A 72,089-nucleotide genomic window follows, 5' to 3' on the forward strand; every position below is an offset into this window, starting at 1 on the left:
TGTGTCAGCTGGCAGGCGGCCCGGGGCAGCAGGAGAGTCCTAAGACTCTATTTGTACTTCTTAATCCCCTCACCTCTTCACCCATTCCTCCACACCCCCCCTTCCATCTGACAACCATCAAAATGCTCTCCATATCCACAATTGTGCCTCTGTTTTTTCTGTTTGCTTGGTTTCTTTTTTAGATTCCATTGCTGATAAATGTGTATTTATTGCCATTTTATTGTTCATAGATTTATCTTCTTCTTTTTCTTAAATAAGTCGCTTTTATATTTCATATATAATAGTTTGGTGATAATAGACTCCTTTATTTTTTTTCTTGTCTGGGAAGCTCTTTATCTGCCCTTCCATTCTAAATGATATCCTTTCTAGGCAGAGCAATCTTGGCTTCAGGTCCCTGCTTTTCATGACTTTGAATATTTCTTGCCAATTCCTTCTAGCCTACAAAGTTTCTTTTAAGAAATCAGATGACATTGTTATGGGAATTCTCCTGTAGGTAACTAGCTGCTCTTCTCTTACTGCTTTTAAGATCCTCTCTTTATCTTTAACTCTTGGCATTTTAAATATGATGTGTCTTGAAGTGTGCCTCTTTGCATCAATCTTGTTTGGGACTCTCTGTGCTTCATAGACTTACATGTCTATGTCCTTCACCAAATTAAAGAAGTTTTCTTTCATTATTTTTTCAAAGAGACTTCCAATTTCTTGCTCTCTCTCTCCTTCTGACACCCCTATGATGCAAATGTTGAAACACTTGATGTTATTTCAGAGGCTGCTTACACTATCCTTTTTGGTTTTTCTTTCAATTATTTTATCTATATATGTTCTGATTGGTTGTTGTTTTTTTTTTTTTTTTTTTTTTTTTTTTTTTTTTTTTTTTTTTGCTTCTTATGTTCCAAATCATTGATTTGATTTTCAGCTTCATCCATTCTACTATCGTTTCCCTATAAGTTTTCTTTATTTCAATTAGTGTATCCTTTATTTTTGACTGCATTTTTTTATGCTGTTGAGGTCCTCACTAAGTTCCTTGAATATCCTCATAACCAGTGTTTTGAACCCTGCATCTGATAGATTGCTTATTTCCCTTTTGTTTAGGTTTTTTTTTTTCCTGGAGTTTTAATCTGTTTTTTCATTTTAGCCACTTTTCTCTGTCTCCTAATTTTGGTAGCCTCCTTGTGTTTGTTTCTATGTGTTAGGTAGAACTGTAATGACTCTGTGCGTTGGTAGTGTGGCTGAAAGTAGTAGATGTCCTGCAGGGTCCAGTGGCACAGTCTCCCTATCACCTAAGTGGGGTACATGAGGTACACCTTTCATGTGGGCTGAGTACACTCTCTTCTTGAGTTGAGCCTTGATTTCTGTTGGTAGGTCAGTGAGAGGAATTTACCTAGGCCAGTAGCTGCAAGGACTGGCTGTGACCACTGACCACCAACCTCTACCCTCTGTGTAGGATCAGCTGTGCAGAGGTAGGGTGGTGGTTCTGCAACGTGGTCCGTAGTTGTCCACTGGGTGTGAAGGCTCTCAGGTTTCTCAGGTGGTGCAGGCCTAGGTCAGCCCCTACCCGTGTTCTGCCTGGGGCCACCCTGCATGAGCTATAAAGCAATATGAGGTGGCTGCTACCTGTGCTGTGCTTAGAGGTTTCCACGCAAAGCCAAGCTGTGAACCTAGGCTGGCTGCTGCTAGTGCTAGACCTGAGACCACTTTGCAAGAGGTATGGGACTCACTGAAGCCAGCTGTTGCTTATTTGAGAGGATTTAGAGATTTGTGAAACATAAGCCAAGACCAGCCATTCATATGGAAAAGTCAATGTTAACAGCTCAGGTAAGACCATAAGTTGGGTAGGATGGAGCTTTGGATTTCTAGGGCAGGACAAACAGTGTTAGCCAGGTTGATGGAGTCTCAGATATGGTGCCCGTCTTCTGGGTCTGTTGTTCTGTAGGAGAGAAGGGGTGGTTCAGAAAAGAAACAATGGCCTCTTCCCACCTTCCTGTCTGAGAGAAAGCTGTCCCCCAGCTCGCCTTGATGCCAGACACTTCAATTCCTCATTGTATGCCACTGGTGCCTTTCAAGATGCTATCTTGGTGCTGGAGCTAAGCAGAAGTGAGTCTGAGTAATTCTGTGTGTATGTTCTTTAAGAGAAACTGCTTGGGACTCCAGAAGTTTCTTCTACTGACTCAATAACCACTGGTTTTTGCAGCCAGAAGTTATGGGTACTTATCTTCCTGGCATTGGAACCTTATGTTGGGGGTGCCTGGTGTGAGGCTCAGACCCCTCACTCCAAAGATATCCCTCCTGAATTTTTATCCACCACACATGGATTTGGGACCTTTCTGTTCCATGTCTTCACCTCTCCTAGCAGTCTGGATGGATATAGTTTCTTTGATTCTGTCATTGTTAGCCTTCCATTCAACTCAATTTCTGATGGTTCTGAGTGATGGTTGTTCTATAGTTTAGCTTGTTCAAACAACATTTTCTCATCTATGCAAACTGTCTTCTTGGATAGTGTTATGGGTTGAATTGTGCCCCCCTGAAAAAAATAACATCCTAATGTCCATTATCTCAGAATGTGCCCTTATTTGAAAATAGGGCCTTTGTAGATGTAATCAAGTTGAAATAAGGCCGTATTGGATTAGGGTGGTCACTCAATCTAATGACCATCGTCCTTCTAAGAAAATGGAAATTTGGACCCAGGCGCACAAAGGAAGAATACCATGTGACAAGAAGCACCGATTGGAGTTTTGCTACCACATGACAAGAACACAAAGAATCGTGGGCAACCACCAGAAGCTAAGATAACAGATTCTTAATCTGAGCCTCCAGAAGGAACTATCTCTGCTGACACCTTGATTTTGGACTTCTTACCTCCAGACTGTAAGAGAACAAATTTCTGTTGTTTAAGCCACTGAGTCTGTGGTGCTTTGTTAGGGCAGCCCTGGGAAACAGATACAGGCAAATTCTCCCTAGAATGAGCTCCTTATGGGCAAAGATTATACTTTCCTCATTTGGTGCCCTCTCCCACCTCACACTCAGAAGATGGTGTCTAGAACATAGATGTCATTTCATTAAATGTCAAACGAATGAATGAGATCTACATGACTGGAGAAAACAGTGAGAGATTTGGTGAAGACTGGATGGCTAATTAGATAGTTTTCTTTTTTTAAATGGCCTATAATTGACATACATTGTATTAGTCTCAGGTGCAAAACATAATGATTCAACATTTGTACACACTCCAAAATGAACACCACAGTAAGTATATTTGCCATCTGTCCCCATATAAAGTTACCAAATTTTTTTCCTCATTTGTAGAAAACTTTTAAGATTTACTTTCTTAACTACATTCAAATTTGCTTTTCATTTTGCAAGTCTGGTCTTGTACCCCACCCCCCAAAGCCATTCAGTTGTAAAATTTATTTCAAGAAAAAGATGCATTATTTATATAATTAAAATAAACTGTTAACTAGGCTTTATATTTGTTAAATTATTGAATAATCCAATTATTTTTGAGTTCCTTAAATGCTGTTCTTATTTTAACTATCTCTCCTTTCAAAGAAGTGATAATAAAATTATAATTTACTGAATTCAAATGCCTTTTAAAAAAGAAATGTTATGGGTAACACTAGTGGCTAGTAGAGTAGTGCAAATCCACAGAACTACTGTTTCCTTACTTGTCTTTTTGCTCTCTCTTTCTCTTGTTTTTCAGTTGTTTTCAAATTAAAGAAGCCCTGCTAATTCCTAGCAGTCTGGAAGCTTTGCCTGGCTGACTTATCCAGGAAATCCACACATTTATACAAAATGATCATTACCACCCAAAGGACTGATACGTCAGGGTTGCTCCTCCCATTTTTGTTCCTTTGATCTTGTTTTTTCTTCATTGCAAATATGTTTATATTATCAGATGCAAGAACACTAAAATTATGTGAGCCCATATATAAATATAGCATCATAAAAGGAGGGGGAACTGAGGTCTGCCTTCTTTGCTGAAATTAGTCTCCACCCAGTTTGGTAGGCTGAAAAAGGCAAGACAGACAAATCAGGCAGACATAGCTTCAGCTCTTTCTTTATCAAATTTCTTAAAAATTGTGATTACAAATTAATTACCCCAAAGGCAAAAGCCTTCAACTGCCCAGAGGCATTCAAGACCCTGGGCAACCTGTTCTACAGTCAGTCAACATGTAATGCAGAGGGGGAAACCACTCTTGTGATATCACAGAGCAGCTAGGATAGAAGATGCAGACAGAGGGTGTGAGTTAATTGGTAGGGGAGAAATGGGCTTGGTGGGTTTCAGCTTCACTACTAGGAAGGTGGGACATCAATGTAACATACTTTTAATTAAGGAAGTTTGAGAGGTCTCTTTATCACATGGGTAAACAATTTCTTAGAGTAATACAGAGGTTGTCAATGATCCTTTTATGTTAAAAAACTCTATATTGTGCTGTAGGTCAACGAGAAGCTGTGGAAGGTGAGATTGGTTCAATACTCATGGCATAAGGTCTGCAGAAATTTCCATAATAAAGAAGGATCCTACAGGGATGAGAATGTTAAACTGCAGAGTTTTTTTTTCTCCTGGCCATTTCTGCTTTTTTGCCTCATCTTCCATAAACATGCCTAACAACATGGGTTGCTAAATTGCTTTCTTTTAAATAAAGCCAAAGATTAAAATTAAAACTTTGGGCAATCAATCTGTCTTAATAAAAAAAAAAAATCAACTGAGCATGCATCATACAGTAGGGGGAAAATGTGTGATTGTGTGAACAGAGTAAGATTTTAAAATGCAATTACAGAAGAGGCAACTGTTTATTTGATTATCTCCTATCTTGAAATCTCAGACTTGAGTTCTATAAATGCCTGCTAAGCTATCAGGTCCTTTTACTCACTGCCAGGATTTCTCTTGCCCTGTATTTATTTTTTATCTCCACTGTTGTTCCAAACCAATTGTTGTTTGAGTCCTAATGGTCAAATACATATTCTAAAAAGAATAATATTTTCTTAGTTTTTTTCAAACCATGGCTACAACATCTAAGTTTTCAGTCTCCTGAGCCCTTCAAAAGGACATGCTGTTCTTAGTAAATAAAGATAAAAGCATAAATAGGAAATTCCACCCAATTTAAAACCTGATCAAGATCAGCTCAAAATAAAGAATTCTGATATACAGCACATCCATTCAGCTCAGTTTGATCAAGTACATTGTCTGGGGGAAAAAAGAATCTCTTCCTGCATTCTTCCCTGCTGAAGTGCTTCATCCCTGTCCCCACAGAAGGCCAGGCTGCTGGGCGCTCTGCAGTCACCGGGAAGGCCTGGCATGTTTCTGTAGCTGTGACTGAGGGCACTGGAAGTCATTTCTGGCAGTGATGATTTGGGGGAACATTTGCATTTTTTTTTCTGCGAAGTGCTTCATACACTTAGGGACTTCCCAGCCTTTTGCGTTTCAGAGACAGGTAGAATTCACCCCAACTCTAAACATGGAAATTGCCAATCCCTTGCTTTCTTAGCAGAGAGGTCTGAGTTCATGAACCAGCCCCCAAGAGTCAGGATCAACCATCCCAGATGGAATCAGAACTCAAAGATGCAGAGGGGCACTGCAGGGATCCTTTCTCTGGTGGCAATGGCAGCTGGTGGTTGCAAGGCTGTGCCTTCAGGGACACCATCTTGGGCTGTTTGGGTGCCGCCGTGGTTTTTGTCATCAGGCCAGCTGTGTGGCAGGCTTGTTTCTACTGTCTCTGGCTACTTGTGTTTCTCCAGTCCTCACCGTGATCTGTAAAGCATTCAATATCCTTTTCATACTGGCTTCCCTGCTGAAATCAGCTAGAGTTCTGTTGCTTGCAACTCTGAGCACTGATGTTCATACATAAATATCAGCACTTCCTTTACTCTAACTGCTGTGTAGGGTATGGGGAAAAAATTCATTTATATCCCCTAAGGGAATGTTGTTACTGAATGTTGATTGCTTTTCTTTAGTCTAAATTAATTAAATGACACAGTATCCATTGTAGAAAACAAACAAAGATCATTTTACACAATATACTATAAATAGTGATTATAATGTGTGATCTTTCCAGAGAAATAGTTGGAAACAATGTATTCATTCAGACTCCTCCTGTTGGAAATTGCAAGGCTGTCCTTATATTGTAATCCATTTCCTCCTTAGCTCTAATGCAGCAAACACCCACAGTGATTTGATAACAGTGACAACAGTAAAATCCAGTGTGGGAATAAGAATTGGAAACAAAATGAATGTTTGAACCTTCTGCATGGAAAACATGTAAGAAGACATAAGCATTTCTGCATAAAAAATATTAAGACAAGGAACCAAGGTATTGTCACTTATCACTGGACCAAGAAAGGCTATTCTCCATTCTTAGTTCCAGCCTTGGGTCCACCCAAAAGCTAGGGACTGAGGATGCATGATGAGCTTATTTTTAAAGCAGTACTAGGTGCTGGGACTTTGCTCTTCTTTAAAGCTAACCCTGGGAGAGAGGCTGTCCTAGGGCTGACCAGTGGAAGGCCCTGACCACTCTGCCATACAGAAATCCTCTTTCCCTCATCTAGCATCATCTGTGCTGCTTTCTTAGCACTTGACTCACTTGGCATATTAAATGCTATTCAGCTTCCATCAGCTCCCTGACTGTGGTCTTCTACCTCTTGGTCTTCATCTAGAGCAGAGGATCCTTAATATGCATTGATGAACTGACAAGTCAGAAGAGTTCGTGGATACATATTCAGACTGGAGATGAACTTTGGGGGAAGAATAGAATGAAATAAGCAGCCCAGCCACCTAAGGAGATTTGGAAATAGAATCATGCTGAAGGAGAAGCCACAGGTGAGGGTGTTGGATGTGGGAGCTCATATGCAGACTCTGGGAGGAGATGGGAAGGGTAGGGACTCTACTCTCTCTCTTAAGAAAAGAAAGAGCCAGGTTTTAGACAACTAGTTAGTTATGTTGTTGGTTAGCAAACTAGGTTGGTTGGTTGGTTTCATTAAATTCCCACACAGAGCCCAGGAGCTACTCGGACCAACTCAGCACATCGTTGCTGTTCTCGGTGCCTTCTATCAGCTGCAATCAATGCACAGGGCACAAGGAGGGACTTATCAATACTGTTCTGTGTTTATTGAACATCTGGAAAGCTCAAAGCACTATGTAACACGTTCATTTATTTAATCCTCACAACCTCATGTTGTAGGTGTTCTTTTTATTCCACTTCACAGATGAGAGAACTGAGGTTCACAGATGTCAGTGGTCTCCGGAAAGCCCCCAGACGGTAGGCAGCAGCAAAGGGACACAGGTCCTAAGGCTTCTTAAACATCTCATCAAATTCCTTTTTACACAAAAATGAATTATTGTGAGAGTGAGCTTTTGTTCACTTATTCTTGGTGATACATTTTCCACACTGGAATACGCAGGTTTTAATGACTGGGAAATGTGGGACATGATAGAAAACTCAGAACAGATGAGAACGAGCTGAGCTACTTAAGTGTGAAAGTCCCAGGGGTTGGTCAGTCCTCCGCTCTCCTCCCAGACTGGGTTCACCCTCTGAGAAGGTAGTGCCTGTCTCATGGCTTCATCCCAATCCAGACAACTCCTGAATGTCCATCTCTAGGCCTCTTCTGCCTCTTTCCCTTATGTTCCAGCTCTCTGGTTGCCTACCCAACATGCCCTTGAAGCCTCTCCAGCCAGTGCCTTGGACGTGGCTTCCTGAGGGAGAAAGCATTTGAAGGTGTCACCCTACAACTGGATCCTACTCTAGACCAGCACATGCCCAACCTAAATTTTTGGGAGCTGGCAATATTTTTTATTTAACATCATTCTGAGAAAAAAATTGAGCTCCCCTGTACCTAGTTTTTTTCTGAAGTACAGAGAACAGTAGAGTAGATTTTGATCAGATATGGCAGAGAAAAAAAATACAATCGTTATCTAAGTAGTCTCTAGGAAATTCAGTTGGAAAACTATTTGGGATAACTTTCTGCTTGTGGAATAACCTGATTAGTCCCAAAATCTGAACGCACAGAAATACTGTTTATTATTTATTCAGAAATGGTTATTGGCAGCTACATATACCAGGCAATTTACATGTATTATTTTATTTGAGCCTTGCAACAACTCTGGAGATATTATTATTTTTATTCCCAGATTCATGGATGAGGAAAATCAGGCTCAGAGAGATTTTGTGCTCAAGAGAACCTAGTTTGTGAGCAGTGGTGTCAGGGCGGGATCCCCAAAGGCATGCCCACTCTTCCCCTCATTAATGCCACTGCCACGGCCCACTTCATTTACTCAACCAGAGATGAGCCTTTACACTTGCCTTTCACAAGTCAATCAATGTCAATAACTGCTGAGGACTTATCACCTGAAAATTAATTATTGATATTAAACACAGTCATCTCTTCCTACTTGACCTTATGTAGGTATGAGCTGCACTTAACTTTATTACAAGCAAACCCCTTCTCATCCCACTTAACTGTCCCAAGGTTTGAGCTCCAAAGTCTCCACATGAGCAAGGAGATGTGAAGGAGTGACATGGAGCAGATTACAGGCTATCTCAACAAAGGGTCACATTGAATTACTGGCTTTACTTGGTGTTTGTAAATTTATATTGCAAACAGGGAGTTGATGTGCCTGAATCTGGCTGGTATGGGGAAATGGGAGGTTTCACTAATGTACAGTCCAAATCTTTGACTTAGGAGGTCAAGCTACATGTTTTCAAAAGGAACGATGAGATTCTAAAAGCCAGCAACATCTGCTTACAAAGAAATAAAACTTTCTGAATTATTTTCCTTTTTTTACTCTTTCTTCTTTTCTTTATTCCTTCCTTCCTTCCTTCCTTCTCTTTCTTTCTTTCTTTCTTTCTTTCTTTCTTTCTTTCTTTCTTTCTTTCTTTCTTTCTTTCTTTCTTTGCTTTAGAAATGAGAAAACAATAAAACCAATATTCATGTCTCTGAGTTACGTGTCGGGGGATTGCTAGAATAACTCTAAGCAATGTAATGAAGTGAAAAACTTCCTGAAGACAGGTGATAAAATTGCAACATGGATCTCTCGCCTTCTTCCTCTCCAGACAAATAAATGTGGTCATATCTAAGACATCAAGAAACATCTTTTAAGTAATGATTAAATCTTTTCTTTCTTTCTTTTTGTGTTTCCTATATCCCTTAATCAATTTGCTTAAATTTTAAAAAGTTAGGTATATGGCAGGAGAATTTATGCTAGAAAGCAGATCATCCTGATGTTGACAAAGTCAACATGTGATAATAATTAAAACATACTAGGTTATAAATACCATCAAAGTCATTGGGTTTCCAGAAACTGTGTATATATAATGACTTCGTGCCCAAGTTTAATTAGTCAACATTCATTCCAACTTTTCCATTTATTCCCTCTTCCAAATGATCTTTTCCATAATCTGCTCACAGTATGCAGGAACTCCTCCCCAAAATGTTAAGCATCTCTTTTCTTCTATTATTTCATAAGGTCTGTATGGGAAAGTATTTAGAGCAAAATATGTGCAGAGTTTCTTTGACTCAAATTAATGAGAATGAGGCTCTATCTATATTTGAGCAAAGTATAAGCATTACATATGCAGCACATACACTTGTGCTCTGTGCCTACGTGGTCACATTTCTGTTTCATCTTTTTTCATAGCATTATGAAATACCTCCCTAAGACAATGTTTCTTTTATTTTACAGTTTTATAATTGTATGTATTGTACAACCAATACAGCAGACATCTTCAGATGAGAAGGAACATCATTCTCAATTCCACTTCTCAACAAACTATGCTTTCTTTCTTTTTTTTTCTCCCATCTCTGTCCATATGTAATAGTTTACATAGCTGTAATTATTTTCTAAGAAAATTTTTGCCAGTTTATTGGTTGCCTAATATAAAGTGATACATTTTACACATAATACTGGGCTTCCCATAATCAAATTAACCTTGTCCATCCCAACCCTAACACCCTGAGGAGCAGTAATTTAATTATTCCCAAAGGCTGCTATTCTTCAACAACTTTTGAGTTTCCACTCTGTAAGTGACTCTTTTGAGGTTGTTACTATGTTTTTTGTCTATCTCAATTGTGATAAATCTTTGTATTCTGAGGGTAGGTTTGATTTTTGGACTTTGTCACATTTTGTGAAGTTACGTGAGAAATAGCAGAATCAGTCTCTCAATGCTGGTCTCCCACAGAACCACGCAGAAGGGTCCAACACTCATTTGGAAACCTCAGTCTCCAAGTGTAACTTTTAAAAGCATTCCATTAATTTATAGCTTTACACCCAGGCCCACCATGCCTCTGATAGCTGCCCTATGCTTGGCTCTGCAGAGACAGTTACGTGAGGCTCTGGGTGTCTTAGGAGCACGCTTCCAGCCTCTCTGGCTTGAGGTTCAAACATCAACTGTTAGAGAAGCCAGGCTCTTCCAGATTAGTCACATTTAGGAAGAGAATCCAAAGGACAGTCCGATATTCTTCACAACTCATTTTAGTCTGGGAGCCCTGGTCTCGGCAGCTGCAAGTACAGTGGTTAATGTGGAAATCTCGGTGTATGAGGGTCAAAAGACTAGCTTCTAGTCTTAACTGTTCACCAACTAGCCTTTGGGAAGTTACTTCTCCCCTCTGGCTGCAGCTTTTGAGCTGGTGATTCTCCATGGATCCGCCCCTAGCTCTGTTTTCTGCCCTGCGCTGGTCCTGGGAGCAGAGCCATGTGGTGCTTCTTTTATCCTCTGGCTTCTCGTTGGTTTTGGCAAAAGGGAGTCCTCTGCAGATCAGAGGGTGCCAGGAGAGAGGTTGGGTCTTAACTGCTCCTTTTCTCTGTCTCTCTTCCCCACCCTTCCCTCCTCCCTTCCTGCAGGGCTGGGTCCCTCTGTGGCCTTGGCTCCTATTAGGTGACCCATGCCCACAGCTTCAGCTCTTGCAAGGTTCTAGTAACTGTTCCCTGTTTTGCCCTTCAACTGAGGAGTGGTGAAAGCTCCCTGCTATTGCTGCCCAGAGTCCCTTTGAAAAGGCCCCTGAAATTGCACTTTTCCAGTGTGCCTTCTGTGTCCTGTGGGAGCCCTGTCTGACAGGGCTGTCTAATATATACAATAAAGAATTAGTCAAATTGAACCTTAAGGTCCCGTTAAGCCCCACTGTTCTCGGCCCACGTTATGTTTACTGATGGGAGTCGGATAATTTTAAAACCACAGACTTGCTCAAAGCACAGTAACCTGCTTTTCTAAGGAGGCCTTGACTTTCAATTTCATTAATTTTAAAGTCAACCTAAGATGACTTGAGTAGTCATCATCCATTATGGGAAACTGCTTATTAAAAATATTGGCCATGGAGTTGGCAAATAGACCCAAAATCTAGTTCTTTTTATCCAGGTTTTATTTAAGAACCTCGGGATTAAAAAGCCTATAATTAATGAAGGCACCTTTCCTCTTGCCGGATGCCTGAAGTCCATCTTGCCCCAGTCATGTCCCTGATGACCTGTCTGCAGGGTTGTCGGTCTGTCTCACTGGACCGCATCCATCTGGCGTATCTAATTGTGACCGCTGGGATGTAACTGGACACCAATGGCGTTCTTCTCTTTGAGCAATCGCATCAATGAGTTATATTAGCTGTCATATGAAAGCAGCTCTCTGCTAACCTCTGGTAATGTGAGAACATAGTCACCATTAGCTTCTATTTCAGTTGGGTAACGCCATCTCCCTCATGTTTTTGCTTCCTTAATTCAAACGAATAAAATGCAAGAAAAAGAACAGAAAAGTAAGGAAGTTTAAGGAGTGACTCAATGTTTCATTTTCTGTAGGGATTTTGTCCCCCCCCCCCCCCCCCCCAAAGCACAAAAACAAGCATGTTAAGCCAAAACTTTGTGGAGCTTCAGAATGGCAATTTTCTGAGAGATTGATCACATCTTTCCTTAGGAAGTAAAGATGGGAACATGAAACTTAACTTGGGGAAAATTGGGGGAAGGAGGAGAAATAAGTGTAATCATTCTGTCAGTTTTTACCATCTTTGCCCCTTCTCCAACAATATGAGACCAGAATTAAAATAAATATCAGCAGTTTACTTAACTGCCATATTTTATTACTCATCCAAGATGAGATAGTAAGTGGTTTCCAGTTTTTCATCTCTTGAAACACGGACTTGAAGTCATTTTACCAGATTTTGAAGGAGTGTTTATAAAAACTGCCTGGGATTGCATTTTTTCCTCTTTAAAAATAGATCAAATATACTTTGTTTTCAATGTCTTGTGACTCTTAATATATTTCTCGATAAGTGGGATTTGAAAATAACAAACAGCAATTTTATCAGGTGATGTCGCCTGTCATAAATTCAAATTCTCAAACCTTGTTAAAAAATCAGGTTCTTGATACGTGGCATTGTTATGGCCTGATCACCTTTCTGCACTTGCCCTGAAGGCAGGAAGATGGGAAACAAAAATAAAACTGAGAGTATAGATGGGAGGTAAGAAGACATTGAGGGGACTCATTTTGTACACAAAAGTCAAAGCAGCAGCCCTCCAGTTACCAGCATGCTCACTTTTCCTCTCGGGGTGGCTCTAGCCATGGAGGAAAGCTGTTGGATTAGCAACACTTTTAAGGGAGAGAAACAAACAGAATTATTCAGTTCAGTAAAAAGGCATCTGATCAAAAAGATCTACGTTTTAGTAGTTCTTCTGTCTTTTTTTTCTTTCCCTTCCTCTTTTTCTTCCTTCCTTCCTTCCTCTTTTTTTCTCTTCTCTCCCTCCTTTCCTACCTCTCTACTTCCTTCCTTCCCTATGTTTTTATTCAGGAAGGTAACCAATGTCAGAAAAATTAAAAACAACAGGATTTATAAATAGGAACACTGAGATAAAATTGGACTCCTTAAAAATATATTAATTAGTTACCAATCATGGCGTCTTGTGTATTATACCCTATCCCAAATGCTGAGAAAAGCGTGACTTTATGTTTGGTGTGACCTGCCTATGTCCCATTAGTGTAAAAACACAGATTGAATTACCAGCCTTTTGGCAGGCCACTTCAGCTGCTTTTAGCAGTGGCTGCTGCTCCTACTACTGCCCCAATGTGCTGCTACCACCCCCGCTCTGCCTTTCTTGGTGGAAAGTCGGTTTGGTAAATTGCCAACTCCAGAGATGATTTCTACAGTAATAGGATGCCCAGGGCCACGGAATTACACATAGGACTGTCAACTTCTGTCTAAACTGAACAACTGTGATAGCTACAGTAAAGTAAAGCCTTTATAATTACATGTTTAAAAACAGAGCCAAGTAGAAAAAGGGAGGAGGGAAGAAATCTCCCTAAAGAATGAAATTCTACTCACGTAACATAGTTTTCTTACTTCCAGCAATCTATTTGTTACAAGCAAGACAAGAAACTAATTCCTGTTTTGTTCTTTTTCCATTTGAAAATATCTTTTTAACCATGTATCTGAGTACACCAAGCCCTGGTTTAAACTCCTAATTGAAACCCGAGTACGGGCTAGGGCCATTGCGATACCTCTACTCCTGACATCATAAGACTGCAGGTAGTCTGAAGCAGTCATTTGGTCCAAGAAAAGGGTGAACTTCCAGAATAGATATTTTTCTAGCCTCTTCTTGAAGACCTGCAGGGTTTGAGATTCCATGACTCTCCCAGTGATGTGTTCCAGTGTCATGTGATTGTGGGACGCAATGCCTTTTTTCTAGCTTAAAGAGGGATCCATTTCCTGTCCTTTGTTATGACTTCATCACATCAGACCTTATCTTATCCTTTTCTATAAAGTAAGGAAGACTGATGAGATAATACGAGACAATCTACAAACCCCTCTGCCTCAAAGATTCTGATGCTCATTCATTGATATTTTGGCTCTTCTTAAAAAGCACAATTCTTTCCTTGAAGACAGAAGTCTGGATATGCAGAAGGAGCCATTCATGTTTACTGAATGAATACATAAGCAAATGCATGTGTGCCCCTTTTACTGTGTTTTCCTGACCAAGGAATTAAATTTGCCTCAATTTTTTTCTCTTGACTAATTTTTCATTATAAAAGCTAGGGAGATAAAGATGTATAGTGAATGGAAAAATGTGCTTCCACACCACATCTATAATTATATAAAACGTAACCATTTGCTTTACCTCTCTGCGACTTAGTTTTTTCTTTGTAGTATGGACTAATAAAGCAAGTTAAAGTAAAAAAACACAACAAAATTTTATTCCTATTCCATAGAACTTCTGGGGTACTGCATTCGTTTTAAAGGAAAGTACGGCAGAGAGAGCTTTTTGCACTATATGCATCCTTCTCTTCCTTCCTTCTGGTCACAAGACCCCAGTTTGGAGCTGGCTCAGCTAAAGACATTTGCTAGCCTCTCTTGCAGGGATATATCTGTGTAGTCATATAAAAAATTTCTTCCCATAAACATAAGGCAAAGGTCATGTTCTCCCAGCAGATTTCCTCAACAGGAAGATGTGTATGTTCCTTTTTTTCTTCTTCCTGCTACTTGGAACATAGATGTTATAGTTGGAGTTTCAGCTTCCATCTTGAACTTCAGGGACACAAGTCACACAGTAGGGATGGCAGAATGCAAAGCTAGAAGGGGTGTGGGTGACTCTGATGTTCTATACAAGCCTAACTTGCCTACATCTAGACTTCCTTTGTTTAAGCTGTTGTTATTTGGGTACTTTCTGTAATATGCAGCCAGGTCCAGAAGATAACCTCAAGTGGATGAAATAGAAATTAAACTCTAATTCCAACTAATAAGTAATTCATGTATAATCCTTAACCACTTATATATTATGCTTTCTTTCATTCCTTTTATCATGCTGACTTTGATTATTGTAAAACTATTACTGGCTCACATTTAACTGTGTAATACTTATATTTTCCTGTAATATTGGTAACTAGCTTGTATTAAGTTTCACGTTCATTTTGTCCTCTTCTCCAATAGGTAAAGGACATTTTTATTTGAATTAACTTTTCTAAGTAAGTAATAATATTACTAATTTATAACAATGTAGAAAACAATGTGGTAGGGCTGAGTGACCTAGAACTTGTAGTTTGAAGTCATAGATCAACATCGGTACTAGTACATATTAGTAGTGTGACCTTGTACAAATCATTTCACCTATCCGAGCCTCTGTTTTATCCATAACAGACAATGGTAATAGTAACCCTGCCTTACTGATTTATTGGCATGTAGTGAGAATTAAATAGAATACATTTGAAAGTACTTTGTAAGGGACAAGGCACCATACAAATATTGGCTATGAATACTATTAGAATCTTCATATAAAAGAGGCACATTCTAAGTTTCTTTGTATGTATAGGTGTCGGATAGCATTATGAGAGAGGATATTTTAAAGACTACGAGATATGGTACTTTCTAATAGCTTTTATTACTTTTTTGAGGGTAGAATAAATTTTCAATTAGAAGACCATATTCTAAAGTAGCAGTACATAAGAGTAATGGTTACGGACTATGACTTTTTTCCTTAGGTGAAGAAGGAATAAATATTTAAGATCTTGAATTCTAAACAATGAGTCTGACTATCTTTGTACTCTTGGCTCTCTCTGTCTCCTTTCTTCCATCCCATGCTGGAATGGATCAGTGGAATCTGAGTATGTTGCCCTTGAAGAGCATGACAGAAAGGTCAAAGTCATTCTCTTACAGCTGCTTGCCAATCATTTGGGACACAACTGAAAGTGTCAGTAAAAACTGAGATAACTTCTATCTGCTATTTCCTCATTGTCCAGGTGGGCAATCATAGCACAAATTATTCAAGCTCAATTTTCTTTTCAAAAGCTGTATTGATTGCTGCATAATGTTTTCTGATGGGCCAAGAATTTTATGTTAACTCCCCAAATGAAATTGGAACACCTATTTGATTCCTACCATTTAGATAAAAATTCCAGTTAAAAATACAGTTCTAATGATGAGTGTGCTTCAGTGGAAGAAATGAACTTAAAATCATATGTATTTGTCTTGCATATTATAATTTTACTGAGTCTGCTGCACTTATGTATCTGTTTAGGGTCATCACACATCTCAGGTTGCCTGGGACAGTCTTATGTTATGTCCACTGTTTCAGCATAATTATAATAGTGTCCCTTTTATTTTCTGGAACACTCTGGTATGGAAGACAAATTATAAGCTTACCCTATTTTAGGGGCATTTTATTGTACTGGTTGAAAAAATACAGGGTATCTTTTTAAGTTCTAGGCCATTCTTTTGTGAATAATCTACTCTGTTGTGGAGCCTTTTAAACAAAATTTCTAAAAATTCATCTCGAGACCCACAAACAAGACTGACTGGGTTGATCCACTTCTTAAGAAAGAAACTCTAAAAGATCACCACCTCTGAACACCTACATCAGGGGTTAACAAACATTTGTAAAGGACCATATAGTAAATGTTTCAGTCTTCACAAGCCATACAGTCTCAGTCTCAACTGCTCAACTGTGCTGTTATCACGCAAAAGCAGCCGGACAAAAGTGTAACCCAACGGGCATGACTGTATTTACAAAAATAGGAAGATGGCAGGATTTGGTCTGTGGGTTGTAAATAACTGACTAAATGGAATCCATATTTCTCAGCTTTCTTTTCAAGTGTTAAAAGAAGCAAAAGACAAACAGTTGGCCCTAGTTAGATTGTAACTAATATCATGGAAAGACACTCCTATTTCTTACAAACAAAGCTCTTAATCTTTCTGTCATCGACACATACTGTTCAATCCAATGAGTTACAGTCCACATTCACTCTAAAGATATACAATGAAGATGCTCCCTCTTTAAATAAGTCAACACAAATGTGTGTCCTACCAGCACTCTGGAATTGACAGGCAGCTAGATTTTATTGTTTAGGAGTTTAAAAAAAAATTTTTTTTTAACAAGATGTATTACAAATAAGTTTCAGGAAATTTTCATTTTATTTTTTATCTCCCCGTGCTTTCATACAATGGGGACAGAGATACAAATCTATCTTTAGGAGATACATTTGAAATGCATAGATAAACAAACCCACATAAAAGAATTAAGGAGGGGGAGAATTAAAACTATGCCAGTAGTTAGAGCACAAGAGCAAAGTTCATTGCTCTTTAAATTGAAATAAAAGGAAAGACATGCAGGAAAGCCTAGAATAAAACTAAATAAATTCTCAAACTATAATTAGAAACACATCAAAGCACTGGTTTATCTTCTTGCTATGTTGAGAATTGTGATAATATGTTATGGTGCACAGTGAATGTAAAGAGGTGTGTGTGTGTGTGAACAGGAATTAAAATTAGACAACAAAATGTTAAGATCAAGATATTGGACACATTAAAAAAAATTGTATTCAGTCAATGTAAATAGACAACGTGCGGCGTGCTCTAAATAATGATGAGTTGGTGAATTCTTTGCTGTTTGACCTGGAATATCAAGCCCCAATCAGAAATGAGTGGACTGTCTCTCCTGGAGAGGTAGATCCTAGTTGCAGCCTGGGGAAATAGGAAACATAAAAGCAGATCTAGATTTGCCTTGCAATGACAACTGCATATTAATCTAAAGAATTTCAAAAAAATCAAAAAGAGATTTTTCAGCAAAATACACCCCTAGAGCCTCAATCATAAAGCAGGGGAATAAACTTGAAACAGGATTGATTTCATCTTAAAGGGAATATTTCTTTGAAATGCTACCAACTGTAGTTGTCTTATTTGGTTTTCAATTCTATAACAAAATTGTGCCATATTGTGTCAAATAAGAAGATAATATAACAGCTTTAAACAAATTTTGTAATTATGGGATCAATCAAAAGTATTAAATTTGTGTGAATTTGGGAAGTTATGCCACTGAATACTAAGTAGCTCTAAATATCAACCTTCATTATTCACTTCAGTTTCAGGACCTCGACTCTTAAAGTGTTAGATTTCCTTAGCAGAAGTTACAGAGTAGAAAGATCCCTTTTAAAATTTACCATATTTTTCACACTATAAGATGCACCTGACCATAAGATGCACCTAGGTTTAGAGGGAAAAAACAAGAAAAAAAGTATTCTGAACCAAATGTTGTACTAAAATATTTAATAAAATATAAAAGAATAATATTTCAACTATGTAAAGTGAACAGCAGTCAACAGTGGTATTAAGAACCATCATCACTGTCATTAACAAATGAGGAGAGACTTTAAGGTTCAAATACTCTTCTAGTTTTCTGGGAACCCCAAGAACTCATCATCACTAGTGTCAGAATTTATGGGGGTCTTTAATAACAGACATTGAGGGAGTTAAGAGGTATCACTAGTTATAACAGTCACTGAGGGTGCCACTATCCTAGTTACAGGTTCTGGCGGATGACCCCCAGTGCCTGTTAGGGCTAGTGATACCCCTTAACCCCCTCAGTGTCTGTGTTACTGCTAGAATAGTGACTCCACCATAACTCCCTTTATATACTACAAACTTCAGCATTCATGGCTGCTCACACAGTTACTGCTGGCCTCCTCACACAGAAATCTGGTGTGCACTGGAAACAGTATGCAGGTAGACGAGACAGCTGTAGCATCTAATGGAGCCAGTAGCCAGTTGAGAACATGTTACTTCAGCTCCACCCATCTGCCTCTCATGATTGGCAGAGCTTAAGACACAGTGATTGGTGATTGGAGGCGGGTCTACTGACACAGACCCCACCCAGTGTCAAAGACAATTGGCAATTGGCACTGTGCCTCATACCTGTTATTAGCCTCAGCTGATTCAACAGGTCAGCGGTTGTAGCTGGGAGTGTCATGCGGCTCTCTGCACCCTCCCAGGTCCTGGGTGATGGGCAGAGGCAGACAGCAACTGACCAGACGCCCTGAGATTCAGCAGTAAAGTGGGACATTTAAGCATCCCCAGGGGTTTTGTGTGGACTCACCACTTCCTCTTCTAACATCTGTTGCCACCGCTAACAGGTCGGGTAACACACATCACGGCCTGTAACACAATATTTGCTCCATAAGATGCGCAAACATTTCCCCCGACTTTTGGGAAAAAATAGTGTGTCTTATGGAGCAAAAAATATGGTAGATGTTCGGCGGTCTCTTTAGAAAATGCCAGGCACTGCCCTGGGATTGACTGAAGATATTTAGGTATCAAAGGGGGTATCTGTAGTCTGATGTCTCTTTTGACAGACCGCGAGTACAATGCTAGCCTTTGGGCGTATTCAGCTTTCATAGGGACTTAATTCCCAGATTCATGAAAAACTGGGTTGTTCATGCTAAGGGAAGAGTTAACAATTGGGTCCAATTTGTTTCAATGTTTACCAAACTATGTCTTCAGCATTTGGAGAGGGAAAGAAATGAATAGGTTAGAAAGGACATACGGATGTTCCAATGCCTGAGTTTCAAACCCTAGCCCATTACAAATTTGGGCAAGGCATTTCCTTCTCCAGACTTCAGTTTCTTCATCTACAAACTCGGCTAAGTGTCAGTGTCTCTTTACTATGTTTTTGTGAGAATCACCTAAGATAATGTATGCAAAGTACATAGCCCCAAGTACAACACATAATAATGGCTCAGTGAAATAGACCTGTTGATAAAGATCCCAAAGTCAAAATTAACTAAAACCAACTGGGTTTCTTTTTTTAAAAAAAGACTTTATTTATTTATTTTCAGAGAGAGAGGAAAGGAGGGGAGAAAGAGGGGAGAAAAACATCAATGTGTGGTTGCCTCTTGCATGCCCCCAACTGGGGACCCGGCCCACAACCCAGGCATGTGCCCTGACTGAGACTTGAACAAGCAACCCTTCCATTCGCGGGCCGGCACTCAATTAACTGAGCCACACCAGCCAGGGTAAACCATTTGGGTTTCTAAAGAAGCTTGGTAGGGAGTTAGTATGGAAGATATTTTCTTTTTTTATTTTTACATCTCAAATTTTATTATTATACTCTCATTTATGCAATGACACATGTACAAAGATGTTCATGATTTTATTTGGATAGAAAAAGAATCCTAAAATTAAACAATAAAGAGTTGAATAAATTATGGTACAGCTGGATAATAAAATACTACACAGTGATAAAAGGATGAATTAGGTCTCAGTCAAGTCATTCCCTTGACCCAATAGAGGTCTTCGGCGAGCTGTGCCCTGCTCTTCTTGCCCCATCACTCCCCCTCCACACCGCTGACCTGCCCCCCTACCCCTTCTGGATGAATATGGCTTCTTTAAGTCCTTAGTCATCGGATTTCCATACAGTTCAATTTTCTGGTAATTCTGGGTATCTTTTATTTTGAGCCTAGTTGTGACCCTTCTTATGGCTGTGCAAAGAAGGAGATGTTTTCTCTAAGATGATTTTATTTTATCAGCACCAAGAGCAGGACTAAGAATCTTAACTGTATTCAGGAAGGCAGGGGATTGTGAGCATAGCACATTAGATGACTCCATACCCTCTTACACTCTTCTTTCCAGAACTTTCTTTTGTCACTGGGTTGTTATATTAAAACATTTTTACTCTAGTCTTTTGATATAAATTGGCTGTGTTCAAGCTTTCAATGCACAACTTTAGGAAGTAGTACTACATCAACATATTTTTTCCTTCCCGTGCTAACGTTTCCACAGAAGAAAATAAATTTTGGAGCTTTCTATTTTCTGTTTATTAAAAAAGTGGCCTGCATGCAAAGTCCTTGGAAAAGTGATAGTTTAATCTTTATCTCTTAAGACTTGATTCACCTTAAACAAATATTTTAATGAATGTTTTACAGCATAAAGTAAACTGTGCATGCCATTTATCACATGGACATTACATGAACCTGGAGGAATAAATAAGTCATTCAAAACTACCCAGGGAAATGCAAGAGGTGAGAGGCAAAAACCAGAGCAGGCCTAGCCTGATCTAGGAAAGTCACATCATACACTAGGGACTTTTTGCAGCCTTGCAGCAGTCCCAGCCTGAAGCACATGCCTCATTTTATGGACAGGGACACTGGGAATCAGAGAACGGAGCAATCAGCCCAAGGTCACAAAATTAACAAGTGGCAGACCTGGGGTTTGAACCCAGGGCTTACGTTTCTTTCACCCGGGTCAAATGTCCATTAACATTTATTCCATTTTGCAAAATGACAGTTTCTAAGGATGATTCTTCCCCTTGAGCTCCACAAGAAAAGCCGTGCTTCTACTGCTGTAAGGAGCAGTGGGAACAGGAGAAGAAAAGAGCCTCTCCATAGCTGTCTTCTCAGATTTGGTCCCTGGATCAGCAACAGCAGCATCTCCTGGGAGCTTGTTAGAGGCACAAGTTCTAGGGCCCCATCCCAGACCTACTGAGTCAGAAACTCTGACTGGGGACAGTAGGCTGTGTTTGAGCCCTACGGGGGGATCTGATGGTGTTAAAGTCTGAGAACCACCGCTCTATAGCTCTAGACCTCTTGGCTTCAGAAAAACAAGTGCAGGCTGCATACCTACTGTTTGCCCTGCCTTTTCAATCAATGGCCAACAATTGAGCCTTCCCTGGAAGGGCAGAGGTGAGAAGGACATCATGAGTTGCGTTGAAGATACTTCCATGCAGAACCCAACGTTAGATTTCAGCTTCTCCAAAAAATAGTACGAACACACTCTATCCATTTTTGACAGCAGCATGGAAGCCTTTTAATTAGTCCACCTTCGAGGAAATAAAGATGTACTCATTAAGTAATTGCTCTGATTACCAGTGGGCAGGGTCGTGCATTGTTATCTGATGCTTTTGTTAGGAGTGAGCAGTGTTATCAAATTGAAGGCTTCTTACAAAGTGTGTTGACATAAAAGGCTCCAACAAGCCATATGGGGGAAGAGAGAGGTGGCATTGATGGCAGGAATAGTCACAGAGCCAAACACACACACACACACACACACACACTCAGTTCACACTGTGCAGACTGATTAATGGCCTGTATGCCAGAGAAATGGACATTAATATTTCTGATACTCTGAAAGTTTCAGGAAAATATCAAAGCCTAATGGTAACTTCCTCTTAGTTCCCATTGCACAGGATTAAATGTGTACATTTTACTGAAGGTGATTCAACCCAATGACATGACACAGAGACCCAGGTTATAGGGATATAAGAAACTGAGGTGAACGCTGTTCACAGGAATGTCCCATCGTAAGACATTTAATCCTAGCATACATTCAAGTCTGGGAATGAGTCTGTGATGGTACCACGTACTCTCAGTGTTGGAAAAGAACTCTGAGACTATTTCCTCCAACTGAGTCCCCAACTAAAGAACACTTTCTATAGCAGCTCTGTCCCAGCATTGTTCAATATTATTTTTCTGAAGCCATGCAGATTGGATCAGGTCCTGACCAGCTGGGTCCAGGTTGTTGGAGCCACACACAGAAAGGGGTTCTGAACCCAAGCCACAGAGGCCAGCACCAGAAACTGTGCTCCCCCAAAATACCCTAGCAGGAAGGAGGAAACAGGCTGCAATTAAGTAGCTACTCTCTCTGACCTTTAGCTCAAATTTCCAAGAATAAGAATTTAATTGACTTAGTTCAATCAAATCACCTTGGGTGAAGTGCCTACTCCTGGCCTAATAGCAACCTTTTCAGGGGACCAATGGAAGAGCAGATTTTCTAGGTGACACAGGATGATGGGGTGTCAGTGAAACACCAGATACCACAATGACTTAAAGTTAGTGGTGGACATGTCTGTCTCCTCCATGAGATCATGAGCATTATCACAATATCTTATTTCCCTTAATTAAAACCACTTTTTTTTCTAGAGGAATCTCAACCTGAGTATAAACATGAATTAATTCATTTTTTCCAAAAAATTAGCAATAGACTTCAGGGCTAAAAACAAATATTTCAAGTTTCCTCCTTTTCGGGCTCACAGTAGAATTTCACCATCCCACCATGATGAAGTTAGGTGTGGCCATGTGACTTTTTCGCTGATAAAATGTGAGCTGTAACAAAGGTCACTTTGGGCAGAAGCCTTTCAGAGCCAGTGTGTTTTAGCACAGCCCTGCCTCCTGACATGAGGACTGTGAACGCATCCCAAGATGGTATAACATCAGCCTGGGTGCCTGAATGACAACAGTGAGCTACTCCACTGTGGACCTCCCCCCCCCCCCCTCAACAGGACAAGTAGCATAAAAAGGTTTTGAATATTTATTGTTAAGACACTAGGATTTGGAGATTGTTTGTGTTAAAGAGATTTTGTGCCAGACACTATAACAAAGGGCAAGACAGATTTCATCCAAGCTATTTCACTAAGGGAGAGAGTCTTTTCAGTACAAAACTGAGCTCAACTCCAAATGCAGCAAAGACAGCTGGGGATTTATAGCCAGTGGGCAGAGTGAAAGGGTGAGAGAATGGAAAATTACCAAGAGGGCCTTCATTGGATATCACGGATGGGAGGGGGGTGTTCTTAATAAACTGGCTTCATAGTATTCTTTTGCTAAAACTGGGCTCATCAGGCCAAGGTTGAAGTTGAGTTGAGAAGAGGACCCAGAGGAACGTGACTAAAGTTTGGTCAAAAAAGAAATCCTGTGCCATTTGTTATGCCTGGCCTGTATTAGTTGCAAGAACTGCTCTTACAAAATGCCACACACTGAGGGACTTGAACAACAGAAATTTATCTCCTCACAGTTTGAAAACATAGAAAAGCCCAACATCAGGGTGTTGGTAGGTTTGAGTTCTCCCAAAGGCTCTCCTTGGCTTGCAGATGGCCACCTTCTTGCTGGGTCCCCACGTGGCCTTTCCTTTGTGCACATGCACCCCTGGTGTCTCTGTGTCCAAGTTTCCTCTTCTTATAAGGACACCAGTCTGACTGGATTAGGACCCACCCTTAAGGCTTTATTTAAATTTAATCATCTCTTTACAGGCCCTGTCTCTTAATACAGTCACATTCTGTGGTATGGAGCTAGGGCTTCAACATATGCATTGGGGCAGGGAGGACACAGTTCAGTCCATATCAACCCCTATTTTGCTGTCTTCAGTTTTTCTACACTGGCCCTAGTTCTTTTCTGTCTAGTCCCCAGAATGTGTTGAATGCTTGTCTGCTCATGCCAGTCATCCAAAGGCAGAGCCATCTTTCCATGGGGTCTTAGAAATGCTGAGGACCATACAACTCCTACATCCCTTGTTCCAAACTTTATTCTTCCATTGGAATGAGTATAACACCTATGTCACTCAGCTGGCTCTTCAGGGCCCTAAAACTGTTTTGGAGTAACTTTGCTGGTACATTACATCTCCCCAACTCTATCTTTAATCAATTGACTTTCTGAACCCATATGCAGTAGCTTATATTTATATTATTTGTTTATGATTGTAAGATACATATTTATTATTATCCTTGTTATATTTTCTCTTGTTATTTTTGACTTCTTGTTTCTAACTTTAATGAACTTTTGTGTCTTAATGCTGTCATCCTGGATCCTTGTTAGTCTTCTCTGTTGTATATCCACTGCTAGCTTGATAAGTATGTCTTCTCTGCCTTTATCTACATTGTTGGGAGACATATTGAATAGGAAAAGTCCAGCAGAGCTCTCGGTCATTCTTGGACAGCCCCTGGTAAGTTGGCATCTGTCCATTAATTTATTAATGGAATACTGATGAACTTGCCACTCTGCCCTGTGTCCAGCTGACATTTGTCATCAAGGGTTCCTTTTCCCTTAGGTCAAAGAAGCTGCCATCCCCTATCCTCTCTGTATTTTTTCTTGGGCTATTATATCTTGGTTCACTAGGACTCAGGGCACATCTTCTTGGCTACTGGAGGTTTGCTTTCTCTGTTGGCTCTGACTTACGGACCCTTCTGCCAGCAATCATTCAGCTGGATCTGCCCAAGCAGAGCTTGCCCAAGAGGAAGCCCAAGAGAACGCCCCTGGATAATCCTGAAGCTTGGGTAAGCCTCAATTCTGACAGTAGGCTGAGCTTTCCGAAGGGATTTCCCTTCACCAGGGGTCTTTGGCACTGTATTGTGGCCATTCTTAAATCCACATAAATAGAATAAAAACAGTCCCAATTTAATCTGCCTGCTGCAGTCCCTGCGAGGACACAGCTGGTGAAGGTGTGCTGGCTCTATTCACAAGCCAGTCCCTTCCCTCCATTGCAATAATTTTGTTGTCTTTGTTATTCTGTATCCTGCGGTGACTTCCCTGAGTGCACTGAGTGATTAATTTAGCTGGTGTCACAGGCTACAACGTGTTGATATAAAGGGAAAAAAAAAGAGAAAAAGGAAAGTGGGGAAAGGGTAAAAGGCTGCTCTGGCAAATGCCCACAGGACCCAAGCTCCAGCCCTTGTACAAAATGCTTCATTGGCCACAGTGACCCCATGACATTGTTTTTGTGAACATGAGTATGAACTTCTGAATGGTTGAGTTCTAAAATTCAAAGCCTGAAACTCTCTCAGGGCTTTCTCACTTCCCCCACTATCTCTGAAACATTAATAGCTTCAGGAAATAATGAAAAACAAATCAGAAATAAAATCTGAACTTGAAAATCCATGGCTCTTTATAAAAAGGGCCTCTACTCTTCAAATGCCAGTTGACAACAGAGAGAGATTCAGGATCTTGTATGAAAACAAACTCCAGGTCTTTTTGCAGTTTTGACACACAATTTAACCCTTTATTCTCCCTGGCTGATGAAGTTGAGAAAGGCTCATGTGACCATGGACTGTTGATGCATCTTATTGCTCACGGCTCTAGGTGGAAGCTTGTCTGCATGTATGGCTGTCAATATTGGTGAGGGAATTTATCTAAGTGTTTATTGTATCTGTAGCCCACATAAGGTACTTTCCTGTAAATGCAATGGAAAGCGTCTAACTTCATCATGACTATGACCCACTGATACTGGGTCTGTAAGCCATGGAAAGCCTTTCTGTCACATAGCTTTTACCATATGTAATCTCACCATTTTGTAACCTGGCCTTTAAATATTGGGTTAAGGAGTAACTAAGGAGACAATGATTTTTTTCTACCTAAGCCTAGATTTTGACATATTTATCCCTAAAATAATGTTTAAAGAGATAACTATAATAATTACAATTAAAGTGATACAACTTCACTGAAGAACATATAAAAAATATTTTCTAAAAATCCCACCACACAGAAATGACCACTTTCAACATATTCAAGCTAATTTTTTCCAGTCACAAATGTACGTGTGGATGTATATTTCATACTTTACTCTAAAAATGAGACAATGCTGTACATATTAGTTTGTGACCTATATTTCTCTATTTAATAAGTAGTAAGCATCTTTTCCTGACATTCAATTTTTTCTACATTATTTTTAATGTCTGCACAGGATTCATTTAATTGGTGGGTGGGATGACATGGCACATGCTCTGATTTATTTTTAAAAGAAAATAAGTAAAAATTATCTAAATTCCTACCACTTAATAAAAACCATTGTAAACGTTTGTATGAGTAACCTTCTGGAGGGCTCTTTGTACACTGTTTTATGCTCTACATGGTGTTTATAATATGCCTTTAAGTACTTAGCACTGGGTCGATGAGAAACTTGCACGTTCATACATAGAGATCTATATCATTATATTCCACTATGGTAGGGGTCATTATTTACATAACAAATATCCCATTAATAAACGCAAATTATTTATTTGTGTGTGTTTGTGATTCTAAAAAAAATTGTGATGAACATCACTGAGATTTTATTAGTTTGAACTTGAATGACTATCTCTTCAGAGTAAAATCCTAGATGAGGGATTGCTGGAATAAATGGTGTGTATACACATTGTAAATTTTAACTACTAAAGTGATGTTCAGAAAGTTAGTAATCTTTATCTTCATCAAATAGTGTGTGAAAGAACTGATGCTGAATGACACTGAGTTTTATTAACTTAATATTTTAATTTTTGTCCTGTGTGAAAAATAAAATGTATTGTTTTTATTTACATTTCATTGATTATTAATGTGGTTGAAATCTTTTCATGTATTGAATGTTTTCTATGAATTATTTGTTCATCAATTATGCTTTGTTATAACTTATTGATTTGTAAAACTATTTAATCAATAATATTGACTCGTGATCATTTGTCTTGCAAATATTTTTTGCATTTTGCTTGTCTTTTAATTTTGTTTATATTTTTAACTGAGACAAAATTTCCTTTTAAGACTTCTGGCCAAGATGGAGGTGTAGACAGATAACGCTGCGTCTCCCTCCACAACTAAGAAGAAATACAACTATCTCAAAACTAGAAACAACCAGAAGTTCCAGAAAATCAAACTGTATGGAAGTCCAGCAAACAAAGACATAAAGAAGAAATACTCATCCAGACAGGTAGGAGGGGTGGAGCCGGGGTGGAGAGGACATGGTTGGTGGTGGCGGCAGTGGTGGCAGTGGCAAGTTGGAGAAAGCGCAGTCACACATTTTTAAAAGTGAGGAGGGACACCTGGGGAGCATTCCCAGCTTGTGACTAGACCTCCCAGCTCAGGATCGCAGCACTGGGAAAAATCAAGCCTTATTGCTTCTGACTGTGCAGACCAGTGGGGGTTGGGGAGGAGACAGAAACTACGGGTCTCAGCAGAGTTCGCTTGTTTAAAGGACCCCCAAGGTCATAGAATGTCTGCAGAACCACCCACTTTGGAAATGACAGCCAGGGCAGCAGCTAGAGGGGTGCCAGTCTGATGTGGAAGTGGGAGAAGTGCCTGGAAAAGAGGCGAGTGCTGGGCAGGAGGCATTGTTCCCTTTCAAACCCCTCCCCCACATACAGCGCCACAACGTGGTGAAACAGGTCACCCTGTACTGACGAATCCCTAAGGCTCCGCCCCTCACAATGTAACAGGAGCGACAGCTCTACCTGGGACGCGGAGGCAAACAAACACAGGAGCCTGTCAGAATGAGGAGACAGAGAAGCATGGCCCCAAAGGGGGAACGGATCAAGGTTCCAGTGTGAGAACTAAGCAACGAGGAGATAGCCAACCTAACAGATGAGGAGATAGACAACCTAACAGATGCAGAATTCAAAACATTGGTGATAAAGATACTCACAGGCTTGACAGGTATGCTTGAGTACAGCAAACGCATACAAGAAGTGAAGGTTATGCTAAGTGAAACAAAGGAAAATCCACACAAAACCAGTGGTGAAGAAAAGGAAAATGGGGTTCAAGTCAATGATTTAGAACATAAGGAAGAAAAAAAAAACAGTCAACCAGTGCAGAATGAGGAAGCAAAAATTGAAAAAAAATGAGGAAAACTTCCCAAATTTTGTGAAGGAGATGGACATGCAGGTCCAGGAAGCATGGAGGGTCCCAGGTAAGCTGGACCCTGAGGGGACCACACCAGGACACATTATGATTGAGATGCCAAAGGTGAAAGATAAACACAGAGTTCTGGGGCAGCAAGAGAAAGGCAGAGAATTGCCTACAGCAGGGTGCCTATAGGACTATCAGCTGATTTCTCAGAGGACACTTTGCAGGCAGGAAGGGACTGGCAAGCAATATTCAATGTGATGAAAGGCAACCTGCAACCAGGATTACTCTATCCAGCAAAACTATCATTTGGAATGGAAGGGCAGATGAAGTGCTTCCCAGACAAGGTGAAGTTAAAGGAGTTCATCATCACCAAGCCATTATTATATGAAATGTCAAATGAATTTACTTAAGAAAAAGAAGATGAAAACTATGAACACTAAAATGACAACAAACTCACAACTATCAACAACTGAATCTAAAGAATAAAAACAAAATCCAACTAAGCAAACCAGAATAGGAACATAATCATAGGTATGGGGATCATTTGGAGGGTTACCAGCTGGGAGGCGGGAGGGGGAGAAATGGGGAAATGGTGCAGGGACTAAGAAACATAATTGGTTGGTACAAAATAAACAGGGAAGTTAAGAATAACATAGGAAAGGGTGAAGCCAAAGAATGTATATGCATGACCCATGGGCATGAACTAAGGGGTGTGGGATTGCTGGAAGAAAGACGGGTACTGGGCAGAGGACAGCAAAGGGGAAAAAATTGGAACTACTGTAACAACATAATAAAATATACTTAAAATTTTTTTCCTTTTAAAAGTAGTCAAATTGCTGGATTGAAAAAAATTTTATTACATAATCAGAACGTTCTTTCCCTATATAACATTAAAAAAAACTATTACTATCTTCTTCAAGCACATTAATGGTTTTATTTTTATTACCTTTAAAACTGAGCCATGTAGAATTTATTTTGGTGTATTGAACTTTATTCTAAATGGCCATCCAGTTGTATCAATATTATTTAATGGGTAATTCATCTTTTCTCCATTAATTTGAATGTTACATTTATATAGTATAGATTCCTTATGTTTTAAAATTTATTTTTAAGTGAACTTGTTTTTATTGATAAAATAACGTATGCATATGACAAAAAAGAACACAAACATCAAAAACTGTATACGACAATAAGTCTCCCTCTCACCACCAATCGCTGCCACCTCCTCGATTTCCCTTCCTAGGGCGAACCATTTTCCAGAAGTGCTCTAGGCCTATACAAGCATAAGAGGTGTGTGTGTGACATTACATAATATATACAAATGTACATATATAGGTGTTCCATTTTATGTTTACATAAATTAGAACTTACTACATCTACTGCCTGACATTTAAACTAATGTATGTTAGAACTCTTTAAAAGATCAACAGAGCTACTTTTGAAAAAAAAAATAACTGCATAGTATACCGTTGTATGTATGTGCCATAATTTGTTTAAACATATAGCCTCTTTGTTGGCAATTTTCTCAATCTTTTCCTATGACCAACAAAAAAATGCTATAATGAACATTAAGTCTTACACTTTTTGTACATGTAAGAATATAATATAGGACAAATCCCCCAAAGTGTCAGTGGCTGGACCAAAAGGGTATGTGCATCTTCTATTTGGTAGATGTTACCAAATTATCCTCTAAGGAAGGCTGTCTTTGTCCATTCGGCTGCTGTAACAAACTATATTAGACTGGGTGGCTTATACATAACAGGTTTTTATTGCTCACAATTCTGAAGGCTAGGAAACCTAAGACCAAGGTGCCACTCTGTTCAGGTGAGAGCCCTCTTCCAAATTTCAGACTTCTCACTGTAGTCTCACGTGGTAGAAGCAGGCAAGGGATATCTGTGGAGCTTGGACATTAATCTCATTCATGATAGCTCCACCCTCATGACTTAAACACTTCCTAATATCATCGCTTTGAGCATTAAGATTTCAACATGTGAATTGGGGGAGAACACAAAAATTCAGAGCAAAGCAAGGGAAAACCACTACAGTGAAGGACAGGCTTAGATCCTTGCTGCATGTATTTTTTACCTTTCTCGATCTGAAAATTGCAAAATGTTATATAATTGTTAAAGTGAATTGCTTTTTTTAGTGAGATTGAGAATCTTTTCACGTTTTTATAATTTTTCCTTCTTTTTAATGTCAATTTGTTTTCCTGTTCCTTGTGAAGTTGAGAAAAATGTTTATATATTAAAAAAATTCATCATTTGTCAATAATATATGTTTTAAATGTTTCTCTGGTTGGTCATATTTCCTTTGATGATGATACTTTTGCTATGCAGAAAATTCAATTTTTAGGTAGTAAAATTTATTAACTTTTAACTCTATGGCTTCCTGGTTTGTTCTCTTGCTTAGAAAGGCTTTCACCATTTCAAAATGATAAACAAACCTCATATTTGCTTCTATTACTCCTGTGGTTTCATTTCTAGTATTTAAATCCTTACTTCATTTTGCTGTTAGGAAAAAGATTGAGTAATTGCAGTTTTATTCTTTTCCCAGAGGTTTAGATAGTTTTCCTAAAACCATCTATTAAAAAATCTATTTCCCCCATTGATTTAACTCATGGGTTTGTCATAAAGTAAATTTCCCTATAAAGTTAGTTCTATTTCTAGACTCTCAATTCTGTTTCATTGGTCTAATCTTTCTAGTCTGTGCTGATACTGCACAGTTTTCATTATTATAGTTTTATAATACATTTTAAGGTATGGTAGAGCAAGTCTCTCTCAACAGTCTTTTCCTACCTTTTCTCACTATTCTTGACAAGGTCCAAAATAAACAAGCATGCATAAAGAAAAGAAAGTAAACTCTAGAGGGATTTTTATTGACATTGCTGATAACTTATTGATTAATATAGAAATAACTTTCATCTTTACATTACTGAGTTTTTCTGCCTAGTTATTGTCTCATTTCATGTCCTTTATTAGTTTTAGAATTTCTTTATATGCTTCCTGCACATTTCTTGCTGAGTTTAATTTGAGATGTGTAATGGGTTTTGCTACTGTTATGATTGGCATAATTTCTTCCCTTAAAGATTTTTTTGGTATTGTTTGTCTATTTAAAGTAAATTTAAATGAGATTTCATTGTCTCACTTCAATACTGATGTTACTTTTATAGAGGATTCAGATATGTAACCACCACATTATCAAACAGAGTCATACATATGACCCACTCCAAACCCCATCCGGGTGTGAAGTGATGAAAAAATGATAGGAAACGCTTACCAGGAAGAGTGTTAAAATACAGGTAATGGACAATCAATTCAATCCTTCGGGTAATTGTAAAGTTTTAGAGGGTTTTTATAATTTAACATAAAAGCAAAGGACAGTGTCATTCTTAGAAGAGGACAATAACTTAATATGAATCAATGCCAGTGACCAATGCACTATGAACATTTTGTCACCAACTCCTGCCCCCTCTTCCCTTTCTTCCTGTCTGTGTCAGAGATGCTTTCTTTTAATGCATTCAAAAGAGCTATTTTGGGACATGAGTCACCTTTTTCTCCTTGTATCTCTGCAACAGACACAATCCATCAACCTCCTATCATACACAAAAGAAAAAAAATCCACTCTCCAAGATAGCAAGGCAATCACTTGGTGCTATGTGTTATCATAAGGGCTGAGTCTAGTTCTCTAATGTTTCTGAGTGTGAATTCTCAGCCACCTCAGACGCCCACATTTGGTGCCCTGGCTGGCTTGGTTTAGAGCAAAACACCTGAGAAGTTGAGGGTGTTAATTATATTTGAATTAGCAGTTGGCCAAAAACCTGCAGAAACCCAAAGAACAGTCCTTCACGGGTCTTGATAAGAAGTCATATCAACTAACTCATCATAATTGTTGCATCATGGACAAGGCGACTACACTCTGAGCCTAATTTATGTCGTAGACCTTTATATCTGTATCTGAAGTAGTAGATGCTAATTTGGCTGTGGTCAGAAGCAAACCCTACTAACCAGGAGAGAAACTACAGGAAAAGGAAACTACGATTATGCAGCTGGGTGAGGGAGGCCTGCTATGAAGGTGAATCTTAAGAAATGCACCTTGCAAAAAATTATTCTTTATGAAAAGGAAACTTCACTTTTTAACCAGGGGTTAGACCCTCTTTCTTTAAGGACACAGTTCTATTGCTCAATACACGGGAGGATTGAAAAAGCCTGGGAGTAAACCACAATGTCCCTTGAATTGCACTCATGTGGACAACCACCTACTTGACATCTACATTCAATTTTAACAGTACCAAAGCTCAGCCTTTTTCTCCTCCCAAACCTGCTCCTCTCACAGCCTCACCACCCAGGAAACCTTTTTCATGCTTGATGCCTCTCATTCTCTCACAGCCTGAATCTGATCCATCAGCAAATCTGGGCAGCTCTACCTTCAAACTCTCTCCAAAATCCACTCCTTGGACCCACACTGCTACTATCCAGGTCCAAGCTGCTATCATCTCTCCTAGACTGCTGCCCTGGGCTCCTAGTTGGTCTATTCCCACCAAGTGGCCAGAGTGATTCTGTACAAACTAAATGTGTTCATCATTCCTCTGCTCAAAGCCTTCTGTTGGCTTTCGGTGACACTCAGAATGAAAGCCAAGGTCCTGCCATTTCCTATGGAGCCCCAGGTGATCTGATGCCCAGGCACCTATCTACCATTGCATTCACCCACTCCACTCCCCTCCCTGGTTCCACTCTAGTCACCTTGCATTACTGATGTTCCTCAGATGCACCAGGCATGCTTCCACGTCAGCCAGTGACCTTGGCTGTTCCCTCTGCCTAGAACACTCTCCCCAGGCTATCATTTGGCTCACTCTCACCTCCGTAAGGTCTTTACTTGAATGTCATGTTATGGGCCAGTCCTGCCCTGGACATGTTGTTTAAAAGTGCAATTCCACCCTGCCATTTCCTCTCCCTTTTGCCTTTTTATTCTTCTTCTCAGGTTTCAGCACTAACATATTTTGCATTTTATTTGCTCTCTCTCTCTCTCTTTCTCTTTTGCATTCTAAAGTATAAGGTCCTGGAGGGCAAGGAATTCTGTCTGATTTGTTCACTGATATGACCCTTGAACTCAGCACAGAGCCTAGCATGTTGGTAACTTTACAAATATTTGTAAATAAGTGAATAAATGAATGAATAAATAAATATTTAAGAGCAAGAACATAATAAAATAATAACATTGAACTTTAAATATATACTTACATTTACACTTCTTAAATTGGATACTTGAAGGGCTCATTGATAAAGCATATATTAATGTCTTTTTATCATTTGTAAAATAATACCATTAACTGTCAAAGCTTCAAATCTTTTAATTATCAACTGCAACCCCTTCACATTATTTTATATTTCTGTGAAGACTCTGAAAGACAAGGGAAGGAGGTCTGTGTGAGTCTCAGCTTAAACTGAAGACTTCACAGTTGTTATGATAATTGTGTTGTTATTATTGGAGACAACAATGGCCTGTGCTGTTTTCAGTCAGAGAGGGGACTGGGGAAGGCTTTTGTTGAGCCAGTTTAACCCTGAATATAATACTGTGAATCATAACAGCAAAGTCCCAGGAATTTCAGGTTAACTTTGAGCAAGTGAAGTCAGCCCCAAAAGACATTTTAGCATGGCTAAAACAGTGCCAATTTGTAATGACATTGTATATAGTATACAAAAAGGATCAGAATGATCTAACTTAAGCATTTTCCCGGTGGTACATTGTAGGGCCCCAGAGCCTTCAGTACAATATGTCACATTCTCAGGGTCTCTGCTCGGCAGATCATGGAGTTGGTCATCTCAGTCACTTAAAAGTTTACCTCTTACTCTTTCTATTGATATAAGTCATGCACTCATTAAATACACACCTGAAAGTTAACTCTTGTTAAACAAAAGCTAATTTATACTTATTAGGAACACTGCTGCCATTAATATACACATGATTTGAGTTTTGTTATGTGTTGCCTCTCACCTATGAGTTTATTATGTATGGGGCTTCTCGAGATTAGAAAACCAGAAACCCATATATAAAGCCAGGCTGCTTTATTATTCAAAACAGTAAACTTTAGCAACAATGTGAAGAGTCAACTTAATTCTAAAATGAGTTGCAATAACAGGAAATGTTTTTTCAAAGGTTATTTCCAGATGAAATAGCTGCACAACTCATTTTACCTGCACTATATGATTTGGAGGTATGAATGAGACTAGGTACTTCATGGAATTTCTCTGCATAGAGCAAAAGTACATATTCGAAGTCTTTCAATATTTGGCCTTCCCTTATTAATAAGGCTCTCATGGGAATCACCATTGTAATACCAGGCAAGTTCTGTGTAATGAACTGTGGAGGACTGCATGGTTACACTACAATGTAAATATATGAGTACGAGTAATAGATATCCACGGTTCATCTGACAGGAGCAATTTTTTAGTTCCACTGGTCCGTAGATCACCTTCTTAAAATAGTGGTATCTGAAGTAGGAGGGACCAATTCCTTAGTTGCGTGGGGGTGGGGAGATAGGAGGCATGATGTACAGCTAATGAGAAAGGCATCCTGTTTCACAACGGGTACATGTTGGGAGAGAGAAGGAGAAACAGTCACCGAGCAGCAAGGCTCTAAGTTTAGTTTTGTCCTGCCTTTATTTTTAACTACATTTCAAAGCTGTTGTGTTGAAAAGAAAACGTTTGAACGCTGTGTCTCACTGTAGGTTGAACCCTATACTGTACAGGTGGTGTCACAGAATTCTGCTGTCTCTGGATCCAACAGACAGGGTTTCTTCTCACAGGGCTCCCCAGAAAATGCTTTCAGACATCAAGATCCTGATTATTGTAGGCAGGGTCTCATTCTCTATCTGTAGTAATAATTAGTGGGGTATTATATTCAGGCTTACAAGCCAAATGGGGTTTTTGTTTTTCACTCTGTCAGATTGTGAAATTGATTTAACATGGAGAACCAGTATTTTTAAGTGAAGTATGATAGAATAGAAAATATCAAAGGGCATTATATGTAATAGAAAAAGTATTGTTTCATAAGGTGCATGTATGTGTACTGGGTATGGACAGAAAAGTGATTTGCTTATTATAGGTTATAGTCTAAAGAGCTCGAAAGCAATTAATGGCTAATTATAAGTATTACCAATATTTATATTTTCTCCTTTCTAATAAGACAGTTAGATCACTTAAGTATCTTCTGTGGTTAGGTGTACCCATGTGACTCAGTTTTAGCCAAAGGAATATGAAGGGAAGCGCCATAACAATCCTTCCAAACATTGCTCATGAACACTTTCCGAAGATGGTCCTTGCTTTTTCCCCATTTGTAACTGAATCAAGAGGTCCCAGAGGAAGGCGGAGCCACAAAACAGGGAGCCTGGAGGTACATGTTTATGGAAGGCTGTTTGCTCATCTACCCACACTGAACTGTAAAGGGGGTAAAAAATAAACCATTTGTATTAAGCCACTGAGGCTGGGAGTTTGTTATAACATTTAGTTTTACCTATTCTGACTAACATAAGACTGATAAAATGGGAAATGCTAAGGTGAGGTGCTCTGCACTCCTCATCTCTGGTCTTATTTCAGCTCCTTTAAAATACAGCCCTGAGCAAGCTCCGTATCCACAGAGCATTTATGAGGCTCAGCTTGCCTCACAGTACAAGTGTACTTCTATGTTTTAACTATGATTCAGTCTCCCAGTTGGACCTTGTCTTTCTGCTCAATTATGTTTAGACCCTAACTCAGTGCCTTTCAGTAACTGAGTCCCACCAGGTCCCTGGCACCTAACCGACAGCCATTCCTTCTCCACCAATCTCTTACAGATCTCTGTACATTATCTGTAATATATTTCAGCCTTAGGATGTAAGTACTAAAATTTATTTCTGATAAAAATTTTAATGTATGTGAGAACACTGTCTTTCTAAGAAAAGAAATGTAATAGTTATAACAATACCAACAATGAGTAACGATAGTTAACGTGTACTGAGAGCCTACCATCAGGCATATGTTATCCGTAATTCTCACGACAATCCAGTAAAGCAGATAGTACTACACCCATTAAAGGATGAAGCGCGTGAAGCTCAGAGACGTTGCGATTTGCCCCAGGTCACACAGGTACGATGTGTCAAAACCGGGACTTAACCTCACATTTGTCTGATGATCAAATCCACACTTTTTCTACAACATCATGTTCCTTTCAGATGACAAAAAAAGGCAAATGTCCAAAAGTAAAAAGTTTAGATCTTTACACACTGAAGAAACTTCTTGGGAGCCCTCAGATCGTACAAGGTTACCTATCCATGCAGGTCCCACTATGCACTAAGCCTTGCTGAACTTTTAGTTCATCTGTGGTTTTGGGGAAACAAGGGAGATCAGGATTAAGCTAAACAGCTCAGTGGAAGCTGCAGTCACCATTTGCTGGGCATGTGGCAAAGGAACCCCAAACTTCCAACGAAGTAGAATGGCCAGCACAGCTCTCTGGGGCTTAGTCAAGGAGCTGGAAACTCACAGGAATAAATGAAGCCTTATTAGAGGCTTATTCCAGTAAAAACAGAACTGGCCAGATTGCATCTTTGGACATGAATCTAAACCAATGGTCTTTGAGGGGGACACTCATCACAATCCACTGAGGAATGGGAAAAAAACCAAGAGAACTTCTCTTAACATAGTCATTCTATTTTAAAATAAGGCAGAAATTAAGCTTTTCTAACATCAAATAAATAGGCTAATACCAGTGCTCTCATTCCTTCCTTATGTCACACAGGACATGACATGTCTTGGGGATGATGGGAGTTTTGCGCACAACAGTATAACAACAGAGCCCTTATTCATGTTGTGCAACCCATTTCAGTTTACATGGCCCTGCTTAAGCAGGTTTATATGTTGTCTTATCTGATTGTATTAGCAGGGTTCACCAAAGAAACAGAACCACTAGGCTATATAGAGGAGACATATGGGATTTATAATAGGAATTGGTTCATGGGGCTATAGAAGTTGAAAAGTCCTACAATCTGCCATCCATAAGTTGAAGACTCAGGAAAGCTGGTGGTATGATTCAGTTCAAGTCTGAAAGCCGGATAACCAAGGAAGCCAATGGTGTAACTTCATTTGAAATCAAAGACTTGAAAACCAGGGTGCTACTGGTATAAGTTTCAGAGAATCAGGAGTGATGTTCAAGGGCAGTAGAAGATAGACATCCTAGCTCAAGAAGAAAGAAAGAAGAAATTTGTTTTTCTGCTGCTTTTTTGTTCTATTTTAGACTTCAGTGGGTTGGGTGATGCCCACCCCAACTGGTGACAGTAAATCTCTTTATGCAGTCTACTAAATCAAATGCTAAGCTTTTCCGAAAACATTTCCACAGACACTCCCAAAAGTAATGTTTTATCAGCTTAAGACTATCCTGTAACCCAGTCAAACTGACACACAAAATTAATAATCACATTGGTTTTTTAAGAAGATTTTATTTATTTATTTTTAGGAGGAGGGGAAGGGAAGGAGAAAGAGAGGGAGAGAAACATTGATTGCTTGCTTTTTGTATGTGCCCCAGCTGGAGACTGAACCCACAACCCAGGCATGTGCCCTGACCAGTGACCTTTTGCTTTGCAGGACAATGCCCAACCAGCTGAGCCACACCAGTCAGGGTTATCGTGTTGGTTTTAACAAAACCAGTTGTTACCTGTCTTTAACAGAATTAATCTTGAAAACATAAAACGATAATATGGCTTAACCATGACACCATAAAAGTCCTAGAGGAAAACATAGGCAGGAAAATTTCAGATATCCCACATAGCAATATTTTCACTGATACATCGCCTAAGGCAAGGGAAATAAAGGAAAGAATAAACAAATGGGACTACATTAAACTAAAGAGTTTCTGCTCAGCAAAAGAAAACATCAGCAAGATGAAAAGGGAACCAACCATATGGGAAAACATTTGTCAATGATACCTCAGAGAAGGGATTGATCTCCAAAATATATAAAGAACTTATATGATTCAACACCAAGAAGACAGACAACCCAACTAAAAACTGGGCAAAGGACCTGAACAAATGCTTCTCCAATGAGGACATACAGAGGGTCCATAGACATATGAAAGAATGCTCAACATCACTAGCCATCAGAGAGATGCAAATAAAAACCGCAATGAGATACCACCTCACACCGGTCAGAATGGCCATCATCAACAAATAACATGTGCTGGCGAGGACGTGGAGAAAAAGGAACCCTAGTGCACTGTTGGTGGGAATGCAGACTGGTGCAGCCACTATGGAAAACAGTATGAAATTTCCTCAAAAAACTAAAAATGGGACTGCCTTTTGAACCAGCTAGGATTATATCTGGAGAATCCTGAAATACCAATTCAAAAGAACCTATGCACTTCTATGTTCATAGCAGCACTATTTATAATAGCCATGTGCTGGAAACAACCTATGTGCTCATCTGTAGATGAGTGGATAAAAAAACTGGTACATTTACACGATGGAGTACTATGTAGCAGAAAGAAAGAGGGAACTTCTACCATTTGCAGTAACGTGGATGGAACTAGAGAGAATTACGCTTAGTAAAATAAGCCAGGCAATGAAAGAAAAATACCATATGATATCACCTAATACAGGAGACTAATGAACAACACAACCAAATGAGCAAAATAGAACAAGAAGGCATAAGCCTATGATCTCATTACCTGAGTGATTGTCTGTATGTATAGGCCTCACTTAATCCTGTCTGCAGCGCTGCCTCCTGAGACTCAACAGTTTGGCTGAATTAAGTGGCTGGGTTGGTGAAGAATGGGATGGTCTGTGGGCTTCACTTTAAAACTGGTTTCTCTTTTCTATCCTAATGGCTTAGACAGAAAGGGCCCAGAGGTCTGAGAGAAGGAAAACCTAAAATATTCCCCCCGGCCCAAACTAAATATAGTGGGCAAAAGGTTTTTGGACAGGTGAGATGTGCCTGGCACACCTTCCTCCAAAGAAGCCCCTTTTTTCCCTAATGTGGAACATTGAAAAATTAATCTCTGCCTTTTGTCATCTAATGGTTATGGATTCAATGATGCCTTTTAACCCTGTTGCCAAGTCTGTTGCCCCCCAGAATACAACAAGGATGCCAGCCTGTTAAACCAAGCATGCCATTGTCCAGGGACAGCCAACGGACCTGGAGTCTGTAAGATCCTTCCCCAATGTGGGAAGACCACCCTCCCCTTCACACTCCCAATCTTATTAGGGATTTCTGGACCCAAGGGAAGGTAAGACGATGACCATGCCCTGCTTGAAACAGCTAGAGGAGCATGAGACCTTCACCCATTGTCCTTTATAAGATTATAAAGGGTCTTAAGCCTGGGGGGGTGTTGTTATTTTTTATTGTTATTTAAAAATTAATTAATTAATTAATTTTTAAAAAGAATAATATAGGAAAGGGTGAAGTCAGAGAACTTGTATGCACAACTTGTGGACATGAACTAAGGGGAGTGGGATTGCTGGGGAAGGGGGTTCTGGATAGAAAGGAGCAAAGGGGAAAAATTGGAACTATTGTAACAATATAATCAATAAAATATACTTTAAAAAAATCATACAGCTCAAAATATTTCTGCCAAAATATCTGAATGCTGAAGAGAGTATTAATGAGGTAAGCACAGGTAAACAAAAAATGGAAGAGTTGACCTGTGTCCTGCTTTTGGGGCCTCTCACATTTGTTTTGATCCCAGCCACATCATAAGAATACCATGAGGATTTACTCAAACATGATAGAAATCATCCAAACTCTAAAATGTGGAGTTATCCACTGTCATCAATGATACACCTCACCCCAAGTGGATGTTGCTCTTTGAGATATTAAATAATTACTGAACTACCCATAGTTTATAAATAAATTGGGTGCTGCTCTACAATCTTTTACTCATAATAACACCTGACCAAAATATGGGGAGACCCCTGATACAGAAGACCTTAATGTGTCTCATCCAAGGGCCCTTCCTACAAATCAGAAGCCACTCATAGATATTGACTGACCTGATCCAGATATTTCAGGGGGAATTTCTGGGCCTCTGAAGTTACACCTCCCACCCCTCCCTTGGAGCCTCCAGAGCTGCACTAGTGCAACCTAATTGCCTTCATAAAAACAGGCAAAATCATTTTCAGCTGCCTGCGAATCTGTGGGGCAGGTTTTTTCTTTTCATCAAACTCTTGCTGTTCTCCATCAAGCATGGTTGGAATGATTTGGTCTTGATTTGGATTCAGAAGCTTCATGGATGTACTGCTCTAAGCAAAATTTAATCAAAATATTTATCTCAAAAATTTGGTCCAAAACTTTCCTCAAATTAACTAAGGCAAACTGTTCAGCCAGGTTACTTCAGAAAGCCCTAGAGCGTGGCATAGCTGTGAAAAAAAAGGGAGGTGCAGACAGGAGGGGGAAGCCACATGCTGACTAGATGCAGTCAAAAGAATATACAACATTTATTAGCTAAAGTACCACGGAAAGCATTCTAATCAGCTGGTTTCCTCTCATTAAATGTTAATTAATTCATATAAGCTTCCTGCATAGGAAAGTATCAGGTACTTAGAAAGCATTAGGAAAGAGGCAGGTCACACAGGGAGGCTGGGAAACAGCAGACAAAAAGCAAGGACATTGTTACCTAGCTGGGTGACATTTCTGTTTGAAGGCATATGTGATCTTCTTGAGGAGGATCCAGAAGGTCTGCCAAAAATGAACACAGGCTAAATTTTTTATTCTGGTAATGAGTCTGAAACAACATTTGTTGAGTTTTAAAAACACATTTAATAGGATTAGCTCCTGAACAAAACACTGTGATTCTATTTAGGTACATTTGCTCACATTGTTTAAACCCGCAGAACAGGATAATGATATCATATTAAATGGACTTTTATTTAGATAATTTCAGTATTCTGGCTTGGCTTATAAAATGCTTTGGTAAAAAAGAAATAAAAAATAAGTCGAACAGACTTTCGACCAAGATGTAGGCCTAGACGGACACACTGCATCTCCCTCCACAATAAAGAAGGAATACAACTACCTCAAAACTAGAGACAACCAGAAGTTCCAGAAAATCGAGCCCTGTGGAAGTCCAACAAACAAAGATATAGAGAAGAAATACTCATTCAGACAGGTAGGAGGGGTGGAGACAGGGTGGAGAGGACTCCGTGTGGTGGTGGCAGCAGCGGTGGCAGAAGCAGGCCGAAGGAAAGTGCAGTCACATGTTTTAAAAAGTCGAGAGGGACACCTGGGGGACACTCCCAGCACCAGACCAGACCACACAGCTCACCATCCCAGGGCTGGGGAAAATCAAGCCTCATTGCTTCTGACTGTGCAAACCAGTGGGGGTTGGGGCAGAGGAATAAAATTCCGGTCTCTCAGCAGAGTCTGCTTGTTTAAAGGGCCCCTGTGGCCCTAGAACATCCACAGACCCACTCACTCTGGGAAGGATGGCCAAGGCAACAGCAAGAGAGGAACCAGTCCCATACAAAAGTGAGAGAAGTGCCTGGAAAAGTGGTGAGTGCTGAACAAGTGCCATTGTTCCCTCTCAGATCCCTCCCTGACACATAGCGCCACAACGTGATGAAACGGGTTGCCCTGTACTGTCGAATACCTAAGGCTCCGCACCTTACAACATAACAGGAGTGACAGCTCTACCTAAGACACAGAGGCAAACAAACACAGGAGCCTGTCAAGTTGAGGAGACAGAAAAGTATGGCCCAAAAGGGGAAACAGATCAAGGTTCCAGTGGGAGAACTAAGCAAAGAGAAGATAGCCAACTTAACAAATGAGGAGATAGCCAACCTAACAGATGAAAAGTTCAAAACACTGGTGGTAAACCTGCTCACAGGCTTGACAGATATCCTTAAGTATGGCAGATGCATAAGGGAAGAAATGAAAGCTATGCTAAATGAAATGAAGAAAAATCCACACAAAACCAGTGAAGGGAAGGAAAGCAGGGTTCAGATCAATGATTTGGAACATAAGGAAGAAAAAAACAGTCAACCAGTACAGAAGGAGGAAACAAGAATTGAAAAAAATGACGAGAGGCTTAGGAACCTCTGGGAGAACTTCAAATGTGCAAACATCCGAACCATAGGGGTACCAGAAGGAGAAGAGGAAGAGCAAGAAATTGAAAACTTATGTGAGAAAATAATGAAGGAAAAATCCCCAATTTTGGTGAAGGAAATAGACACACAAACCCAAGAAGCACAGAGATTCCCAAACAAGCTATACCCAAAGAGGACCACATCAAGACACATAATTAAAATGTCAAAGGTGAAAGATAAGAGAGAATTTTAAAAGCAACAAGAGAAAAGCAGAGAGTTACCTACAAAGGGGTGCCTATAAGACTTTCAGCTGATTTCTCAAAATAAACTTTGCAGGCAAGAAGTATTCAAGGTGATGAAAAGCAAGGACTTACAACCAAGACTACTGTATACAGCAAAGCTATCATTTAGAATAGAAGGATAAAGTGCTTCCCGGACAAGGTAAAGCTTAAGGAGTTCATCATCACCAAACTATTATATGAAATGTCAAAGGGACTTATTTAAGAAAAAGAAGATCAACACTATGAACATTAAAATGAAAACAAACTCACAACTATCAACAACCGAATATAAAAAATAAAAACAAAATCTAAGCAAACTAGAATAGGAACAGCATAATAGATATGGGGATTCTTTGGAGGGTTATCAGTTGGGAGGGGGAAGGGAGAGAAGTGGGGAAATGGTTCATGGATTAAGAAGCATAATTGGTTGGTACAAAATAGACATGGGGATGTTAAAAATAGTATAGGAAAGGGTGAAGCCAAATAACTTATATGCAAGACCCATGGACATGAACTAAGGGGGGTGGGATTTCTGGAGGGAAGGGGGATACTGGGCAGAGGAGAGCCAAGGGGAAAGTAATTGTGATACTGTAACAACATAATCAATAAAATACACTTAAAAAATAAGGCAAACAAAACTAAAGGGCTGTGTGAACCATAAAATTATTATAAGTGATTTGGAAATAGATTATGGGATCATAGGTGTCTAGGGATAGAAGGGACTGTTGTGTAGCCAATCCACACCAGCGTGTCCTCCCCTGTTTATGGCATCCCCTGTTCTGATTGGCTAGTGCCTGATGCCATGCAGTTGCTAAGAATCATGAATACTCATCCTGATAAGGTCTGAAGCAGTTGCTAAAAATCATGAATACTCATCCTGATAGGGTCTGAAGCACTCATTTCACAGATAACAACACAGAGATAAAGTGACCTGCCCACACTGTACATGTTGTTAAGAAAAAAACAGAACTTGAACTCAAGAATCATTCTACAACGTCCCTTTGATGTCCCCACACCACCCTCTTGACCTGAATTCTGTTGCTATCCTTTGTATGCACTGGTAGTTCAACAACCACCTTTAGACACAGAGTGACAAGGGCTGTTAAGCAGCTCAGGCCGATGCTTTGGTAACAGATAAAACAGCTGTAAATTGATATTAATAAAAATAATGTCAAATATCCATTGAATGCTTACTGTGTGACAGGCACAGACACATGATGAATATTAACTTGTTTAATCTTTGCAATAGCCCTAATATGTAGTTACGGTCACGAATTCTATTTAACAGATGGAAGAACTGAGGTACAGAGAGGCAAAGTAACTTGCTATGGAGCAGAATTCTAAGGTAGCCCTAACTCATATTCATAATCTGTGTAATTCCTTTCCTCTGGCTATGGACTAGACCTAATGATTTTCTTCAAAAGAAATAGAATACAGCAAAAAAAGAAAGAAAAAAACAGTGATGGGATGTCACTTACATGGCTAGGTTCCAAAAGCCTGTGACATCTGTCTTAGAGCAGACTCTTTTCCACTGGCTTTGATGGCTTTACTACGTTGGAAATGTGCTAGGGGCAAAGAACTGAAGGCAGTCTCCAGCCAACAGTCAGCAAGAAGTTTAGGCTCTCAATCCAACAATCCTCAAGGAATAAAATCTTGCCAATAATCCCATTGTTGCAAATGGAGACGGGGCCCAGGGTCTTGGTGGTCACAAACAAAGAATTGAACTGAAAAGACTACACAAACAAAGATAAGTGAAGAAGCAAAACAAGCAAGATTTATTAAGCCCAAGATATGGGAACAAGCCATTTCTGACCAGAGAATGGCCCCCTTCTGCCAAAAGGCTGCAGGTTTTATTGGGTCCCATAATTCTCCTTGATTGCCCACATGGGGGAGAAAACCACAGTACTAATTTAGGATAATGAGGCAAAGGTGAAACAGCAGTCAACTGAAGCTCTGGTGCGCAAGTGTGGCAGCTTGCCAGGTAACACCAAGGATTCCTCTGAAATTAGGATGCTAACTAACAACAGCTGCAGTGTCTCAGGACTTCATCACTTCTGGTCTATCTCCTGCCTCAACATGAGACTGGAAGTGGATCCTTCCCCAGTTGAGCTTCAGATGAGATCACAGTCTTTTGAGAGATTATGAAGCAGAGGATACAACTAGGTAATTCCTTGACTTACGATCCACAAAAACCCTGAGGTAATATGTTGTTTTAAACCACTTTGTTTTAAGGTAATTTGTTATGAAGCAAAAACAAACAAACAAAAAAAAAAACCTGACAGAGGCAAACAGACAGGAGACTGTCAAGTTGAGGAGACAGAGAAGTATGGCCAAAAGGGGGCATGGATCAAGTTTCCAGTGGGAGAACTAAGCAAAGAGGAGATAGCCAACCTAACAGATGAAGAGTTCAAAACACTGGTGATAAAGATGCTCACAGACTTGACAGATATGCCTGAGTATGACAGACGCATAAGGGAAGAAGTGAAAGCTATGCTAAATGAAATGAAGGAAAATCCACACAAAACCAGTGGTGAAGGGAAGGGAACCAGGGTTCAGATCAATGATTTGGAACATAAGGAAGAAAAAAACAGTCAACCAGTACAGAAGGAGGAAACAAGAATTGAAAAAAATGATGAGAGGATTAGGAACCTGGGACAACATTAAATGTGCAAACATTTAAATCAGGAGTGTAAGAAGGGGAAGAGGAAGAGCAAGAAATTGAAAACTTATGTGAGACAATAATGAAGGAAAAATCCCCAAATTTGATGCGGGAAGTAGACATACAAGTCCAGGAAGCACAGAGAGTCCCAAACAAGCTATTCCCAAAGAGGACCACACCAAAACACATCATAATTAAAATGTCAAAGGTGAAAGATAAAGAGAGAATCTTAAAAGCCACAAGAGAAAAACAGAGAGTTACCTACAAAGGGGTGCCTATAAGACTTTCAGCTGATTTCTCAAAATAAACTTTGCAGGCAAGAAGAGACTGGCAAGAAGTATTCAAGGTGATGAAAAGCAAGGACTTATAACCAAGATTACTCTATACAGCAAAGCTATCATTTATAATGGAGGGGCAGATAAAGTGCTTCCCAGACAAGGTAAAGCTTAAGGAGTTCATCATCACCAAACTATTATATGAAATGTCAAAGGGACTTATTTAAGAAAAAGAAGATCAACACTATGAACATTAAAATGAAAACAAACTCACGACTATCAACAACTGAATCTAAAAAATAAAAACAAAATCTAAGCAAACCAGAATAGGAACAGCATCATAAATATGGGGATCTTTTGGAGGGTTATCAGCTGGGAGGGGGAAGGGGGAGAAGTGGGGAAATGGTTCAGGGATTAAGAAGCATAATTGTTGGTACAAAATAGACATAGGGAAGTTATGAATAGTATAGGAAAGGGTGAAGCCAAATAAGTTATATGCAAGACTCATGGACATGAACTAAGGGGGGTGGGATTTCTGGAGGGAAGGGGGATACTGGGCAGAGGGGAGCAAAGGGGAAAAAAATTGTGATACTATAACAACATAATCAATAAAGTATACTTTAAAAAAAAAGAAAGAAAACTAACAAACTTATTCAAGGCTACACAGTTAGTAAGCGGTGGACCCAGGAGTTGGACCCAACAATTCTTGTTTCAGAATCTATTTTCTTAACCACTGATATCACGCTGCTTCTCAGAAGGTACCCCATAATCTTCACTAACATCATCATCACTTACTTCATAACCAGCATCGTGCTATGTGCTTTATGTAAATAGTTTTATGTCATCCTCAAAATAACCCTGTGATCCTAACTCACAGTTTTAAAAATTAATCTGAGATAAAATAAGCAACGCACATTGGGTCACATAGAAAATTCAGATCTTGTCCCAGCTCAATCTGAAGTCCTTCCATGCCCATTAAACTTTGCTGCTTCTCTGTAACTAAAGAGCTGTATCTAATCCATTAATGATGCCCTGAGAACTAATTCTTTTCAACATTGTAAACAGCCTTTAACCATCTTTTTTTAGCAAGTCATTGGTAACAAAATTCAAGTGCTGTAGATTTTTCTAGCATTACCACGGTTAACATTTCCACGGAGAGTTTCAGGATGTGGGATGTGGGAATGCCACAGGGAACTGGAAACCTAAAGGAACACTTCATTACATCGTATATAGCACTTCTTGTTAGTGAATGTAACAGAGCATGAACTGAAGTAATTTAAAATGTATGATAAGTTTCTAAAGTCATAAAATAATTACTTGCATTGAATATAAAATCTTAAATGATTTCCTATTGTAAATTATTTGAGAGAGCTCATGCTCCTTGACATAGCATTAAGGTCTGACCATCTTAGCTCAAGTTAGCTTTTAGCTTAATCCTCTGTACAGTCACCACCCATGAAACTCAGGTCTGATCATCTTATATCAGGGTCTTGAATCAGAGACCTAGATTTTTGTTTCTATATTGAACACATTGATTAAGAAAAGTCTTTAAAAAATTGAGAAGAGAGGGAAGAGGGGGGAAGGAAAGGAGGGAAGACAGAAAGCAAGAGAAGATTTCATTATTTTTCACTCTAGCAATGAATCCCCAAATACACTAAAACATTCTAATTCTGGCATCAGTGAGTCACAAAGCATCCTGACACACTTTGGTTTATGATACATTTCCCTTTGCAAATTAAACAGAAAGAAAACAAGAACATTGGGTACTAGGTACATTAAGTATTTGACCGTTTAACTGTAAACCTTATACCCTCTGCACTTTTTACATCTTGTTCATGTGGTCAAGGACCCTTTCAATGTTGCCGCCATGTTTTCTGAGTTTCTGAACTAGGGTTAAACAAAAAGTACAATAGGTACTTTTTAGGGAAACTAAGAACTCTAAGTTTGATGTTCTGCTGATAGAAACAATGAAATAATTGACTAAAATGTATTATAATGATCTTAATCACATTCTTAGGATATTTTCAGGGATAGCTAGGAAGACACAACCTGCACAAAACCATCCAAATAATGGAGGAAACAGTGAGCAACATTTTAAATGGTCTTTGAGGTCACATTGTAGATGGGACTATTGGCATGGCTCTATTCACTGACACTTTACTAATGGTCAGTTCAGGGGAGAGCTTCTATTTCTGTATTAAGTCTCTGACCTGTTTTTTGGTAGGCTGGCATTGCGATCCTTGTCTTGACAGAGTCCTTCAGACTTCAACTGTCAGCCTTGATCTTCCAAGCTCACACCCTCTTGTCCCTAATTGCATTAGAGTGAGGAAAAAGAAAAATGATCTCAAAGGTATTTATTTGGCTCAGCGAAATGAAGGCTTGGCTGGAAGAGGAAGTGGTGGGACAGTTGCCCATCATTTCAAGGGGAAGCTTGGAAAAGCTGATATGAAACTTGCCACTCGCTCCTTTCTTAGGTGCCACGTCAGGCAGAAACAATTACATTTTAGCTTGGCTACTTTTCAGTGTGTGATTGTACTTGGCATTTTTTTTTTTATAATTGCCCACAACCGATGGTTTAAAACAATATGCTGAGAGCTGTGTAACATTAGAGCATGTAAATATTGTCGACCAATTCTTGTTTCCATTTTCCTACTAAAACCTCTGAGATTTTAATCCCAAGCACCCTTGTTTTCTCCCTATAAGTCACCTTTATGCCTTTTAGGCACAAACACTATTTAGTGACATATTTTAAAACTTATTGGGATGGAAAGCTTTGTAAAATAGATTATGCCCTTTGACCAGGGAGGCCCCAGGGACTGCGGAGGTGTGCAGCACTGTCTGCCCCTTCACTAAATGGTCCCAGACGGCTATGTTTTTCCAGTTCTTATGTCTGTTTTCTATTATTTTTTGCCTCTTCTCTGCTGCCAATTTATTGTGCTTACTTTATTTTCCACAAATTCTGACCCACATCATGTGTCTCCTAGAAATCAGTTTTTGTTTTTGGAAATCAGAAATAGCTGGGATCTAAGTCATCACTATTCATTCCTGACCCAGGAGTTTAAAGTTCACACACAATGAAATTCTTTAATAAGCAGTCCAAGGGGCTGAAAAAACAAGGTTGTATAAGATATAAAAGACAAAAACAAATGAAAATAATAATATTTATAATGATGGTTATTGTCCACATTTAGAATTTTATTTTAAAAATTGATTTCTTTTACTCAAAGTCCTAGAAATAGCCAGATTCATTGGAGGCAGGTTTTCCTGTAGTCACATCTGCCCAACTTTATTGAATTTCCTTTTCTTAATGAATCATGAGGGTTGAGTTAAACGTTAAATATCAGTGTTTATACAAGGAACATGCATGTTTGCTTTTTCTTCAATTAAGGAAAAGCTGGTTGACCTTGGTGGCACTGAGCCTTGTGTTTGTTAATGGCATGGCTTTCCCATTAACCAGCCCTCTGGTAAGACTCAGCACACCATCCCATATGCACAGAGAAAGCGTGTGACAGTTGGCTACCCATTAGGTGGCATGTGCAAAAGGAACCTGTGCCCCAGGACATGTGAGCCAGAAAGCTAGAAAATGTCTTCTCATGATATGGGTGGCGGGGGGTTGGGGGAAGGGTTGCCTTTGACTCTCCACAAATATATACATTAGGATCCTGGGAGTGATTGAAGGTTACCTCAAAACCTCAGAGTTGGTAGGCCACTTAGTCCAAGTTTAAGAACCCAGTTGCACATAGAATAAGAAGGTTTTCTTTTTTTATCTTTTCACCCCCTTCAGCCATTTCTCCCACACCACAACTCCTGCCTCTGACAACCACCAAGAAACCTGTTCTCTGTATTTATAAGTTTTTTTGTTGTTTTTTTTTTCAGTACCACATATAAGAGACATCACATGGTATTTTTCTGTCTTTATCTGACTTATTTCACTAAGCATAATGACAGCCATGTTGTCACAAATGGCAATATATAGTATTTTTATGGTTGATTAATATTCTACTATATATATCACAATTCCATTATACATATTCATATATATATAATTCATATATATCACATTATTTTTATTCATTCATTCACTGATGGATACTTAGATTATTTTCATATCTTGGCTATTGTAAATAGTGCTGCATTGAATATGGGGTGCATATATCTTTTTGAGGTAACATTTTCATATTTTTGATAAACAAGTAAATTGTTGAATCACATGGTAGTTCTATTTTTCATTTTGTAAAACATTTTCATTGTATTACATTCCCATCAACAGTGCACAGTGTTCTCTTTTCTTCTCACTTGTTATTTCTTGTCTTTTTCATAATAGCCATTCTAAGGAGTGGGAAGTAATAGCCCATTGTGGCTTTGATTTTCATTTCCCTGATGATGAATCATGTTGAACAGCTTTTCATATACCTGTTGGCCATCTGTATGTCTTTTTTGAGAAGTGTCTATGCAGATCATTTGCCCATTTTTAAATTACATTATTTATATTTTTGCTATTGAGTTATATGAGTTCTTTATATATTTTGTATATCAACATCTTATCAGATATGATTTGCAACTATATTCTCCCATTTGTAGGTTGCCTTATTATTGCATTGATGGCTTCCTTTGTTGTGCAAAGCTTTTTAATTTGATATAGTCCTACTTGTTATTTTTGCTTTTGTTGCTTCTACTTTTGGTGTCAGATTCAAGAACTCAGAGCCAAGATCAATGTCAAAGAGTTTCCTGCTTATGTTTTTTTCTAGGAATTCTTTAATTTCAGTTCTCAAATCCAAGTCTTTAATCCATTTAGAGTTGATCTTTGTGTGTGATGTAAGACAGTGGTTCAGTTTTATTCTTTTGGAAATAGCTATCCAGTTTTCCCAGCACCATTTATTAAAGATGCTGTCCTTTCTCCATTGTATATTCTTCGCTCCTTTGTTGTTAATTAACTGACAATATATGCATGGGTTTATGTCTGGGATTTCTATTCTATTCCATTGGTTTATATATTTGTTTTTATGCCAATACCATAATGTTTTAATTACTATAGCTTTGTAAAGAGTTTGAAATCAGGGAGTGTGATGCCTTTAGTTTTGTCATTCTTTGTCAAGCTTACTTTAACTATTCAGGGTTTTTTTGTGGTTTCACACAAATTTTAGGATTGTTTGTTCTATTTCTGTGAAAAATGCCATTGGTATCAGTTGTAATATCTCTTCTTTTATTATGAGTACTCTCTTTTGCTTAATGAGTATTGCTAAAAGTCTGTCAATATTGTTTATCTTTTCAAAGAGCCATATTTTACTTCTATTTATCTTTTCTATGGTTGTGTTAATCTCTATTTCATTTATTTCTGCTCTGATCTTTGTTATTTCCCGCCTTCTACTAACTCGGGGCTTTATTTGTTCTTTTTCCATTTTATCTTTTTAAGTGTAAAGTTATATTGTTTGAGAATTTTCTTGTTCCTTGAGTTAGACATTTATTAATATGGCCTTCCCTCTTAGAACATCTTTTGCTGCATTCCATAAAGTTTGGTATGTTACATTTCAATTTTCATTTGTCTCAAAGTATTTTTTGATTTCTATTTTGATTTCTTTTTTGACCCATTGATTGTTCAGCAGTATGTTGTCTAATCTCCACATATTTGTGAATTTTCCAGTTTTCTTTGTGTAACTGATTTCTAGTTTCATACTATTGAGGTCAGAGAATATGCCTGATATGATTTCAGTCCTCTTAAATTTATTAAGACTTGTTTTATGACCTAAAATATGATCCATCCAGAAAAATGTTCCATGTGCACTTGAAAAGATTGTATTCTGTTGCTTTTGGATGAAGTATTCTGTATATATCTGTCAAGTACATCTGGTCTAAAGTGTTGTTTAAGGCTGATATTTCCTCATTGATTTTCTGTCAGGGTGATCTGTTCATTGATGTAAGTGGAATATTAAAGTTCCCTAATATTATTGCATTTCTGTCTATTTCTCCCTTTAGGTCTTAATATTTGTTTTATATATTTAGGTGTTCCTAAGTTAGGTGCATAAATGTTTACAAATGTTATATCCCCTTATGGGATTGACCCTTTTATCATTATGTAATGTCCTCTTTGTCTCAGTACAATCTTTTTTTAAAGTCAGTTTTCTCTGATATAGGTATAGCTACTCCAGGTTTTTTGGGTTTTTATTTGCATGCAATACCTTTTTCCATCTCTTCATTTTTAGTTTGTGTGTGTCCTTACATGTAAGAAATGCAAATTAAAACCACAATGAGAACAAATATGTACACCCTTGTCACCAACTTTCTTTCTACTGTTATAAATTAGTTTACCTGTTCTAGAGCTTTATATGCACATTTAAATATTTGGCTTCTTGTCCTCAGCATTGTGGTTTTGAAATTTATCTCTCTTGTTGTGTGTGTATCAGTAGTTGCACATTTTTCATTGCTGTATAGTATTTCATTGTGGGACAAAGGTACAGTTTGTTTATGCATTTACCTACTGAGGATATTTGACGTGCTTCCAGTTTGGGTTCACTTTGTATAAAACTGTTGTGTACAATACATCAAATAAAAATAAAACTACAATGAAGTATCACCTCATGCCTGTTAGAATAGCTATCATCAATAAATCAACAAACAAGTGTTGGTGAGGATGTGGAAAAAAGAGAATACTTGTGCACTGTTGATGGAAATGAAGAATGGTGTAGTTGGATCTTTGAGTTTCCTCAAAATTAAAAAAAGAAACTGCCTTATTACTCAGCAATTCCATGTCTGGGAATATATCTAAAGAAACATGAAACACTAATTCAAAAGAATATCTGCACCCTTGTGTTCATTGCAATGTTATTTACGTTAGCTAAGATCTGGATGCAGCCTAAGTGTCTATCAGTAAATGAGCAGATAAAAAACTGTGGTAATTTACACAATGGGATACTACTCATTTATAAAAAATGAAGAAAGTCTTACCTTTTATGACAGTATGAACGGACCTGGAGAGTATTATGCATAGTGAAATAAGCCAGTCAGAGAAAGACAAGTACCATAAGATCTCACTTATACATGGAATTTAATGAACAAAATAAACTAACAAATAAAATAGAAACAGATTCATTAGATACAGAGAATAGACTGACAGCTGTCAGAGGGGAGAGGTTTGGGGGACTGGGTGAAATAGGTGAAGGGATTAAGCCAAAAGAAAACCCCCAAAAGTCATAAACACAGGCAACAGTATGGTGACTACCAGTGGGAAATTGGGGTGGGGGAGTAAAAGAGGATAAAGGGGGGATAAATGGCGGCAGAAACAGACTTGACTTTGGATAGTAAGCACATGATGCAGTATTCAGATGACGTGTTATAGAGTTGTGTATTTGAAACCTGTATGATGACTTTATGAACCAATGTCACCCTAAAAAAATAAATTAAAAAAAGAAATAAAAAAATCAAGTGAGTTTCTTGTAGGCAGCTTATACTTGGGTCTTGATTTTATTATTTATTTAATTTTTTATCCAGTCAGTCACTCTGTTTTTAGATTGGAGAATTTGGTTCATTTTCCTTTAAAGCAATTATTAATAGGTGTGTACTTACTATCATTTTGTTAATTGTTTTTTTGGCTGTTTCTGTAATTCCTTTCTGATCCCTTCTTCTTTTCTTGCTCTTTTCCTTTACGATTTTATGACTTTTTAAGGTGATATGCTTATATTCACTTATCTTTATTTTTTGTGTACCTACTATAGGTTTTGGTGTTGTGGTACCATAAGGTTTACATATAACAACTTATATCTGTAACAGCCTATTTTAAGTCCATAACAACTTAGGTTTTATCTCATTCTAAAGCTCAATCTTTTTACTGTCCCCCCACCCCATGTTTTATGTTTTTGATGTCACATTTTACATCTTTTTATCTTGTACATCCCTTAAATAATTATTCTAATTATATTCATTTTTACTACTTTTATCTTTTAACAGTCATACTAGCTTTACAAGTAATTCACTGACTTTACTATATATTTACCTTTCCAGTGAAATGTATTCTTTCTTGTGTTTTTCTTCTTCTTAGTGTCTTTTCTTATTAGCTTTAAAAAGTTCCTTTAACAGTTCTTGTAAGGCCAGTTTAGTGGTAATACACTTCTTAGCTTTGCTTGTTTGGAATACTAGCACCCCTTTCAGTTCTGAATGATAACTTTGCTGGGTAGAATATTCTTGACTGAAAGTTTTTTCCTTCAGCACTTTGAATATATCAGGCTACTCCTTTCTGGCCTAGCAGGTTTCTCCTGAAAAAACCTGCTTACAGTCTAATGGGGGTTCCCTTGTACATAACAGGTTATTTTCTTAGGAAAGCTTAATGAAATTAAGGAATTCCAGGGCTGTGTTCAGGTCTATGAAATCAATTGCCTGAGAGTAGAATCCATATTTAAAAAACCTCCTTCCAGCACCTCTCCACCCTCCATTCTTGTAATATAACTTAGGAATCACTGCTTAGGGGCCATTATTTTGACCCCTTACCAGGCATGTGAAAGTTCTTTCCAACATTCCTAAGAAGTAGATTTTTATCCTATTGAATACCTCCATTAAAAAAATACTGCCTCATAAGGTAATCTGTACCATTATGACTCTGCTAACACCATAAAAACAATCTTCCCCTACCTCCTTGTAATATCCTCTTTTTTGTTGTTGTTGTTGTTAAATAATTTATTTTTATTTATTTGTTTGTTTATTTATTTATTTTTAGAGAGAGGGGAAAGGAGAAAGAGAGGGAGAGAAACACCACTGTGTGGTTGCCTCTCACTTGCGCCCCCAGCTGGGGACCTGACATGCAACTAGTCATGTGTCCTGACTGGGAATCGAACCATCGACACTTGGTTCGCAGGCCAATGCTCAATCCACTGAGCCACAGCAGCCAGGGGTCTTGTAATATCTTCTTATTAAGCCAAGTTATTTCATCTGGAAACACACAAAAAAACTCTTAAACACATGACAGCTCTTTAAGCATTTGAAGATGGCTTCCAGATCCTCTTTTTCTCTGTGGAGTCTCATTCTCTCTCAAGATTTTCTTTACTCTTTTTATACTAATGACTCCTAAGTTAACTCATACTCTTCATCCAAGCTGAGTTCCCTAGTTGTTGGGTTCTCATTCCTGGCCACTTCTTTTTCTTCAGCCCCCACACTAAGTTCCTCATTATCAAGTCCAATCAATATAGCCTCCTAAATTCCCCTTTGAATTTATTCATTTCTTTTCATCACTACGAATGCCAACTTCCTGGTCCAAACTCCCATCCTATATCTAGGAGTTTATGAAAGATCCTCTCAACTCTCAACTGCACGTCTTCCAGATTTGCTTATTTCAACTCATTCTCAATGCTACCAGACTGCTTTTGCAAAAGCACAAATAAATCATGTCTTGTCCCTAGTGACTGCCCTTGAAATATTAGTTCAAAGCCCTGAGTATGATCTAAGAAGTCTTCATGATCCAACCTATGTCCACCTCTCTAACACTCTCTCTTACCTTTCTCTTTGTGTACTTTACACTGGTGCTACTCAGAGTGAGGTCCACAGTCCAGGCATCAGCATTACCTGGAGTTTGCTGGAAATGCAGAATCTCAGACCCCACCCAGACTTTTAGAATCAGAATCTGCATTTTAACAAGATTTTTCACAGGATTCATGTGCACATGGAGGCTTGAGAAGCACTGCTCTTTTACGCATTGAACCTGTTCTAACTTTTGACCCTTCACACCTACTGGTTCTTTTACATGAAATACTCTTTCTCATTTCATACTCCAGTCTTTCCTAACACTTTCAGGTGTCCGTACAAAATTGCCATTTCCTAGAGAAAACCTCCTGTAATGTCTCATTACTAAGTTAAGTGACCCCTCAAATCTACTTCCCTTTCACTTTCTATATTGTTCTATAATCAAGCTTGTGCAATTAGTTTTTTAAGAAACAGCTTATTTACTGCTGTATTTTCAGTGTCTAAAAACAGTAGATGCTCAATAAGTGTACATTGAATTGAGGTTAAATGAATAGTAGGTGCTTGTTAAACATGAGTTCCAAACCTTTTGCTGAACTCCAGATGTGCAACGACCCCAGAGTTTTTCTGATAATTCAAGACTTAGAGACCCTCTTACAAAAGGGGATGAGGTTAGGCTGGTGTTATTTGTTTGTCATAAGCTATTGTTGGACCTTACTGATTATCTCTTTCCTTTCTCAATACTCAGATGCTAACTCTGGATAATCTTACAGATTCATAGGCTATAAGAACACAAAGTGTCTATAGAATTCATGTGATTTAACCTCTGAATCTATAGATGAGAAACCAAAGACCCAGAGGTTGTCTTTTACAAAAGGGTAAACCAAGTTTGCACCAGAGCCCACAAATCCTTCTCCTTTTGAAAGGCATATTTGTTTATTCCTAATATTGGTTTCTCTATACCTCTATTTCCACTTACAGTTCTTCCAACTTACTTGAGTCTCTCAGTTCCCTAAATGTACTTAGTTCAGCAACAGATATTTTAATTCACTATTAGTAGTCAAAATAGTGTCTTCATATTTTATCACATGAGTTGTCCTTTAAATACTTTATACTGAGGCAAAGTCTAACCACACCTACTGGGTAATAAGTTTCATGAAGGAAAGGATGGTAGTTAAAAAATAATTGAGGAGTACTAACATTAAATTATCTTTCCATATAATAAGTTTTTTTTTTTTTTATGTTCCTTGCCCTGAACATGGCTTTAAAGGCTTACTTTTGTCATTTCTGACATTTTTACAACCATCCTTTATATATTTGCTATGGTAGTCACTAACCACATGTGACTATTAAGTACTTGAAACATGACTAGTCCAAACTGCAATGTGCTGTAAGTCTAAAATACATGCCCTATTTTGAGGACTTAACAAAAGAATGCAAACTATCTGGTTAATAATTTTTTATATTGTTTACATGTTGAAATAATATTTTTGATATGCTCTGTTAAATAAAATGTTATTAAAGTTAAATTTCCTGTATTTTTATTTTTTTAATGTGGTTAATACAAAATTGTAAGTAAGGTTCACATTACATTCCTGTTAAACAGTCTTACTCTAGGCTTTAGTAATCAAGATAGTTCTCAGTTTTATATTCTTAAAAATAACCTCCTTTGTAATATGTTCTTTTATATTTTTATACAAAATGTAAGGAGCTTCCACATTGAGTCTGCATATTGTCCTCACTTAATTTTTCACTAGCACCTTTTTCTTGGGATTTGCCAGAAATTCATTTTTAAATACCTCTCCAAATTCCCAAGTCACTTTCTCCTGGCTTGATAATGGAACTCCATCACTAAGAATAACACAATAATGCTAGTGATCATTTGTTAAGGCATTACTATGTGTCAGGCACTGTGGTAAGTGCTTTATATACATTATCACATTTAATATTTATAATAATGAAATAAAGTAACTATAATGGCATCCATTGTACAGATGAGAAAACTGATGATCAGTAAGGTTGTAGCAAAGATTGACTAGCTCTTCACCAACTGCTTTCTCTGCTCATAGCAAGGCTCTTTCTCTTAGTTGTGATAACCAAAGTGTCTTCAGATACTGCAAAATGTCCCCTCGAAGACAAAACTGCCCCCGTTCCCCCTGTTGAGAACCACTGGTGGAGAGTAGAAATTACATTTTTTGTTTCCTTTAAATTTGGAGGATGACATTTTGGGCAGTCTGTACCAAGGATTTAGCAACTACACTCTTTAAGCAATGAAACTTCCTGCATGTCCCCAGTAGCTGCACTCTGCCCTCCTTGTTCCTGTGCCAGCTTCTACCTAGTGTCTACTTAATTTTTCTGGCTGGAAAGTGCATACAAATAATCCCTCATTGCCTTCATGCCACTTTTTTTTTCCTCTTTTCCCAAATAATATCCAGCCCCAAAGTCATAATTGGGAATGGTTTTGCTGCTATGTATGTGGGCACCTCCATCCCAGGGGCAAGAACTCACCCAGAGATTTTTTGGTTGACAAAATTGTTCCATTTCTGATGAGTAGAAACAAGAAAAGATCACGATACACCTTTATCAAGAAACTCTCAGCAAGCATTGATGGAAATGTGTTCGCTGTATTTAGTTCAAGATTTTATTATCCACTCATTTTTATTTACCCACTTCCTCTAACACCAGGTCCTAACAAAAAAATAATAATTCTGTTGCTCATTCAAATGACTTAAAAATCAGCTAGAATCTATTTCTCAGTCTTTTACCTAATAATTATGGTCTGAAATGCAAAGTATTGTGTGTTTCCCATCATGCATTCCTTTTTGCTTCTCTCCAGCAGGGTCCTGGAGCCCAGTCACATGACCCATGAACAGATCACTTGTTCAAGCCCTTTCCCAGAGAATCATATCAATCTGAATTTTTATGTGGCAAGTCCGACACTTTAAAACTCTACAAAGCAAGGATCATTGTGTGTATGTGTATATTCATGTGTGTGTACATGTGTGTGGTTGTGTGCTAAAATATAGGCTTTCTTTACAGTAAAGTTGGAGTTATGTCTCTTTGGTTATTTTAATCTCTAGGCTATTTGGTGTAGACAAAGAGGGATCATTTTCTTTCCCTCTCTTTCCAGTCAAGTGCAGTTTGGAAGAAGAGTAATGATTTTTTAGTCCATTTCCTTTCCAATAATAATGACAAATATAGAAAGGTGTCCCGCTGCTTCATGTAGAACTATTTTAAGGCTGTTAAGTTGGTCTATCTAACTTTAATCAGGTGCAGACGAGAGCTTGCTGATCTGTGCATTCTGAAATTTCATTGCTCCTACACAAACGCACTGCCTGGAAACAAGGAAGCCTGACACTTGGAGGGCCCTGCTGTCTGACAAACCAGATTAATAATGAATGAACCCATCTTGTATAATCAGGAAGGGGGGAAATGCTACAAATTAGAAATAAGCATGTTCTTCATTACAGGTGGCAGCAGGATGCTGCTTAGGGTGTCACTGATGCTCAAATTAGCTGTGGGGTGCAGGGACCACTTGCTGCCTCTTGCTATTTCTTACTTTCCTCTTGAGAGTCTCTTTCTCAAGGGATTTGCAAAATGAGAAATTCTCAAAATTCAAACATTTGCACCACACGAGAATGACAACTTATTATTTATCTAGGATGCACAGATATTGTAAATGGGTTACATTTCTATCTTAAATTAAGTTAAAGTTATATTTTCCATATAAATTAGATCAAAATTATGCCAAGATGGGAATATTTGCAAGATTTCTGGTATTCTCAAGAGACGCTTACTCTGAATATTATGTGCTTTCAGAGAAAATGAGCTGCTCATTTCAAAATCAGGGGAAACTTGCTGATGTTTGTTTGGCTGAAACTTGTTTTGTTTTTAACATTTGCTACCAAGGACTAGTCCTGGTATTAGAGGTGTGTGCATGTGTGCACATCAAAACCTGAAGAGGTATAGAAATGAAACAAAAGAAAGGTGTCAGGGGAGGTGCAAGGGAAAGCCACTTAGCATCATCTCATCAACAAAACCTGAAAATTGTATTTCTGTAGGTAAAAGGGTGAACAACCTGTCCATGTAGGCACCACAAATAGCTTATAAAATATTACTGATTCAAATATGGTCTTTTTCCAAGCTCTAGCTCAGTTGGTTAGAATGTTGTCCCTATACACAAAGGTTGCAGATTTGATCGCTGTTCAGCACACATAACAAGCAACCAATGAAAGTATAAATACATGGAACAACAAATCAATGTTTCTCTCTCTCCCTCCTTCCTCTTTTCCTCCCTCCCTCTCGTTCCCTCTCTCAAATCAAATTTTTTTAAAAATGTTCTTTGTTGCTGAGATAAACTGACAACCTGCCTATAGATCTCTGATGGTGGTAGTCGGGGTGGGAGGATAGAATTCCACAAATTTGTGGCTCTGATTCCATCTGCCTGTCATGTTTCCATAAGCGCCATCTTGGTTCTCTTATGCTGAGTAGTTATCTCGTGTTAAGGTGAGAGTATTGAAGTCAGTATAGGTAACTTAGGTAGTCTGGACATCTTTTGGTCTTTAACTCAGTGGAATGAGCAGGGCGGTTCCAGTTGCGCTATGCCTACTTTGTGAGAAAGGGCTGTCCTGGATGAAGGTAAGGACCAATTGATTTAACTACTATGGTATTTCCAGATCACAATAATTATTCCCAGAACACACTGACTAGCCAGGGAGATATTGTTTAGACAAAGCGGCCCCCTGTTTGTCCACCTGTTGGCATCTAGTATATGAATGAGAGTATCAGTTTGGGTCTGGAAACCCTGAAAAAGGTTGCCAAAGTCAGAATAGCATCTACAGCAGCTGACTTGATGATGGGATCAGGGGGGGTTGGAGGATAGAAGATTCCAAGAAGGAAAGAATAGGTCATGTGTGTGGCAGCAGAGAGCCTTTGCAAGTACAAGGAGTGGCCACTGTAGTTAGGGTAGCTAAACTGTGGTTGAAATGTTCTCTAAAGATAAGGGCAAATCGACTGAGATCCCCAAGTTACAGTGACCTGTGTTCACCAGTCTGGCCCATCTTACCCATTATACACGCATATCACATGAGCAGCTATTACTGAGTTATAATTTTTAAAAAGTACCTGTGATAAGTAGAATAATGCAAAATGTCCATAATCCTTGGAACCATGAATAGGTTACATTACACGTTAAGGTGAAATTAATGTTGCAGATGCAATTAAGGATCAGCTGACCTTGAGCTGGAGAGGTTATCTTGGATTATCCAGATGGCCCAATGAAATCACACAAGTCCTTGTATGTGGAAAGGGGAAGAAGAAGGGAAAGAACTAGAGAGATAATATCATGAGAGACTGGACAAACCACTGCTGACTTTGAAGATGGTCAAGTGCCATGAGCCAAGGAATGAGAACAGCCTCTAGAACCCGGAGAAAAGAAGAAAATCAGCCTTCCCGTAGAGCCCCCAGAAGAACCCAACCCTACCAACACCTTGATTTTAACCCAGTAGACTGATTTCAGACTCTGACCTCTGGACATGTAAGTCATTCAATTTGTGTTGTTTTAAGCCACTAAGTTTATACAAATTTGTTAAAGCAGCTGTAGGAAACAAATAAATTACCCAAAGAAAATGATCCTTAGCATATCCTATAGTAAGTTCGAAACCTGTGTTAGAGGGAATGATGCAGGCGTGACAGACCTCATGCCAAAAGCTCAGATGGGCCAGAAGGAGAGGCGAGGAAGAGGGCATGTGGCGTTTGTCACTGGCATTTGTTCTCAGTCTAGTCCCCTGGGGGCTACGAGGTTATAACTGAAATAACTGTTTTCAATAAAACCACTATAAAGCAGCAGGCACAAACAAGCACTGCTCTGAAGTGCTGCTAGGAGGATCTAATGCAGGAGGGCACAGAGACCGTCTGCTCTGTGCCCCAGTCATGGAGCGGACTGCAGGGGCTGTGGAGCCTCAGGTATGCTGCAGAGGAATCAGGCAGCAATGTGGACCATGCCACCCAATGTTGGCATAAGTGGCTAAGCCCAGAAAAAACAGTCATTTGCAAGTGGGAGACCTTACCAAGGACACCAAAATACAGTGAAATGAGGTCCTGAAGAGGCAACAGTGCCCAACAGATGCCTTGTGATATCAGTCATGATTATTCATGAACAGAGCTGAGAGCGCCTGGAAATCAGTGAACAGAACTTTGTGGACGCTGGTGGTTCTGCATGAACAGGTGAGAGGCCAGGCTGTCATTCCTCATGTGACCCTCCTTTAACCCTCAGGTGGGTTGGCCTGGGGTCCTATGGTTAATCGAAGAGTACCCAGGACTGTATAAATGAATCGGTACCAAAAAATAATAATAATAAAAGGAAGAATCTGTCGATGATATCAGGATGAGGCCAAACTTTTCTGGGAATTGTGTGCCTGGGACTTCCATATTTTTCAATGTGGTATCTAAACAAGATTTAAACCTAAAACAAGGGAGCTGTGAGGCAAATATTCTAAACCATTTTTTTTAAAGCCAATTGTTAACAGAGAATTTTTCATTGACTGTGACTTTACTGATGTAGTATTAGCCCTATAGAAACTCATATTGGAAAATAAAAGACATAATGTCTTAACTTAGGCCCTACGTCCTAGAGAAGTCAGATGTTCAACATCAAAAGAGGGTGTGTTCTTATTTTTGCCGGAGAATAGTTTCCAACAAAAGGGGATTAAAATGTGTTCCAAAGAAGAGTACCTGCACGGTGCTCTCTAGCTCTACAGACTCTCCATTCAAAAGGGCACACGGAAAGAAGGACCTTGTCCACCTGCACCGGGAAGAACATGTGGGCACATCTTTCTGAATTCTGCGTCCATGTCATTCTGCTATATGGAACCAAGAGACCACAGCTCAGCTCCTTCAAAATGTTTTCTCAGTTGATATTGCCAGTGCCGTTGACGGATGACGGATTTTTTCTCTGGTCCTACATGCACAAATTGACTGTCCTCTTTGTTAGAGGCTTCTCTGCATTCACTCCTGGAGATCTCCTGCCCTCTCTGTTTGGTTTGCCATATGTGTTAAGTAAAACCCCTGCCATTTACTTTGATGAGATTCAAGTGTTCCTCTCAGGGAGGAAAGGAAAGCCTCTTATTTGACAAGATGAATAGGAAAGAGCAGAGATAGGTTTCATTTAATCAGAGCTTACACAAACCCCAAGCAAAATGAATCTGAAAATACCCCTTTTGACTGATTCGAAGTCAAATTCACTTACAGGTTTTGGGCAGCTGCCAATCCAAGGCCCTTCTCCATGAGTTCATTCACCAGCTTGCATCTAAATGTAAGTAGTTATTTAGAGCTTATTATCTTTTTGTTAAGATGGAGTCAAAGGACTTGAACTTAAGTTTAGAAACTTCTAGTTCCTGGCTGTGTGACTGAAGATAAATTGCTTCATCTTTGTCAAGTCCAAGTTTTTCTTCTACAAATCAGAGAAATCACTATCAAATTGTGAGGCACAGATAAAGAATAGGTGTATGTGCATGCTATGGATTATAGAGTGCTATGTAAATGTTGTTATTATTGTTGTTGTTATTAATTATTGGTTAGAAGCTGCGAGGGACACAAATATGCACAATTCATGTTTTAGACTCTCGAGGAACTCATAATCTAAGAAGAAAGGCAAAGAGTATACAGCTGAATATAAAGTACAGCAGAATGAGCCCAAAGGATTCAGAGACTAGGGGAAGCGGGAAGGTCATGAAAACAGGGCATTGAGGTCCATCCCGAGTGATGGGTAGCATTCCAGAGGGACAAAGAGGAAAGCACCTCTGCCAAAAGAGCAGCATAACCATGGGTGTCCAGACTGGCACTTGAGGAGTCACAGGGAGACTGGGGCAGGAGCAGAGGTGTTTGGATGGAGGGATAAGGCCATCAGGAGGTGGTCTAGAATCCTAGAACTGAAGAACCCTGGGAAATAGAAGATGTATGGACATGAGTATGAGCCACGTAGGTCCTGATGTCCCATCAACAGAGATAGAGTTTGATGGGAGGGAAGTTAATAATGGCAATGAATTTTATCCAAGAGAAGTATCTTGTCCCTACTTTAAAACTTTTTCCCGTACAGATTTCCTTCCATAAAGCGGATCCTTACTTGTGTTTTATTTTCCCCATTAATTAGAATAAGTCTCTTCAAATAATATCCCACTGCAGTTTTGTGCTTTCTTCATACACCTCACAGGGTTCAAACGGAGGAAAATTCATACTTTAAAGAAAGTCCAAGGTGAAGTGTAAATATCCCAGAAGTCACAATCTATTATCTTCTGTGCAGCTTCTAAGCAATGCAGGCCAGTTAGTTTTCCAGGCCTGCACTTGCTCTTTGGTACTGCATACTCATGGTCAAATGAGGCTTTGCGTCTGTCTTGCAGCTGAGGAGTAAACTGCACCGGGCTTCACAGTAAGCTGTATTCTTCTTGCATTATGATCTCATTATGTTGTACATCTGCACACAGAAATGCATTCCCCGTGCTCAAGCTGTTACTCTGGACCCATCTCCTACACTGTGGAATATAACTGGGCCCCGCTGCTTGCCCTTCTTTGTAGTGTCATCATTGGGAAATGTGTTGTCCACATGTTCACTTACCCAAGCTGATTAGTATAAAACCTAAAGAAAGGTGATATTGGTGTGCATTTTAGAGACACCTTACTCATTCCTTCCAGAATTGCTTTCTTTCTCTAACATCCATTATTTACTGTCCCTTGGATATTTTGATCTGATTTTCTATTTCTCTAATAAAGAGCACTTTAATGTTTTAATGCACATAAACCTATTATAAACTCTATGGTTAACTATTTTCTTCTCACCTGTTCCAAAGATGACCCTTGTGTTCTTTTAATTATTGTATACTGACTTTCACTAAACACATGTTTTAAAGTTCTCAGTGATTTCCTTAAGTAGTATGTCAAATCTTAAGCACAAATTTTATTACATAATGAGAACTTTAGCTTAGACAATGTGTAGTTCATAAAGCCCAAATGTCAACTTGCCAGGCTTTGTTTGCTTCATGTAAGTTTATGGGTCAGTCCTAGTAAGATGTTGTAAAAATTATTAAATGTAAAATTTTTTAAGTCATAATTTAAATTTTAGAAGCTTTAAATTTTTAATTGAGGAATATTTTAAGAAAAATTTATTTTGTATGAATCTATAATCTTTACTTCCATGGAATGTCATTTCCAGAGATATAGATACATGTTGTAAACTGAACAAAGAAAATTATAATATCATATAGAAAACTATCATGTGTTTGAAATAATATGGTTAAGATTTTATCCCAGCTGTCACATATGATGACCTTACTGTACAGTGCAGATATCCTATACCCTCCCTACCTTCACCTCCAAAATGAGTCAATTTAATAAGAAAAAAGGTCAATATCAAAATAGATACTTAGCATCGAATGAAAGATTTTTATCAACCTTTCAATTGGTAATTTCAATTAACATCAAAGATTTGACATTTTGTCACTTAAATGAAGATAAAATACATTGTTTAGTTAAACACTCTGTAACTTGACTGACAAAATCTACCTAAAATATTTAAATTGTTCTTTGAGTTGGAAAGTGCTGAGGCATGTGAGCCCTTCTGATTTTTATGCTAGGTAAGGTGCAATAATAGTTAAGAGGATAAAATGCTGCAAATAATGACATTTAGCTTAACAGACCTAGGACAAAGAGTAAAGAAAGCACTCCAAGAAGGAAACACTCTGGCTAAAACTACTTCCTGCCAACCACTTGAGAAACAAGTTTTCGAAAGAAATGCTTATCATCTCTAGATTATAAGCTCCGTGAGGGCAATATCTGATTCTATCTTGTTCATTATTGTATATCCCATGATTCCTAGGAAAGTGCCCGATACATGGCTGATGACAGGTAAACATTTGTTGAATGAACGAACAAATGAAAAAAATTAAACTAAGTGTATTGTTGACAGATGTTTGGAGAAAATGTAAGAAAGTAAGAAATGATAGCAAGATAAATCAGATTATTTCATAGTTCATATACTTATTTATTCAACATCTAACTCTTATGATATGCCATGTCTTATTAGGCACTCATGATAGAAAAGCTCATAGTCTAAAGTAGAAGATAGAAACACAAACAATTAACCAAATGCAATATGAAAAGTACCATGATTGGATTTGTAAAATATTCAATGAGACTATGGATGAGAAAACTGTTAATTCTGTTTAAAGAGAGAGGTCAGGAACTGTTTCTCAGAAAAGTGACTTTGGTTTAGGGTAGTTGGATAAACAATTAGAAAATGTGAGTGACTATCAGAAGAATGTTGCTGGGGAAAAAAAGAAAGAACGCAGGCAAAGGCCAAAAAGCAAGAGAAAACATTGTGAATTATGATATTGCTTGACAGTAACATGTATGAGGTGGAGGTTGGACTCAGAAAAGTAGACAGGAGTGGATTTTAAGGGATTTCTCCGATAGGATACACTAGTCTATGTATGCCAGATCTGTGGGCAGTGGGGAGCCTTCAGAGATTTTTAGGCAAGAAAGATATGTAGGAACTGTGCTTTAAAACTGTAATTTCCAGTTTTGGAAGACTGACTCATAGCAGATCAATCCTTTTTTCAAAAACAACTGAAAAAATAAATTTAATATTTTCTTAAAATTTTACTTGGAACACATTGGAGAGCTACCAAATCACCCAGGACTTGAAGAACTAAGGTCTTCAAGAAGGGAAAGAAGGGAAACCCATCGAAGTAAATGTGGTGTTTGACACTTCTTTTCCTTCCAGGAACTTCCAATCCATAAATATCTTGGGTGAAGAGGGAAAAGCAGATGCCAGAAGGCATAGAACCTAAGCCCAGCTTTCAGCAATCTTACAGGGTTGGGGAAACAAAAATTGGAGTTCAGGGATACCAAGGCAGTCAGTGAAGATTCTGGAGTGAAGGGAATTGCAGAGAAGTAAAAATGGTAGTCTAAAATCTTTTCATGTCAAGGTTATTTTATGATTTGTAAATTGTGTAGGTAAATAATTTTAAAAGCTGGGGAAAATCACAGGCTTAAAGGCAAAATACAAAACTATAATAACACTTCTAGATGATAACAGAGGAGAAAATCTAGCTGACCTTGGATTTGGCAATGATTTTTTATATCAACACCAAAAGCATGATTCATGAAAGAAAAATTTGACAAGTTTGATGTCACTAAAATTAAAAACTTTATTCTGTAAAAGACACTGTTAAGGGAATGAAAAGATAAGCAGAAGCTGGGAGAAGATATTTGCAAAATGCATATTTGATGAAGGACTGGTATCCAAAATACACAAAGAACTTTTAAAACTCTACTATAACAAAATTAAAAAACCTAATTAAAAATAGCCAAATTATCTTCAGAGACACCTCACCAAAGAAGATATACAGATGGCAAATAAACATATGAAAATACATTTAATATCATGTCTTTAGGGAATTGCAAATTAAAACAACAATGAGTTACCACTACGCATCTATTAGAGTGGCAAAAAAAAATCCCAAATACTGACAACATTGCATGCTGGCCAGAATGTGAAGTAATATAATAGGAACTTCCATCATTCATTGCTGGTGAGACTACAAAATGGTTCAACCACATTGAAAGACAGTTTGGCAGCTTCTTGCAAAACTAAATGTACTCTTACCACATGAGCCAGAAATAGTACTCCTTGGTATTTACCCAAAGGAGTTGAAAACTTATGTCCACCCACAAAAGAACCATACACAAATGCTTATAGCAGTTATCAATGTCCATTTCTAAAAAACAGACAAGAAAGCAGCAGCTAAGTGTCTAACTATCAATTGCTTATGGTGCTAGAGATATAAAAATTGTAAGTGAAGATCTGCTAATTAAGAGGGGCTGTAAAAAGCAGGATTTTGATTAGGATCTTAGATGGATCAAACTCTAAGAATAAGACTAAACTATAAAAAGCTTAGGACTTACAAAGACTGAAATGTAGCCTCCATTCAGGTCGCTCACTTAGCAGATTAAAGTTATATGGTTCTACCCTGAGGCTTACCAGAAGCTAAACAAAATTCTCTGAAGGAAGGTAATTTTATCCATAGCCTCTACAATTTATCATACCCAATGTCTATGTAACTCAATCAAAAGTTACCTGGTACACTCAAGATAAAAACAGAGAAAAATAGAAAATAAAAAATATATAGGTATTCTGGAGTTTAAAATAACTATAAAATGAAATGACAAGATAGAGAATTTTATCAATTTAGAAATAGATGGAAAATTTCTCAAATTATAAGTCAATGCTTCCTCCTAAAATCAAAAGTAATACAAGAATGTTCACTCTTATAACTTCTACCATGATACTGGAGGTTCTGACTAGCTCAGTAAAACAAAAAGGACTTAAATGACTTCCAAAAAGGAAAGGAATACATAAAACCATCTTAATTTGCTTAAAACATGATAGAGTGTGTAGTAAAACTGAAAAAAAAAAAAAAAGAAAAAGCTATTGCACTACTCTACAAAAAACTATGAGAACTAATAAGTTCTATGGTGTAGAACTTTATCAGTATAGTGGAATTCAAGGTCAATGAATAAAAATAAATTATATTTTATACTAGCAACAAAAGTTAAAACATGAAATTTTAAGAATTCCATTTACAAAAACATGAAAATATGAAATACTTAAGGTAATTTTTTAAAAATTGTGCAGCAGCTGTACCCTGGAGACTATGAAGCATTGCTGAGAGAAATTTTAAAAAGACTTAAATGAATAGACAGTTATACCATATTCATGGATTGGAAGATTTAATATTAAGATGTCAATTTTCCAAAAATTGATCCATAAATTCAATACAATCTTCCCTCCTCTCTAAAACCTTGGCATTTTTTAATTCTTCAGAAATTGTCAAGTAGAGTCTATAACTTACATAGAAATACAAATGGCTTAGGATAGCCAAAACAAACTTGTTTTAAAAAATTGAATGACTTGCACTATCAGACTGTAAAACTTACTATAATGCTGCAGCAAGAAGACAGTGTGGTGTTGGGTTAAGGATGGACATATAGATATGGAACAGAGTCCAGCTTTCTATACTGTATGTATTCAATTTATTTTCAACAAAAATACCAGGGTAATTCTGTAAAGACAGAATAGCTTTTGCAATAAATGCTATAGAACCAACCTGGACATGCATGTACAAAAATGTAAACTTCGACCCTTACTAAACATCATATACAAAAATTACCTTGAAATTAATTAAGAAACAACCCTACATGTGAGAAATGAATCTATATAACTCAGGGAATATAACAGGATGACATTTAATTCAAGTATGCCCTTGAATCAAAGGTCAGAGATTTCTTGAATAAGAAACAAAAGTATAAACCATAAAAGAAATTTGATAAATTGGGCTTCATCAAAATTGAAAACTTTGCTCTTCAAATGACACTATTAAGAAAATGCAAAAGCAGCTTAAACTCAGAGACTATATTTGCAAAACTCATATTTGATAAAGAACTTATATTGAGAATACATCATTATTATGATGTAATAACAATAAGAGAAATAACCCAATTTTTTAAATGGTCAAATGACTTGAACAGATACTTTAACCCTGATGCACAAGTGGTAAATAAATACTTGAAAATTTTTTCAGCACCATTAGTAATCTGAGTAATTAATTTAAAATCTCAATAAGATGTCACTACATACTCACTATAATGGTTAAAATTTAAAAGACTGAAAATGCCAAGTGTTAGCAAGGATGTGAATCAATTGGAATTCACATACAATGCTTATAGGAGAGCAAAATTATACAGCCATTTTAGAAAGCAATTTGGCAATTTCTTAGAAAGTGAAACATAACATTCACCATAGAATTCAGCAATCACACTCCCATGTTCTTTTACCCAAAAAGAATAAAAATATATGTTCATTTAAAAAATAACTGGCATGTGAATATTCATAGCAATTTTATTCATAATAGCCAAAACCCAGAAACAAACCAAATGCCCATCAGCTTGTGAATGGATAAACAAATTATAGTATATAAAATAATAAAAATAAATGAAACAGTGATATACATAGCACAATCTTTAAAAACTGCTGACATATAACACAATAAAAAGAAGCAAACTATGGATACATACAATAACATGGATGACTCTCAAAAGCATTATGCTAAGTGAAAAAATCCAGTCACTGAAGACTTTAAGATTCAATATACATGAAATCTTAGAAAAGGCAAACTTTAGAGATAGAAAGCAGATCAATGGTTGCTAAGGAGTGGGGTTGTAGGTAGAGGACAGACTGCAAAAAAACACAAGGGAAATGGAAATGGTTTATATTATGATCATGGTGGTGGTTACACAAATGCATATTTCTGTCAAGTCTCATCAAATTATACACTTTAAGTTGGTGATTTTTATTGTATGTAAATATACCTCTGTAGTTTGAAAAATAAGGTAAAATAAAATTAAAAACAAAACTGAGACCATATGTCACCACTACATCCCATATTAAAAGAAATGTAAAAAGATGTTCTTTAGACCAAAGGAGAATTCTTAAGGAAAAAAAATATGATACCATATGAAAACACAAAGGATGGGATGAAATAATGGAGTATAAAAGCTCTTTTTCCAGGAAATGTAAAAATACTAATTTGTATTAAGGTTTATAAGTTGGGGATACATTTAGTTTTAAGATAATTACTCAAACGGTAATAAAAGAATGTAAAAATATAACTAAACAACTAGAAAGAAACAGAATAATAGAAATACCAGATTAAAGAAACAGAGGACAAAAAAGGGGGAGAAAAGAACAGGAATAGAGGAGATGAAGAGAAAACAAATGGGAGACGGTAAAGTTAAACACAACTACATCAGCAGGTACATCAGATGTAAATGTACCAAATATGCCAGTTAAAAGACAAATTTTTCAAACTGGATAAAAATGTAACTATATGTGAATTACAAATGACAGATGTAAAATAAAAAACAAAAACAAAGCAAGAAAAAGCAAAGGATGAAAGATTCTATATAGGTATGATGATTCATTTTATATATCAATTTGACTGGACCACAGGGTGCCCAGATTAAACATTATTTCTTGGTGTGTCTGAGACGGTGTTTCTGAATGAGATTAGCATTTGAATTGGTGAATTTAGTGAAGTAACTTGCCCCTCCCCAATGTGGGCGAGTATCATCCAATCCTTTGAGTGTCTGATTAAAACAAGGTAAAGGAAGGAATAATTTGCCTTAAACTCCCTTTTTTTTTCTGCCTCTTGTTGAGCTAGGGTATCCCATCTTCATGGGGAACCCTGACCAATACACCAGCAGTATAAATACTAATAAAACATAGTTATATTAATATAAGATAAATGTGAGAGCATTTCTAAAGATACAAAGGAGCATTTCATAACGGCAAAGGGGTCGATTAACAAGTTTTGTTGTCATTATTGTTGTTGTTAGAAACTGACAAGCTAATTTTAAATTTTATTTGACAATGGAAAGGACAAAGAATAACCAAAATAACTTTCACAAAGAAAAAATGTTGAAATTCTTATATTACTAAATATCAGATATTATAAAGCTACAATAATTAAGAACATGTGAAATTAGCCACACATGTGAAAGCAAGATAAACAGATACATGGAACAGAGTATACTCTACAGAAGCTGACCATACATTGACTGTCATCTGACCTACAATGAAGGTGACAATGAAGGTGACCATGAGTGCAGTGCAGAAAGAATTCTCTTCCTAAAAATAGTATGGTGCCAATTGATATTCATATGGAGAAAAAACAAATCTCGAGTTCAACATCATTTAGTATTCAAAAATCAATTCCAGATGAATTTGAGATTTAAATGTGAAATGTAAAACAATAAAACTTTCAGAGATGAGTTCTCAGAAGTATTATTTTTATGATCTGGGGAAGAGAAGACTTCTTATGTGAGATACTAAAAGCACTAACCATTTTTAAAAGATTGATAAATTGCATAACATTAAAATTAAGAACTTTTACTCAACTAATGACATCACTAAAAATGTGAAAGGGAACTTAGAGAGTGGGAATAGGCTTTCATGTGCATTTTTGCATACGTATAGCTGATAAAGACCTTATGTCTAGAATATATAATAAATTCCTACAAATCATTAAAAGACAATAAAGAAAAGTGAGCAAAACATTTGAAATAAAAATACTTAAAAATAGATATCTAAATGGCTAAAAAAAATATATGAAAAAGTGCTCAGGCTTGTGAGTCATCAGAGAAATACAAATGAAATCACAATGAGAAGTAAGTATATACTCACCAAAATGGTAAAAATGTGAAAAGCAGACAAAGATCAAGGTTTGGGAAAGCTACAAAGTAAATGAAACATTCTTCCACTGCTGCTAAGGGTGTAAATCAGGATAACCACTTTGCAAAAGTGGTTGGCAGCAGGTATTAAAACTATCAACATGTGTATATCCTATGAATCAGCAAGTTCAACAGAAATGTGACCATAAAAGTCATGCACAAGAATATTATAAAGCTTTAGTCATGATAGACAAAAGTCACAATGAACTAAAAGACTTTTAACAAAAGAAAGAATAAATAGTACTCACCAAATGGAATACTATACAGCTGTGAAAATGAACTGCTGCTACACACATCAGTATAAATGAATTTCACAATGTTGATTGAAAAACACCAGACCTAAAGGAGTACATATTATATAATTTCACCTGTATAAAGTTCAACAGACAACAATCAATTATCCTAGAAGTCAGGATAGTGCTTATATTTATGGAGAAGTGAGTGGAAAACAACCAGGAGGAAGCACAAAAGGGTCTTCTGAGGGTTGGTAATGCTCCATTTCCTAACTTGAGGTGTAATAACCTGAGTATATTTTCTTTGTGATTATTAATCAGTGTAGTCGATGCTATTGGTACTGCACCCAGATCTCCTTTTCTAAATGTATCCTTTCCTAAACTGATGTTAGTGGTGAGTGGTGGATTCTACCAGCTTCACTGATACACTTGTTCTGAGAAGTTCCCCTAGACCAAAGGAAGTCACTTCCCTTGGAAATGCTGCTCCTGAGGTGGCGCTTTCTTATGAGGGTGATATTTCCATAGTTGAGTGTTATGGAAGTATAAAAGACCCGCCCACTTGCCCAAGTTGCCACTCACACTCCAGAGCTCCACATGTGATCACAGTGAGGCTAGACTTTAGATGAACCGGCATCCTTCTTTAAGAGACAATTTCCCATGGGTCTTTCACACTTCTGTGTTTCTTATGAGCCAGAGGCAATGCATGACTTTGTTCTGCAAAGATGTCTGTAGTGTGAATAGCCTT

Source organism: Furipterus horrens, unplaced genomic scaffold (genome assembly GCF_987537825.1).
Source record: "Furipterus horrens unplaced genomic scaffold, mFurHor1.1.pri manual_scaffold_1, whole genome shotgun sequence".
NCBI classification, from domain to species: domain Eukaryota; kingdom Metazoa; phylum Chordata; class Mammalia; order Chiroptera; family Furipteridae; genus Furipterus; species Furipterus horrens.